This window comes from Sabethes cyaneus, chromosome 3 (genome assembly GCF_943734655.1).
Source record: "Sabethes cyaneus chromosome 3, idSabCyanKW18_F2, whole genome shotgun sequence".
Classification (NCBI taxonomy): Eukaryota; Metazoa; Arthropoda; class Insecta; order Diptera; family Culicidae; genus Sabethes; species Sabethes cyaneus.
In genome coordinates this window covers 66,175,579-66,247,667 of record NC_071355.1, presented here as the reverse complement: position 1 = coordinate 66,247,667, position 72,089 = coordinate 66,175,579, and the positions used below count along the sequence as shown (strand labels likewise).

Here is a 72,089-nt window from a genome sequence, read left to right as displayed (position 1 = left end):
TCAGGGATGCCAATTCGCCTGGTTTTATATCCGCCGAACTATATATATAGTAACTATAGTTCAAAGACATTACAACATTGTTTGGCGGCCCTATGGCAAACAAGCCCGTGGTCAGAGAGAACCATCTCTGCTTACAAAATAATGTGACTTGTTTTCTATTTGCCTGAGCTTTAATTTTAGTTGTTTTCATGTTTAATTGTGTATTTAAACGTCATTATAGTTTATTTCTGCGTGAATTTAAATTGCTTCAAATTTATTTTGATTTTGTTTGGTGTGTTTTATTGAGTTTATATTGAGTTTAAAGACAGTTGAAATTTTGTTACCTATATAATTATTATACTTTTGTATAAATTTTCTTGAAATTTGTATTTACTCTGTCTCTACTTTAGATATTTTATTTTCAACGAGAAAGTTAGGAGAAATTCCACTTGATTCTACTACACTACAGGGATCTTTACAGATAAGCTTAATAAAAAACAGGGGTTTACATTATCTCGCCTCTAACAAATAAAGAAAGAATCGTACACGACTAACAGGTCGTAAAGATAATTTGTTGAACTATAAACAAAATTTCACTAGAATTGAGAGGGCAGTCGTAATTTTTTGATGGTCACAAATTTCCAGGTATGGAAAATGTGCTTCTAATATATAACGCATTTCCTTCGACTGGGAAAGCACGCGTTTCCTTTCCGACTTTCGCTCCGTCTTGTTGAATGGAAAGTTATTATTACGATTCTATTAGAGTAGCAGTCGTAAAATGTGATTTGGAAGAGATCTCCATTCTTTTCGCTTCCCTTATCATGCAGCAAAAATCTCTGCCGTTCCATTTCTGCCGCTGCTGCTAGCTAACCTTTAACATTGCGTCAATATCAGCAGAAAAACGAAGACACAGCACAACCCACCCATCGCCAATGACAAATGGTGAAGAGGGTTTTCCAGGTTTCCTGTCTCTCGCACACCGGGGCGAAAAGTGTGCATGTCTGTAACGTATTAGCCATATCGAGAGTTATGGTTGTTTGAAAAGTGCTTTTCCGGCCAAAAAATGGACCCACCATCAATCGTCGTTGTGCGGAAGGTGCGTCAGCAAAATCGAAAAAGATAGCTGTTATGATTAGCATTTGGATTGTTAATTTTGGTCTGCTGGTAATCGGGTGAAGTTTAAATACATGCCAATAATTGGGTTGAGCTGGCAAGTGTTCCGTAATTTCTGATCTGTTGTTAACCAGAATTCATAATGTTAGTTGAGAGTAGAATTACATTTAGTTAGGCGGAAATTCAATTACTGTTGTATAAATTTCGTCTGCAAAGACGAAAAGATTATAAATTTGATCAGAAGCTTGCTCGACCGACAAATTGAGATAAGTCCTTTATAATAAGACGGAAATCTGATTTGGAAGAAAATATGATCCGGAAGGCACTATTTCGCCTCTCTTGTTATGCTGCTCGGAAAAATAGCGAATTTACGAAACGCCACCGAATGTTACAATCAAACTCACAGTGCTGCTCTGTATGTTCCCCAAAAATGAAACAAGATTAGTAGAGATAATCGCTTTTTACCAGTTTACCCAAAAGCATTAACTTTGCCAAACAAAGTCGTTCCTTCAGCCAAACCATCCACACTGTTAGTGTTATATATATACAGTGCAAATTTTCCGGCTTGCACGACACGATGCGACGGGAGAAGTAAAAATATGGGAAATGCTAGCGCGAGTTGACAGCTGCTCTGAGCTGAGCTCGGTCGGGTTCGTTGGCGTGGAAGCTTTACTAACAGGCTCCAAATCCTTCTGCATTTCAAATTCATTATCAAATCCCAAGATTGCCTTTGACGTAAATTAAACTGTTGCCTAGCTGCAGGGTAATTGGGATGGGTTCGAATGTTTTCTTGGTTTACGAGTATTTTACGGAAAAAGAAGCGGACATTTGCCGGAATCAAGTACAAGGGGCTTTGCAAAGATACTGACACCGTTGACGGGCTGTTGTTCAGTGCTTTGGAAAAGCCGTCAGTGCAAGAGAAAAAGATAAACTTCAAAGAAATCCGCTTTTCACTTCGGCTTCAGCTTAAGCAACGTCTCCGGTCGTCTGCCTGGCTTGGCTCGGTCGAGGCCAATCTCTGCCCAGCAGCTAAAAAATCCGGCTATGATTCCCGACGATAACCCAAAATTGCTTCGAGGTTTTTCGCATGGACTTTAAATTATGCAGCAAGTCAAATGGTACTGCTGAATACCACTCAGTTGCTCGTCGGGTGTATTGGATGGATTGTGCAAGCTGCTCTCGAATTAAATAGAGCTCAAAAGCAGTGGCGAAGTGGCTCGTTAACTTTTGATGATGGCCCTCAAGAAAGAATATTTACCGTTGGTTGGAAGAACTACTACTGCTGGTGGAGCAATACACTCGATGCGATTAGCTTGTGATTGCTACACTGAACATGAAAATTTACTTTATTTGGTACCATTTTGGCGGGAAAAGTAACGATTTTATTGTTGAAAAATAAATATACCCGGCCGTGCCGTTTATGCTGTAGAACTTAATTTTTGTATGTGCTCAAGTAAGCGCAAGCAATATTGCTCAACCTGCTTATTGTTCCGGAAGCCGTGCGCCCCTCAGTAATTGCCCCATGCTGACTCTAGCCTGCACCCAGCGCAAGGACGCACCGTCATGGCAATGACGCTGCAGTTCATGTTAATATTCATAATAGAACACTTTTTCCTTCACATTATTTAGGGTGGAAGACTATAATAGTGAATAAGGTACTGGAGATGCTAAGGTAAATAAAATAGTGGGGGAAAGTGGACTATTTAAATATGTTTTTGTTCTGTTCAAGCCCCGTACTTTTATGGTACTTTAAGCTCATTTTCTGAATTGTTGTGATGATGGAACGGAAAATCTCTTTTTATATAATTTATTTCCAACTTAAACTGAACACGTTGTTTTTCCTAGTGTGAAAAAGCATCCCTCCGTGAAAGCAGCGTGCTAGCGAACGAATAGACGACGTCCCTGTAGCTGGCGGTTGGTAGGTAATGTTGACTCAAATATGTTGTTCGCGTTACGTACATGCTCCATGCTGCTGATATCGTTTGCCCCGGGAGCTTCTCACCCGTACGCGGTGCTGTTTTATGATTGCCATTCTTGTTTACTCCTACCGCGCTTGACTTGTTTCGTGATCAAATTTAGAACCGGCAGTCCCTAGGCAACAATAAACGAACGAATGAACAACTATATTTCGCTCACATTCAACTCATAGCGAGAAAGTAAGATCGAAATGATTATTTCCCATAAAAAAGCAGTCGTCGCCGGTCGCCGCGAATGTAACAGTGCTCTCATAAACCGTGGACAATGTTGCATTATAGCATAGAGACACACCCTTAAGGCTCTATTACGTAATGATGGCATGTAGATCAAAAAGGGGTCACTTTGGGTGTCAACGTTGTTAATCACTTTTAGTAGTTTACCAGGTTAGACAAATAAACTGCCAGTGCGTAAAATTACGTGAATGAAAGACAACGAGATCGCAACCACTTTCCGATGTACGTAACACTTGAGAGTCCGCGCTCAGTCGGTAAACACACCAATCACGATTCCTTTCACTTTCATCGGTCTGCTTTTTTTCGCGGCTCTGCTCTGGCGAGATCTATCTTCTGGACATACAAGTTTCAGCAGCTTAGCCGAGCAAGGGAAGGCTGCACGATGCAGTAGGGAAAATCTGGTTGAAACCACCTAATGACGGTATGATCTTTTTTCCCGCCATGAAACATTGCTGTACTGCACGGTGATGCGTTTCTTAGATCGTCCAAAGAAGTCGCCAGATGTTGGAGTTGTTTTTTATATTTTAACTTATGCTGTTTTACAACCATATTTTCAGACATGAATATACTATTAGGTTGAATCGCCTTTATAACCTTTGTTGTGCGGCTTTCGATGCAGGTTCGATTATGGCAATAGAAGTGTTCGGTTTTGGTAACCAAAGTGCTCTTGCAGTCAAGACAAGCATCAGTAACGTGGTTGCATCTCGTAGAGTTACATGGCGTTAGAGGTACATTTAGGCGTTTTGATCATATATTCCGGTTATCTCCGTTAAAGTGAGTCTAGATTATCACAACAAATAAATGTTTTTTCGCCAAAATTATAGAAAATTAGGATTGGTACCATCGATTCGCATCACGACTTCTTTGATCATTTTTTTCGCTGATATAACCAAGTAATTCGCTCGCAATTAGACGCCAGGTGATGCACACGGCTTATCAACTAGTTTCAAACGAATGGTTTGAAATTTAATTATAATATTCAGCAAAGCTGGACATCTTTCAAAAACATCGTACAAAATGGGTCGAAGGGTCTCAGAGTTTCATGAACTTATTTCCTATATCCCCAGAAAACTTTCAACCAAATATTTCGGTTTTCTCTAACATCACCTACAAAACTTAAAAGTTTATAACTCTTGAATCTAGCTTCGTAGAACAATTGTTTTTTTGGAAATGCAATAATGTTTTCTCAACTATCTAGAAAATTATCAATTGGAGAAAGTTTTACACATAATTGCATAATAAATGACAGTGGTATACTCTAAAAAAAGATCGGAAAATAAATAATCTAGGGTATATTGGTGCTTCGTCGTAACTGCCTATTCCCGTCATATCCAACACAAATTATTAAAAATATGAGCACAATGCAAAACAAGTTATTCCCTAATATTTTAGTTTGTTGTTGTGTTGATTTTAGTAAGCTGAGATCTATTTAAATGCTTTTTATCAATAAAGAAGTCCTGCCAGCCAAATTTCCTACGTTTTTCCGTGCGACGAAGAAGAAAATGTCGACTAATCGTTTTAATTTCCGTCATTCATAAATTAAAATAACTCATGCAAGGCATCGTCGTTATTCTACAGCCAAGAAAACTTGCCTGACCTGCAGAAATTTCGCAGAATAACATTTGTCATGCCGTCCTACACAAATACATGCGCGTTAGCTTCATAAACATTGTCGTGATTTTTAGTTCGGACGATGAAAAATTTTGAGGGACGGATTTTAAAACGGTACGACGAATTTAAGGAATAAAGTCAATTGCGTAATTTCAATAATATGCTTTAATAATCACTTTTCAATGATTTCAAAGTTCACGGATCGGAAGGTAAGTTTGTTTTAGTCAAATCAGCACAAGAACTTTTGGAGTATTCATTAAATCCATCCAACAAATGATGAAAATTAGAATGGCTTTACTTACTACGACGGGAATTAGAAATAAACCCTAATTCTCTTGAGGAAGAATAAATGTTTAATGGATGGGTGACTACTTTGACAGTTTGAATGTAACGTACACTTTGGTTGCTTGGGAAGCATAGTTGCTGACTTATGTGCGAATGTTATTTTAGGGCGGTTTTGATGTAATTTTTCGTTATACAGCAAATGCGATATCAACAGGAGGATATTACTTGTTGAAAATTTGTAGCAGCGTTGTACATCACTCCCATATCTGTTTTGAAAATACCGTAAAAAGAATTTACAAAATATATTTCGCTTTCCCATTATTTAATCTAACTCCGTCAAGCACCTAGCGGGGTAAAAGTGCGATTCACGGACGGGGCAAAAGTGCGATTCATGGACGAGGCAAAAATGTATAGCTAATTATATACAGCTTTAGGCACTATATTACAGAAACTAGAAATGGAAGATCTTCAGAAAACTGTGTGCACTACAGATGTTGGCCGAAAGAAAACAATGTTTTTGCGCTGATGAAACAAAAAACAAACGTTTGGAAAAGTTGGTGGCTGCAATACACCAGCGTAAAATAGGAAAGGCGCAAATTGGGAATATTCCTTACCGAAACATAACGCAGATTGGAGATAATATGGTTTTGTTAGCTACTGTTGTGCTAATTTCATGGATTTGAGCTTCGCACTTTTGCCCCGCGGTATTCGCACTTTTGCCCCGCTGGTGGGATAAAAGTGCGAATCGGCTTGATCAGAAGAAAGAAGAATTTATTTTGCAAAACACTATTACCGCAGATGATTTATAGTTGAATGTAAGGACATTGAGTTACTACATCACTATAAAATATATTATGTTGTTGTCCTTCTTTATATCTCACGAAAATTGATGACAACTTCACTTATGCCCCGCCCTACTCTATAGACTTAGCGAAGGTGAGAGTCGAACTCACGGCTCTCAAATTCTAGTTAACCCTCTAACGGGTAAGACCGTCTGTAGACGGCCTTCGCTTTTAAAGCTCCAGAGCCACATACGAAATTTGTCTTGAATTGAAAATATGAAAAATATCTTCAAAACAGATTTCCTGACCTTTTAAATTGATATCACAACATTCTGACCTTGCGTTCAAAAGTTATCATCTTTCAAAAACAAAAATTCCAAAAAATTATGGTGCGAATATTCCCTTTTCTACTTTTGAAGAAAAAGGACATCTAGAACAAAATGTTCGACCTCAAATTTTTTCTGTGAGTAATTTACATGCTTTATTTCAATTTTGTGATATATTTGAACTGAAAAAATATTTGGGTAGAGCGTTAGGCATGAAAAACGAAAAAGAGAAATTGGACTTTTTCTTTCCTGGCGGTCCTCCATATAAATATTTTTCCATGAAAATCAACACTTGAGCTTGTTTTGAGTGTTCTTTCATGATAAAGTAGTCATTTGCTTGATCGCATCGTTTTTACGATGTTGCCCGTTAGAGGGTTATGCGTGTTGTTTACACCTAGACAGTCTTATTCTGATTCTTACAAAATTTTGAATTTTTTTCTTATTTGCTGATTCATGTCTTTCAGTGACAAAAATTTCACTATAGCGTTTTTGTTATTCTAGTCTAGAGTTATTCTGGTAGGAAAACTCGATTTATCTAAACATTTATTTTATTAAAATATTCGTATATGCTGAACCGAGCACCGCAGAGTAAATTTTCTGTTAGAAAACTGTACCTAAGTAAATTTTGTAAGCTCTCGAGAAAAAATATCACCTTGAAAAAAAATTTCATGAAATTTTCTATTTTGCTATTGTAAAATTTTTGTCACTAAATGCTAATGAAATATCCTAGCTTAGCTTAGGTTGCTATGTGGGTTATGTGAACGATTATATATGGTCGTTTTACCAAAATCTTTCACTAATACAGTTGTGTGGGCTAGTGCCTAAAGAGATAAACCAATTTAGTTCCAATTTTACGGAGGCATTTTTTGAGACAAAGTCTGCAGCTCGTCGTATCCTGTTTTTGTAGAACAACTTTCGAAAACCTTTTGATGAGGTCCACGAAACGAATTTTTAGCAGAAAAATTTTTATTCTTCGTTATATCTCATTATTATCCACCTGAGAAAGTACAAACGTCAACCGTAATCAAGCTTAATCTTTTATCGCTTTTTATATGAAATTAATCACTTTGAGCTCAATTTTAAACAGTATGGATCACAATACTTCATAAACAGTAGTTTTTTTTCTAACAGAGACAATATAATACAGCAGAATCAATAGAAATCTGACGATTTATGGGCTTTTGACGTTGATCTACAAATAAGTGTCTTGAAATATCTGGCAGAGGTGCAAATAGTTGCAGCTAAAACCTGTACGGTCTTGTAGAGGACACTTTGAATAATCTTTCTGTATATATTTTAGCTTGAAAGTCGGTGCAACATTTTTTTAAAACAATAATCAAAGTGGGAGTTCTGTTTTTTAAAGTATCTATGTCGTTGTCGTTGAACGTGGCGATTTCTTAAGAGTGAGACCAAAATAAATTCCTTCTATAAACAAAATTTCCTTCACTTTTTGTTCTCCATTTTAAAAGTTTTTGTTATACGAGCTATGAAACTTTTACAAGAGTGATGAATAACCTTCAAAAATAAAAGCAAAATTTGAATTTAAAATCTTCACTGCAACATGACAGTTTGAACGCTTGTAATAGTAGTTGTGGCGCTTTTCCAAACAAACCAATACTTACATATCATATATCATATATATGATTACATATCGGAAAAGTACCGAGTAAGAAATGGGGAAAGAAGAATGCGACCAATATAGCTCTAGCCATCTCAAGCCCCTACCTAACGCCTCCCCGCGGCCATACCCGGTAATACTCTATTGAAGAGCTAAGCTAGGAGGTGCGATGCTGCGTAGTTGCGCTTTTGGGCAGACGGCTGAGCCACACGGCCAGGTAAGTCCAATATGTTCTACTAATTATTTGTTTTGTTTTAGCTCATCAAGCACTTCCTACTGTACAGTGAATACTTTGGCCGTGACAAGTTTAAATAATGCACAAGGATATCAGAAGGAAAAATTAAATCAATTATTGGATAATAAATATATTAATGGAAACACAAATGACGCAATTCAACGAACGATTCAACGGATTGCTGGTGAGATTGTTCTATTTTTCCCCATATATGATCCATTTCATTTTATTTTTACGCTTATATTCATCTATGTATATATAAATGTGAGCGTGAGCATGTTTGTATGTTCCACCATAACTCCAGTACGCCTTGACCGATATCCACCAAACTTGGTACACATCTTCCTTGATATAAGGGAATCAGCACTGAGGGATTGATAAGAAGAGGGGAATGCAAGGGCGTGATGGCGCCCTGAGAGCAATCGCCAGAGATGCTGGAGCGGATCATCGAGGGCCTCTTTCCGCGCCACGAGCCAAGGTCCTGGCCCCAGGCCGCTGAGTCGTCCCACGGCCGACGTTCCAGTATCTCAGACCATAGCGTAGGATGATCGGCCTCCCAGCCGAACATCCAAAGTAACGTGGGCGACGGCGGTTTAGAGGTCGGGGAGGAAGTGACGGTTACGAACGTGGAACTCATTGAGATCGCTAAATCCCTAAAGGTGAGCAAGGCACCGGGGCCAGACGGAATCCCGAATATGGCCATTAATGCGGCTATGTTAGAGGCTCCTGAGTTATTCGGGACAGTAATGAGTAGATGCCTGGAAGCTGGCCACTTCCCGGACAGAAGAAAGCGATAGAACCTTGTGCTGTTGCCGAAGCCTCCGGGTGTCCCCTCGTCCGATCTGTCTGCTCGATACTGCCGGCAAGGTGCTGGAGAGGGTTATCCTTAACAGACTCGTACTGTACACGGAGGGTACAGACGGTCTGTCAAGGAACCAATTCGGCTTCCGAAACGGCAAATCTACGGTGGATGCCATCTTGTCTGTCACTAAGACAGCCGAGGTGGCAATCCAGCGCAAGAGGACAAGTATCCGCTATTGCGGAGTTGTCACGCTTGACCGGAGAAATGCGTTTAATAGCGCTGGCTGGGACTCCATAGCCAACTCGTTTCGGAAAGTCCAAGTGCCGGTGTCGCTGCCCATTGACATCATCATCAGTGAGGACGTAGTGTGCTTCAACCAACGTGGAACTAGACGCATACAGAGTACCACAAGATTGGCCTCGATGACCACATGGCAGCGGGCACGCTCTAATTCCACAAAACGTCGGTGGACACATCGACTCATCCCGGAACTATCCGGGTGGGTCGACAGCCGCCACGGCGAAGTCAACTTCCACCTGACACAGATTCTGTCAGGGCATGGTTGTTTCAGACAGTATCTGCACAAGTTTGGGCAGGCGAAGTCCCCCGCGTGTCCCGAATGTGTGGGTGTTGAGGAAACTGCACAACATGCTTTCTTCATATGCCCTCGTTTCGCGGACGCGTGAAGCAACATGATGGCAGTGAGCGGATAGGACACTACTCCGGATAACTTAGTTTAAAGGATGTATTCCAGCTCGGACGTCGCTTGGGAGCGGTCAATGCGGAAGCTACCCAGATTGTACTTGAGCTACAAAACAGCTGGAGAGCCGATCAACGGCGAATAAATAGCCTAACTACCATAGTCCAGTAGTTATCTAAGAGGGTGCGTTAAGCACAATAGCCCCTCCCTGAAGTAATACCGATAAGGTGGTGCCAGGGGGATGGAGGCTGGAGACTCGAGTAGGGTTTTAGTGAGTCCGGATCCTCACGCCCCATTAGGGGGCTCGGGATACCAAACCCCGCTCCCTGAGTTGTCTTCTCAAGTGTCTGATAGTACCGTATCTTCTAAGGTGCTCAGCAGATTTCCCTACTCGTTTAAAAAAAAAGAAGAGGGGGGTTCATAACAGGGTGAGAGGCCATAACTGCGAAGCACCTGAACAGTTTTTCATCAAACTTGTCACACATGTTCCTTGGCATAAGGGAATCAGAACTCAGGTGGTTGACAAAAGAGGGGGCATAACAGGGAGAGGAGTTCATAACAGGGGGGTTCATGACAGGAGAGGCTATAATTTCGAAATGCCTGGACAATTCTTCATCAAACTTGGCACAAATGTTCCTTGACATTGGGGAATCAGTACTGGGAAATTGACAAAAGGGGGGAATCCCTAACAAGTGGGGGAGAGATCTAAATAAGTAAAAGGGGTTGCGTTTCTCTTGCATTTAAACAGATTGGAGTTGTGCAACTGTCTTTGAGAAAAGAAGGGGGTTCCGCCGAGGAGAAATATATGGTAAATAAACCTTTGTTTCGTTTCTATTATAGCGATTTTCATTGCAAACCAATGCATAATTAGCTACGTGACAGATGGGGGAGCTGACTGGGAAGGAACTGGCATGTAGGGTGACGAGGAACGTGAGTATGAATGTATGTTCCGCCATAACTCCGGACCTTCTGGACTGTTCTTCATCAAACGTTGTATGTCAAACACATGTTTTTAGCATGATTTTTTAGCATGACAAAAAGGGGGAGATTCAGAAACGTAAAAAACGTGCTTTGTGTCGATTTGTTTGTTTGATTGTCTACACTCAAAATAATCCGCACATAACTAATGGAAAATTTCCATATGAAAATCCTTATGATTATTATGTGCCACATATAAACACAATCCGCCCAGAAGTACACATGAAAATTATATGCATATGAATAGTATGTGTAAATTTTAAAGGTAAATTTTAAAAACATAAATGGTAACTGTTTGGCACATAAAGTTTATTTACTGGGCACATGGAAAAAATCTATGTGTGAAACACATAGAAACTATACGAAAAGTTTTCTCAGTGTTGTAGCGTAAGGTTTACTGGAAGCTGCGTCAAACATAGCTCTGGCTCTCTCAAGCTTCCACCTAGCGCCTCCACGCAGAACTAAGCCAATGATGACGGTCGATGGCCTTACCCGGAAATGCTTCATGTACTTACTGAAACAGCTAAGCTGGGACGAACTAGAGCGCCTGTTCTCCAGGTGAGGGGCGGCTCACACAGCGTCTGTCTCGAAACGGGCGGCTGAATATGAAATGCTGTATTCCGCAAGCTATACCTAAGATGGCAGACCCATCAGCGGGATGTAGGTATCGCGACCCCGGTGAGGTAGTATACCGAAAACTCAATTACCACGAACAACGAACAAAGAAATTCAGGACGGAACAATCGGTATAGGACACGGCAAGGAACAAGGAAACGATTAAGGGATAACGATTGGAAACTTGGTACCTGGAATGTCCGAACTCGCCATGAACCGGCACGGGCTGGCTTGCTTGCTCGAGAGCTGCATCAACTCGGAGTGGAGGTCGCTGCTATTCAGGAAGTTCGGTGCCCAATTTCCGGAGAAAGGGAGCTCCGTGCAGTAAGCCCTATTGCAGGCACTTCTTTCAAGTACCACATCTACTACAGTGGCGGCAAAAAAGCAGAACATGGAGTCGGTTTCGTAGTGTTGGAGAAACAAAAGCAACGAGTTATCCGGTGGAGGCCCGTAGATGACCTTATATGAGTGTTGGGGCAAATTCTTCAACTATAGCCTAATCAACTTATACGCACCGACAAATGATAAATCCGATGATACTAAGGACGAGTTTTACGACAGGTTTGAGAGGACCTATGGAGAGTGCCCTAACAACACTGTTTGCTGTTTGTTTACGTGATTTCTGATCAGAATATTTTTTCTATGTTTTATTCGTTATTTTGTTAATTTTTCGGCACTAATTCTTCGTGATCCGCTTAATAAACTTCTGCTGTGCTGTGTCAAAGTGAAATTCAGTTCAGAAAAGTACATTAATCGGTGAAACAGAGTGATTTTTGTGCTACGCATCGCTTACATTGTCTACCTCACCAACAACAATGGAGCATGTTTGTGATAAGTGCGCCAAGCCGACAAAAGAATCCGACTATATTAAATGCCAGGGCTTTTGCGAAACGGTGGCTCACTTTAAGTGCGCTGGCCTAAGCAGCCAGTTGTTTACTAAAGTAAAATCCCACACCGATAATGTTCTCTGGTTTTGCGACGGTTGTCTAAAGCTATTGAAATGGGCTACTTTTCGCCCTACAATTGCTGCACTTGGTAACACTATTGCCGAATTAGTTACACAACAAACTGCCGCCATCAATGAATTGAAGGAAGTGATTCGTAAGGACGGAATGAAATCCGCTTATCCGGTAGCCTCGAAATCTGATATAACGCCGCGTGCTGCTCAAAACAACTGGCCGTCTATCCACCGTCCGGCACCTAAGCGCCGTAGAGAAGACCAGTTTATTTCCAACCGGGACATCATTGTTGGAACGAATGCCAATTTGTCGACGACAGTTGCCACTGTTCCTTTAACGGAAAAAAAATTCTGGATTTACTTATCCAGAATTCACCCCGACGTACCGGTTCAGAACGTCCATGACATGGTAAAGGAATGCTTACAGTGCGACGACCCACCTGAAGTTGTTAAATTGGTGAAAAAAGATGTCGACATGAACTCGCTGCGATTTATCTCCTTCAAAGTGGGTGTCGATCCAAAGCTCAAAACTGCCGCTCTATCACCAAGTACATGGCCCGCCGGAATTTTCTTTAGAGAATTCGAGGATTATGGGTCAAAAAACGGCCGTGGAGTAACAACAGTAACGCCTATGGTAGCTTCACCGGTTATTCCTTAGCCGAAGTTAGTCTACCGCCGGAGGGATCGGGGGGCCAGCTGGCCCCCCTTCCAGTTAAGTATATGTGTTTTAATAGCTTTCCAAAAAGTCAGAAAAGGTGTTTGTTTTCTAGCCCTCTTGAACGAGTCGAGATCTGTGATGAATTAGTGGAAAATACTTTGCGTAATGAGCACCTGATTAATATCGATTGCGACATGCCTGTCATTGACTGTGACGCTGATGATTTTAATGTATACAAGGTCCCCTGTACCACGTTAGATAACCCACGGATCTATCAATACGATGAGCCTGATGGATTTCCTGCTCTGTCAGGTAATAATTTGCACAGTATATGCCCTGTTGAAGCTAGGCTGGATTCTGCACCCCTTTTAAATGAAGCAAACTTTCAGTCCAATGCCGAACGACCATTGTTTGTCGCCAACTCGTCAGCAGCTGCGGATTCGAATGCCAACATGGAACGGAGTAGTGAACACAATAGCTTCATTGATGTGTACCGGCACGGTCATCTGGAATTCTACTATCAGAATGTGAGGGGATTGCGTACAAAAATTGACGAACTGTTTATTGCTGTCTCAGGCGCTGATTACGATGTCTTTGTTCTCACCGAAACCTGGCTAAACGACGAAATCAACTCACTTCAATTGTTTGAATCAAGGTACACGACATATCGCAATGATCGTGACTCAGATAGCTCAGGTAAATCTCGAGGAGCAGGCGTCCTCATTGCTGTATCGAATCGATTAGAATCAAGACTCAATCGAAAGATCACATGTGACTTTGAACAATTATGGGTTGACGTCAGTACACATGACACTAATGTCTGTGTAGGTGCTGTTTACATTCCCCCAGACATCGCGGACAACGCTATAGCTATTCAAAAGCATATAGATACAATGCTTGCTGTAACGAACTCCTTAAAATCTCATACTACTCATTTGTTATTCGGAGACTATAACCAACCAGGCCTGGTTTGGAATACAAGTCATTCCGGACGTGTTTTTGCCGATCCTTCTGAATCCAGTTTCAGTAGATCCAGTGTGGCGTTATTGGATGGGATGTCATTACTCAACATGACACAAATATGCACGGTCACCAACAGGCGAAATCGTACCCTGGACCTCGTGTTCGTAAATGAAGAAGCATCACTGAATTGCGATATTGCCGAAGCGTGCGAGCCGTTAGTTAATATCGATCCGCATCACCCTCCGCTCTTAGTTAAATTAGCATGCACTATACAAGCCCGCTTTGAAGAGTTAGCTGAATCTAGGGAATTTAATTTTTCTAAAACAGACTTTGTCGAGCTTCAGAATTCTCTACTTACAATCAACTGGGGAACTTTGTTAAGCCAGGCAGCTGACATTAATACTACTGTAGAATTATTTTCGCTGACGTTGAAACAATTATTCACTAATTTTGTTCCATCACCACGTCCTCGGCCAAAACCTCCATGGTCCAACCGGCGACTTCGTGATTTAAAACGTATTAGGGCAGCTGCGTTACGAAACTACTCCAGGCGACGAAATCCAATGACAAAACTTGTGTTTACCACAGCAAGCAATAATTACAAAGTATACAACCGCTTTCTCTACTCCAGGCATGTAATACGTACGCAGTCAGAACTTAGACAAAATCCAAAACGGTTTTGGTCATTTGTGAACAGTAAACGCAAAGAAAGTGGTCTTCCTACCAGAATGTTTTTAGAAAATGAAAATTCAAATACAGTTGAAGGCATCTGCGCTTTGTTTGCGAAACATTTTTCGAGTGTGTTCAACCAGTCTACGACTAGCTCGATACAGGAGGAAAATGCGCTTCGTGACGTCCCCAGAAATATTATAAACTTGAGTAGCTTCAGTTTTACTGACGAAGATGTACTGGATGCTATTAAAAAATTAAAACCCTCTACATCAGCTGGTCCAGACGGCATTCCCGCCATTATCCTAAAAAGATGTGCAACGGCGCTTTGTATCCCACTGAGAATGATATTCAACAAATCTTTGTCGCAAGGAATATTTCCTGACTGCTGGAAAAAAATCAGTGATGTTTCCCGTGTTTAAAAAAGGAAATAAGCACGACATAGCTAACTATCGAGGAATAACATCGCTGTCTGCTGGATCAAAATTGTTTGAGATTTTAGTTGGCAATGTCCTTTTACGTGAATTTAAGTCTTATATCTCCACGGATCAGCATGGTTTCTACCCTGGTAGATCGACAACGACAAACTTACTTCAGTTTACATCCCACTGCATTAGAAACATAGAAAGTGGTGCGCAAGTAGACACTATCTACACCGATTTGAAGGCTGCGTTCGATCGCGTTGATCATTCAATACTGTTAGCTAAAATTGAACGTCTAGGAGCTTCAATTCAGTTTACTGATTGGTTGAAATCTTACCTAGTTGACCGTTCACTAAGTGTCAAATTGGGATGCATTGAGTCATACAGCTTCGCTAGCTTGTCCGGTGTTCCTCAGGGAGCAATCTAGGACCGCTACTGTTTTACTGTTTTCCTTATATTTCAACGATGTCTGCTTCGGTATCCCATTCGGCTGTAAACTTATATATGCTGATGATTTAAACTGTTCCTTGTTGTACGAACTGTAGCGGACTGCATTGAGCTGCAACGGTTCTTGGACTGTTTTTGTAACTGGTGCTTACGGAATCTACTGACCCTCAGTATATCAAAATGTTTTGTGATTACTTTTACGCGCAAGAAAAGTCCATTTCTGTGGAACTATATGGCATCTGGAGAACTACTCGAAAGAGTATCAGTAATCAGAGATCTTGGTATACTACTTGACTCACAACTCTCCTTCAAGCATCATTATTCACACATCATAGCTCACGCGAATAGAAACCTTGGCTTTATAATGAGAATCGCCAGAGAGTTCACTGACCCGTTTTGCTTACGTTTGTTATATTTTTCTCTAGTCCGCTCCATTTTGGAGAGCTCAGCAGTAATTTGGAGTCCGTATACCGAAATTTGGATCAACCGGCTTGAAGCAGTTCAAGCTAGGTTTTTACGCTATGCCCTTAGGTCTCTGCCGTGGCAGAATCCAAACCACTTGCCATCTTATGCTGACCGTTGTCGACTACTGGGGATCGACACACTGGAAAAGAGACGGAATATCTTCAAAGCCGTTTTCGTGGTAAAGCTATTAACCGGTGAAATAGACGCCCCAAATATTCTCTCCCAAGTTAATATAAATGTGCCCCTCAGAACCTTAAGGTCACGAGATTTTCTGCGCCTTACTTTCCACCGCACCGAATACGGTCAAAACGAACCCGTTAGGGGAATGTGTGACGTCTTCAATAATGCCTTTGAACTGTTTGACTTTAATTTATCGAGTGTTAGTTTTAAAAATAGACTTAAACAAATGTTGTAATGTGCGTTTCTTAGATCAAAATATGTTATTTAAATTTGTTAAATGTTAGTTATTGTAATGTACATAGTTTATAAGACTGAATATTGTAACGTCTTTGTATCAATGACAAAAGATGGTGGGGTTTTTACGCGCACTTGAGGGTCGACTTCAGGTGGGCTTTTCCCCAACCCCAATTTTCAATGAGGCCTTAGATGTCAGATGAAAGAAATAATAAATAAATAAATAAATAAATAAATAAATAAAAAATAAATAAATAAATCAACTTATACGCACCGACAAATGATAAATCCGATGATACTAAGGACGAGTTTTACGACAGGTTTGAGAGGACCTATGGAGAGAGCCCAAAATACGACGTGAAAATCATCATCGGAGATGCAAATGCGCAGATCGGGAGTGAGGAATTTATCCGTCCAGTCATTGGAAGACATAGCCTTCATCTCTCGACCAATGATAACGGTCTGAGGCTCATAAATTTTGCCGCAACCAGAGGAATGGCCATCTGTGGCACCTACTTTCCACGTTTGAATATTCGGAAACCCACCCGGAGGCATCCAAATGGAGACTCTAGCTCTCAGATCGATCATGTCTTGATTGACGGTCGACACTTTTCGGATGTTATCGATGTACGGTCTTTTCGGGGACCAAATATCGACTCTGACCACTATCTCGTAGTGAGTAAGATTCGCGCAAGGCTGTCGAACACGGCGAAAGCTCGCACTGAGAGGACGCTGCGTTTCAACGTCCAGTGGTTAACGGCAGACGGCGTAGCTGTGGAGTACGCCAGAAAGCTTGACCAACGAATCGCAGAACAGCAGGTAGAAGGAGAAGATATAAATGGGCTATGGAGGAACATCCATCGTGCCATCGAAACAGCTGCGAGAGAAGTGGTAGGCACGACGCATGGAAGACAGCGTAACAGCTGGTTTGATCCCGAACGCCAGAGAGTGAAAAATCAGGCCAGGAGTCGCATGCTCACCGCGACAACGCGTCACAACAGGGAGAGGTACAGAGAGACTAGTGCTGCGGAAAAAATAATCCACAGACCAGAGTTACCATTTTCACAGGTTTTTCTGTAAAATCACAGATTTTTTCGTCATTTTAAAGCACAGAATCTGTGATCACAGATGACAGATATTTTTGAAAATCACAGATTTTCACAGATATGTTACATGTTGAATAAAAGTTTATCAATTTTATCACTGGAAGCGAAATAGCACAAAAAATCGGGAGCTAAAGATATAAAATCGAAATTACTGCGCATCAAAAACAAAATTCACGAAGCGTATATATGATATTAAATGATACATATTGTTCAAAAACATTAAAATGCTAATTTTTCTTCATGGAAGCATAATTATGTATCACAGATTTAGTAACAGATTTTTTTGGATAGTTTTACAGATTTTCACAGATTTTTAAACTATAAACACAGATTTCAAAATGGCAACTCTGATCCACAGATGGATTAGTCTGTGAATAATCCATCGTCTAAAGAAACGCGAGTACGAGGAGCACGTGCTCGCCGGCGCAGAGGAGCGATACGCTAGCAACGACACACGGAGTTGCTATAAAACGGTAAGATGCGGGAATTTTTCCATGCCTGTGCACAGGGCCAGAGTTTTGTGGGTTCGAATCCGGTTATAACTTGAATTATAATTTGGTTCGACCCGTGCACCTTCCAGCATTGGACAAAAGGTAGGAGTCACAACGACAACTTGTTAAGCGTAGCTACCTATTACCCCCATCCCCTCCTTTCCCCTTTTTCTCTTCCCCTCTTTTCCCTCCATTCCCTAAAAATCCTTCTTTATTACTTTCCCTTATCTTCCCTTTATCAATTGTAGAACCATTGTTTAAAAAAAAAATTAATATATGCCCAACCGCATTTCAAGATCATGACTAAAATCACGAGGTTTGGTAGAAAAAAAAGCACCATCGAAAAATACTGGCTATTATGAAACAGGCACTACAGAAAAGAAAAAGTGGGTTTCGAGTTAAGCGTAAGGTGCGAGCACACGGTTATGGTATCCCTAGCAACAAGGTGAGTTTTATTGTACTTTTATGGCGGTTTTCATGACCAATTTTTTACCTCTCTTACCTAATTTCCCGCTCTTTCCCTTTCAAACCTTGTCACCTCTGAAATACTATCAATACCCTTGTTTCATTTGTTACTTTTTTCTACCATTCAGTACACTTGTAAAAACTGCCGTTATAAAAATTGCATTACTTTTGTCAGTTTATCAGCTTATTCTACTAATCACATCATGGATAATGAACAAACGACGTGATCTTCGAATAGACTGCAAAAATAATATAATAAGTGAATTGATAATCATAAATTACACGAATCAACGATTTTCGGAAGATCGAAATTCATTTTCCGCTCCACAAACCCCGATGAGTCGCCAATCATAACCATTGCTTATTTGGTCGAATGGAAATAATTACCAATCAATTATAAAAAAATTACCCACTCGGTATGGAATTTGAAGAATGAAAAAACGCAACAAATATTACAACATTGATTGAGAAACATTTACTAATCCGCCGGTGTTATATAGTCAACATGAAATCGTCTAAAATTGTCACATTTTCCGTTCAACTTAGTTCTCAAATTCTAGAACCTAGCGCCTCCACGCGGCCATACCCGGTAATACTCTATTGAGTAGCTAAGCTAGCAGGTGCGATGCCGCGTGGTTCCCAGATGCCAATTAGAAAATTAGATTCCAATCGAAAATAATCCACTCTTGTCGTTCAGGTTGGTTTTATCATAATTGAATTCTTCTAAATGGTAGATGCAGCATCTCGTTAAAATAAAATGTTTTTATTTCCGATTGAGCTTACTTACAGTTCTAGTAAGGCACTTTACCAATGTGTAGTAACATTTTTATTACAATTCAACAAGTCATATTCGGTAAATTTTAGTTTTTTCAATTTCTTTGTGACATGACGGATTTAATCAAAGTGATTTACCGTAAAAATGAAATTTATACTTCAAACTTCCTAATCAATTCAAACATAATTTGTTTTAAATTAAACATTTTCTTTAAAGTCAACGAGTGTACTTACCGATCAATAATGATAACAATACGATCACTTTGCTGTTCACTACCATTTTTCTCCGCTAGAGGTTTCCGCAACTCCGACCGTGAATGTTTACCGTTTCCTGCGAAACCGTATAGAATAAGAAAAGATGTTTGTTGCTTCTGTTCAACGACTGTTGCTTTTCGTAATATTTTTTTCTCTTATGATTGTGCTCTTGGTTATAGGGGTTCACTCCTTTCACTATCGTTTGACAGAAAGCTTTTTACTGGGTGGGTATATACATCTATAGGCATCGCCACATTATTTTTTTCACTCACTCAACCCAACTTGCTCCGTTCTGCACTGCTGCAAAAGCTGACTGGCCGTAGCCACATACGTTCACTTGCAGAAATATAACATTTATTTCTTTATTATATTATTCTATTTCCGAACGGTATATTTCGTTGGCTTCTCCCTTACTTCCGTTCCATTCGAATTGATTTCAAGCGACAACGATGTCTTTGGGTTACCTATAGTAGCAATCGAATTTAGAAGCATTCTTTTTCAATTACGAAGTCGTCCCATTTTCTGCTTCCGTATCGAACATTATGTACTGTGAATTATGATATACTCAGATACCTTTAAAAAAATTCTTTTGTTAGGCTAGATTTAGCTATCTTGACCCAAACTTCAGATCCAAAAAATTACATGTTTCAGATGTTTCAATCGTGGGCGTATTTGGAGGCTTAGAGAAAAAAATATCGACTATGAAATAAGATGTAACCACCTTTATCACTTTAATTGGCAATTTTGGTAAGACAATGCAAGACCCTTCCTATCAAGAACATAGTTCAACTTCCAGTGAAAATCTCGTGCAAAGATTAACAACCACGCTAAGCGCATCGAGCTGTAACCAGCTTTAATTTTTATAATTATTAGAAAGTTCCACAAACAGAGCAAACTTGCTAGCCAGTCAGCCAGCAGCAGCAGCGACAACAATAAAAGCAATAAGCAATAACATCAACAAAAAGAACCAGTAAAAGCCAATAAGTAAATAATGAGCACTTTTTCCAATCTAATATAAAGAAGAAAAAACATCCCGGAATCTCGTTCCACATCGACCGCGACGAATTGGTGGGTGCAATCTTAAAAGCTCCTTTGCCGCTTGTTACAGTTTTCTCTCACTTTTCACCACCCTACAAAGCCCTGAACTTTAACAGCTTAACCGCAGGGCGCAATTGTTACACCACCACTTTTGCACAAACTAACTGCCTGCAAACCGAGATTGGTCTGCTGACGAGGATATTTCCTAGGCGATGAAACCCTCATCAAACTGATTTTTTAATCCTATGACGTTTACGTTCCAGTCATCTTAGCTACTATAGCCGTTTCTGGGTACCACTCCTTTAAAAGGGTGTCCCGGCTCACAAAAAAAAGCACGAATCAAATTCAAACTAACCAAAGGCCTGTAATATAGATCCTACTGTAACAGTCGACCGTGCGATCACTCACGTTGACTCCGGGAATGCGCGAAGATGTTGGTCTGGCAAAGTGCTGGCACAAACTGTTGATCCGGGCGAAAGAGAAACAAGTTTTACCTTTGAGCCGCAAAGGCAACTCGCAATAGCTGCGGAGAACCCGTGATCATACACAACATCACGGCTGGGGCCGCACCGTCGTCAATGCGATCGAAGAGTCCGCGAGTGACGACGGGGTCGTCTCACATGTTGCGGAGGCAGGCTATCTTCTAGCCCCCCTGGGTACTGGCAGTACGAGGTTATGTCTCGCAGCTTCAAGCTTCTTTTTCCAATAACATTGCGATTTCGTATTGCGCGACATTCAAGTGATCTTATATTGGTAAATGCTGCTGATTGGAAGCATATTTGCTTTAATCTGATTTTGGTCGTGCACGTTTTACCAGATTGATACAAGTTATGTTGGCAATTCGCCATATACATACGCTTCACTACTTTGCCGACAACAGGAGAAACTCGAACAAGAGTAAATGGGTGACTAAGCTAGTACAAATGCAGCATTCCATGTTACGTATGTTTGCTGATAACATTTTGCCTTTTTTTGGAGTGCACTCTTTGTTTTTCACGTATTTGCAGCAAAGGCTTAGCTTTTTGTTTTTCCCTCTTTTTATTTTTGTTATTTTACTTGATGTTCACTCTCTTTATTCTTTACTCTTTGTATTCTTTCATTATAACGTACTCTTCTTATTCTTTACTCTCTTTCGTGTTTTACTTTTATTTATTCTTCGCAAGTACTATTCTGAACTGTCTTTATTCTTTACTCTTTTGGATTTTTACTAATTTTTTTCCTTACTTTATTCGTTACACTTTTCAATGTACTTTCTCTTTATTCTTTGTTTTTTTTTGTTTTATTCTTTATGCTTTGCGCTCCTTTTTTTATTTCAAAAAACACTGATAGCAGTGAATTAATTTGCGCTGATTGGTTGATAAACAACAGAAGTAAACGGAATACCATTAGGAACAGTACTAGGCTACTGACACATGGTCTTGAGCCACAGCTTGAAGCGACTTCCATTGTGCACCTGGCGAGATTCCGTAGAAAACGGTTGGTATGTTGTAGAAAAGCCGAGCCTTAGTAAATGTCACGAAATCCGCACTCGCTAATGGATCCAAATGCACCAAAAATATGAGGTTCAATATTTGATGAATTTACTATTTATTTAATTTGATTTTTGTCTTAAGACACCGTAAACGAACAAAATCCCTTTAATTGATTCGGTTGTTCGTTAAATTTCATGGGTACCATGCACTCGCCTTCAGATTCCGCTTCACCTGGTCTAACTGTATTGCCCGCTGTCAGGAGCACAAGCACCGCGGCTGATTATCTGGCATTCTTACTAGGGCACGGGAGGGTATTTTCAGCCCATTAAGCGATGGCTTCTATTTTTTCGGCCTATGACCTAGTTCTAGTGCAAGAACAGGTGGTTTTGACGTTCTATGAATAAAAGATAGTAGAATACTTACAGTCTTGAGAACACAGTTATAACATATTAAAATTGTATGTCGGAAAAGTATTTTTATTGGCGAAAGAAAAGGCAAATATGCTGAATTTAGAAGCCTCCTGAAAATACCCTCCCGTACCCTACATGCGTCAAACTTTAATCACGTTTTGAATACTGAGTTCAAATTAACTGGTTGCGTGCGTTAAGCGCTTATTCTTAGCATCCATATCCGTTCTCCTGTACACCGTCGAAGATCATTCTTAGCACTCGTCCCTCGAAGCGCTCCCTTTTACAGTGAAAGCACAATTTGCGTTTTTAAAAGTCTTGGGTATCCCCGGTCATCTAAGTGACTGTAAAATCAAATGGGGACTGTAAAGTGAGGTATTTGTGAGAATACGGACCCTCTTGTGAAGCTCATCGAAGGCACGACTTCCGCTACTAATACGCCTCCGAATGTCAAGGTCCAAGGTCAAGGAGCCAAGCTAAGAAAATCCATCAACTACCTCATCTCATCACCACCGTCTTTACAGTACTGCCCAAGCTACGTCGGTCGAGCTCGGATGCACATGTATTTTGTTTTGGACGTATTTATCTTTAACCTAATCTTCTCTGCCTCACTGTTCAACCACCACCAACATCTACTTACTTACTTATTCAGCCGAGAGCCGGGGTGGCTCTTGCCGTATCAAGAAATTGTACTCGGTCCTGGGCTACTCGTCGCCAATTCGTTGCGCGTCTCGACACACGCAAGTCGGCTTCAACCTGGTCGAGCCATCTAGCACGTTGAGCCCCTCTTTTCCTGGTGCCGGTGGGGTTCTTGAAGAGAACGGATTTCACTACACAGTCGTCCGGCATCCTTGGGACGTGGCCGGCCCTCCGTAGTCTCCCAACTTTCGCCAGGTGTACGATGGGAATCTCTCCGAGCAGTGCCTGTAGCTCGTGATTCATATGCCTCCGCCACTCTCCGATTCCCGTCTGTACTCCGCCAAAAATAGTCCGCAACACCTTTCGTTCAAAAATGGCAAGTGCACGTATGTCTTCCGTAAGTAAAGTTACTGTCTCAAGTCCGTAGAGGACTACCGGTCTGATTAGCGTTTTGTACATCGTCAGCTTTGTGCGGCGGCGTATGCTCCTTGATCGAAACGTCTTGCGAAGGGAAAAGTAGGTTCGATTTCCAGCTTGGATGCGTCGTTAGATCTCCTTACTCGTATTATTGTCGGCGGTGACCAGAGATCCCAAATATACGAACTCATCAACCAGTTCCAGTTCATCGTCGTCAATAGTCACTGTCCGTGGGAGGCAAACGTTACTTTCTCGGGAGCCTCTTCCTACCATATATTTGGTTTTCAACGCATTAATTTGCAACCCTATCCTCCTAGCCTCCGTTTTTAGTCTGGCGTAGATTACCTCCGTCGTCCCACGGTTTCTAGTAATGATGTCGAGGTCGTCTGCAAAGGCTAGGAGTTGGCTACTCTTACTGAAGATCGTTCCGCTCGTTTCGATGCCCGGTCGCCGGATCACACCTTCAATAGTGATATTGAATAACATACAGGACAGTCCATCCCCTTGCCGTAACCCTCTGCGCGATTCGAAAGGGCTTGAAAGTGTCCCCGAAACGCTCACGTAGCACATCACTCGTTCCAGGGTAGCTTTGATCAGCCGCGACAGTTTGTCCGGAAAACCGTACTCGTGCATTATCTGCCATAACTGTACGCGTTCAACGGTATCGTATGCTGCTCTGAAATCCACGAAAATATGATGCGTGGGCACGTTGTACTCTCGACATTTCTGAAGGATTTGTCGAAGAGTAAAAATTTGATCCGTAGTAGCACGGGCCCCCATAAAGCCCGCCTGATACTGCCCTACGAATTCTCTTGCTATTGGGGATAGACGACGCAACAAAATCTGGGAGAGCACCTTGTAGGCGGCGTTGACCAGCGTAATGCCACGGTAGTTACAGCAGTCTAGCCGGTCGCTTTTTTTGTAGATGGGACAGACTACGCCTTCCATCCACTCCTCCGGTAGTTTCTCTTCTTCCCAAATCCTTGAAATCAGCCAGTAAAGTGCCGTTACTAGCGGTTCTTGACCATTTTTGAAGAGTTCTGCCGGGAGTCGGCCTTTCCCGGCGGCTCTATTATTCTTCAGCAGACCGATTTCTCGTCGGATCTCTTCGAGATCGGGAGCTGGTACGCTGTTGTCGTTTGTAGGTACTCCGAGGTTAACTTTCATTGCGTCTCCTGCTGCTATATCGCCGTTGAGGTGTTCATCGAAGAACTGCTTCCACCTGTCAACCACCTCGCGCTCGTTTGTGATTAGATCCCCTCGTCCCTACACATGTCAGGATTTGGTGTGTGAGCCTTGCGAGTTTGGTTCACCTTCTCGTAAAACTTGCGGGTATCATTAGCCCGGAATAGTTGTTCAAGCTCCTCACGATCTCTGTCCTCCTTCTGGCGCTTTTTTTCTTCTCAGGATCGTGGTCAACTCATTCCTCGCTCGTCGATACTTTGCCAAATTCTCTCTCGTGGATATGCTCAGATAGTTTTCCCAAGCTCTTTTTTCCTCCCTATCGCTTCTTGGCATTCCCCGTCAAACCAATCATTTCGTGCACTCGAGGTTTCCACACCTAGCACCGCGGTTGCGGCCTCGTTGACGGCCGAGCGTATGCTACTCCATCCGTTTTCGAGGTTCGAAGCATCTAGCTCCACAGAGGAAGGCAGAGCTTCATCCAGCACGCGCGCGTAGTTTTCGGCAGTTCGCGGGTTGTCTAGTTGCCGAATGTTTAGCCGAGGAGGGCGACTTTGTCGTGAGGTATAAACCATCGATAGTTTTGAGCGCACATGTACTGCTACTAGGTAGTGGTCCGAGTTAATATCCGCACTCCGTAGGGAGCGTACGTTGGTGATGTTCGAGAAAATCCGGCCCTCGATGAGAATATGGTCGACTTGGTTCGAGGATCGCTGGTTAGGTGATCTCCAGGTGGCCTTGTGGATATCTTTTTGAGGAAAGAAGGTGCTTTTGATCACCAAGCCTCGGGAAGCCGCAAAATTGATGCATCGCTGGCCGTTATCGTTCGTGTCGGTGTGCAGGCTATGGGGCCCGGTCACCGGTCTATACATTGCTTCCCTGCCGATTTGGGCGTTCATATCCCCGATGACGATCTTGATGTCCCGTGGTGAGAATAGAAACCTTCCTCCTAGTCAGTTTACCCGGAAAACTATGTTCACGCATTATGTTTCATAGCTGGTCTAGATAAACGGTATCGTATGTTGCTTTTAGGTACAACTTCTTAGGAAGTTTCCTTCTTACTCTATATCAGGTATGGTGCCTAAATCCCAAAACGGTCATTGGCTTTATAAACCATGTAGTACCGAATTGGGGCACAGCAGTGTTGGGCACCGCTAATTCGCTAATTCGCGAATTAGCGGTGCCCAACACTGGGGCACAGGATTACAACTATCCCGCTCAACTCCATCAATGGGTATGAGCAGTCCGTAAACTGTGTACAGAAATCGGGGCCTGCCACAAAAGACGATCATTAAGACTGTCGCAGTGGCCTTTTAACCCAATGCCCTTCTGGCATACAAAAAAAAATATTGCTTTTAAATCAATATAGGTGTGATGCGTGGGCACGTTATACTCCAGACATTTCTGGTCCGCAGTTGCGCGATCCATCATGAACCCCGCCTAGTAATTGCCAACGAAGCCCCGGGGTTATCGGAGACCGCCGGCGTAACAGGATTTGGGAGAGAACCTTCTAGGCGGTTTACCAGCGATATGCCGCGATAATTACAGCATTACATCCTCCGGGAATTTTTTATCCTCCCGAACCTTGGAAATGACCCAGTGTAGAGCCATTGTCACGTTTCTTGGTCATGTTTATAAAGCTCAGTTGGTAGGTGGGCTTTACCGGCGGCTTTATTGGTCTTCAGCAACAAAGATCAAGCGCTGGGACATTACTATTTTCCATCGGAACTGCTAGGTTAACTTCTGTTCCGCCTCCTTCTGCAACTTCATCATTGAGGTGTTCATCAAAGAACTGCTTTCAAGTGTCGACCAACTCGCGCTCGTTTGTGATCAGGCTCCCTCCCTAGTCCCTACACATGCCAGTTTTCGGCATGTAGCCCTTACCAGATTGGTTCATCCTATCGTAAAAGTTGTGCGTTTTTTGTTTGATTATTGTCACTTTAACAGCTTGAGTAATTCGTGACTTCTGCGGAGTTGAGATATGAACCAGGGTCCTCAGCGTAAAAGCGTAAATGCTAACCACTCACCGGGATTAACCCCATAGGAGTGATTAGCACGGAATAGTTGTTTTAATTCTTAACGATCTTTGTCTTCCTTCTAGCACTTTTACTCCTCAGATTCGAAGGTTGAAGCACCTAACTCCTTGGAAGAAGGCAGTGCCACACTTTGTAGCGCCACATTAGAGACCATAACCTTGACGAAACCACGCCACATTATCGTAGCCACCCGCGTTGTCACGCCACATATCGTAACCTTAATCAGTCTGACCGGCTTCCCGGGAAAGCTGTTCCAGTCTATAATGTTCCACAGCCCGATTCGATAAACCGATGGTTCTTGAGGTGCTCCAATAGTTTTCGAGAGGCCCTGGTCCTGCTTGTCATCTTCTGTTAGTGTAGCTTTGAGCGGATGCGCGTAATTTTCGGCGAAGTTTGGCTGCTTCAGCCTCGCGAGTTATAACCAAGATTGGCGGTAACAAACGATCTTTACAACGAAGAGTTGTGGACGCAACTTAACCATCACCAGCGGTAGCGGTCCGAGACAAGGTTAGCGCTTCGTTGGTGATCTGAGTGATGGCTGATAAGTGCCGGTCAATCAGTCAATCAAAACGTGTTTGATTTGTGTGTTTGATTTAGTAACCGGTGGTGTATTTGAAAATTGTGGTTCATTCCGTTAAACAACTGTTGAGCGCAGCACCCTCCAACCACCGGTTTGTATTCCTCCCACTAACCGACTTAACGTATTTCTCCGACGACGATCTTGATGTCATGTCTTGGGCAGTGATTGTGTGCACGCTCCACACGTCACGTGAAGGTTCTGCACGTTGATGATACTTCTGTTGAAGAACAGACCCTTGATTCTCAGCTTACACATTCGAGGACTGGGTAGCCGTCGTACAATCATCCGCTACCACCTCCTCCAGCGCTACGACGTTTAGCTTAAAGCTAATCAATACATCGAAAAGCACTCGAGTGCTCCCTTGGAAGTCGAGAAATCGGTAATTCTACGTCCCTAATTTGCAATACATTGACCGTTGATCTACTCCGATTGTTCCGGTCCGAATTTGTTTGTTCTTCGTTTGTTACGTGTTGATTTTTTATGGAGGCCGGTTGAAAAGCCTGTTTTACCTGTTCAACAAACAATTGTTTTATTAGTAGCTTATTCAACCGTTGTATAGCTAATTACCAGATAGCAAGCGATTAATAAGCCGTTATTCAACAAAAATATTTGGGACCCACACTGATACAACGGCGATATTCATCCGCTCCTAACCATGTTTCCAGACGTCGCGTCGTTTTGATCCGCTCCTAACATGAAAAACAGGCGATTCTATTGACTCTCACACCCTCTCTCTTCCATTCGAGATTTGAACATAAAGGCGAGATTCGAACCTATAGCTGGCCGTTTTTCAAGGTTATCATTAAAAATGCGCTTTTTTTCAAATTTCATGAAATTTTGTTCGCGAGGGTAGCTAGGGGAGTTGCAATAAAATTACTAATATTCCGATTGTCTGGATCGTTCATTTCAAATATTTATAACTCTTGAGCCCAGTATCGTAAAATGAAACTTTCTAAATAAGAATATTAGCAACGCAGACCTCAATTTTTTCCAGAAAACTCAGTCATTAGTGGATTTTTATCCACTCCAAATTTCTATGGAATTCTGGAACCCATCAATTCGGTATCAGTACGATAATTTTAATTACTGCTTTCAATTTAGTTAGCCGTTTTGTTTATGATGACGTTACACTCCAGCTGGTACTTGTCAAAGCTAAGCATTATTTTACGTTAGGTATGGAAACTATTATTAAGTATGTAAATTATTAGCTGGTTGCGATGGCAGCCCAGCAAGTTTTAATTGCGCATGTATATTATTGACTGCTAACAACAAGGATCAGTGATTTATCATAAAATTATTCCACAAACCTTCGCAGTGATTCTCCGTTCAGATTTGAATACAAGCTGAACTTATTTATCTCTTACGAACAGTAAAGTTGAATAATGACGTGAAATCATCTCATTAGTTTATTAGCGATAAATAGTTTTAAGTTCAAACAATGTAATGACCAAAAAGAGGTAAAAAAAGCTTTCGGTTTTATCTCTGTTTTGGTAGGCCTTTACATAAAAAATAATAGCGTGTAGATGGAAAGCAAAAACGTTTTCGTTTAAAATTTCCTAACGGGCGGTAACTAAAATTTTGGAATATTTTTCTCAAGCTGTCCAAAAAAGACAAAGATACGTGAAGATGATCTGATCTACCGAAATTAAAGATACATTATTCATCGTCGGAAAAAAATTAGTGTACATTTGAAAACGGTCCTGAATTAGCTGTTCGGCGAACTTTCCGTTTGATATCGGAACAGGAGCGTAGTACGGTCGTAATGTCAACTTTGCGAATGCATCTCTTGATTCTACCAATCAACTGTTTGCAATTCTTGGCTTTCCAGATATTTTTGTACACCAAGGAACTCAAAATCTAGAAGAAATCTTCGATTTGGCGCACTGAGACAAATTTTTTGGGTCGTGGATTTTAGGTACAAATGAGATCGAATTGTGTTTTTTGGCGAAATGCGCTGATGCTCTATCCGGCCTAAACACGTAATGTCCATCTGCATGATGTTTTTGTAGAAACGGGATCAAAATTTTCTTCAAACATTCGTCTGGTGTACATCTTGATTAATAGCTAAACCAGAGAACTTGTTGTTGTTGAACGCATGAGACAGAGAACGATGTTCTTCTGCGTCCATAATTTTGGCTGGTCTTCCACTACCTTGCTTGCGAATAGTTGTTGAACATCTTAGGATATGGTAAACAGTCGAAGCCGCATCATATTCGCTTTTTAAATGTTATACCGTATACTTTTTGTCGAGATTTCTGTGGTAGTTCGTAGATGTGTACAACGCGCTCTCGACATGCTTCTTGTTTCGACGCCATTTTAAACAAAACTGGGTAAGCATAAACAAAAACAAAAAATATTGCCAAAAAAGAGAGAGAGACACATACATACTCTCATTTCTCTTTGGGCTCGTTTGTTTTTGTATATGTATATGGGCCGCGGAAAAATTCCAAAATTTTAGTTGGCACCCGTTATTCGCTAATTTTTTGTGTTTGTTTAAAAAATCTCATTGTTTTTTATAGCTTCCCCCCTTTAGTTGCCCAGCATCGGAAGGACGACAAAACCTTTAAAATATTTGTAATGGCCTTATATTTTATAGGGGAATGTCGTCGTGGTTGGGTTACCGTGGTTGGGTCGCCCATGACTTCCGTTTCAAAAGGAATTTCGGAAATCTAAATCCGTTGTAACAAAGATCTAAAAATACGGTATATTCATTAAAAATCTGGAACTGATTGCTTGAAAAATAATAATATTATAAAGGGTGTCCCACATCAAATTGCACCACGGAAGAAACGCTGTAAAAAATTACCAACAGGGCATTTTCTCTTGAAAATTTGAGTAGAAGTAGTTTACAGTGTATTGTTTACACTCTATTTTTATTGTGGTTAATCTTTCGAAAATTGGAAAAAATGGCGTCACCCGAAAAGCAACGTCGCGAATTTATTTTGCGCAAGCACCTGGAAAATCCTCAACTTACGTCAAGTCGGACTTCCGGCAGCTTCCGGGGCTACTATACTTCACCGCCCAGCACAAGTTTGATATTTCGGAGGAAGTAAGGATGAAGAAACTTTCATAGTTTGCCAAGAAATACATCGTGTGGCAAACGGACTACCGAGACTGCAAACGGGTACATCTACCTCAAGGAGTGTTTACAGAAGCATCTGCCTTCTCTGTCGAAGCAACACGAGGGCCCTTCGATCTTCTGGCCGGATCTACCTTCGTGCCAATATTCAAAGGATGTATTGTAGTGGTACGAAGCCAACGGAGCCACTTTCGTACCCAAGGACATGAACGCTTCCAACGCACCGGAACTAAGGCCCATCGAAAAATACTAGGCTATTATGAAGCAGGCACTACGGAAGCATCCCAAGGAGGTCATGTCTGGGGAAGACATGAAGAAACATCCATTTTCAAAATTCGACTAAAGAGATTTCCTGTTGGCTGGTAAACGGCTTGGTAATGCGTACCATCGGTGCCTTGTGCACTGGGCATAAAATAGACCCCACAGTGGTTCACAGCCTCTTACCTAGCAACTCCTACCCTTACCTCCTCGTGGTACCAGCCGGGATACGAGCAACCTCGGAGGAGATCGGGTAACCAACCCCGGTGGAAACCAAGGTCGTATGCTGACAGGGGAGGAGGTCTCCTTCGAGCTACGTTGGCCCTCCGGCGATACTGTGGGGTTGGTTGCGGGCTTTGCAAGCCTGAACCACTAAAAAAACCAAAGTAATGGACTCCGTAAGTAATAATAATAACTCTAATCGGAACAATCGGCAAAGACCCAGGCGACGAAAAAGGACTAACGATTGGAAATTAGGAACATGGAACTGTCGGTCTCTAAATTTCCTCGGAAGTACTCACGTGCTTTCTAAAGAAGTGAAGAGCCGCAAGTTCGACATCGTAGCGCTGCAGGAGGTATGCTGGAAAGGAACGATAGTACGTACGTATAGAGATGGTCATACCATCTACCAGAGCTGTGGCAATACACACGAGCTGGGCACAGCTTTTATAGTGATGGGCGAGATGCGGAAGCGGGTGATCGGGTGGTGGCCGATCAACCCCCGAATGTGCAGATTAAGAATCAAGGGCCGATTCTTCAATATAAGCATAAATAACGTGCACAGCCCTCACCTCGGAAGTACCGATGATGACAAAGACGAATTCTACGCGCAGCTGAAGCGTGAATACGACCGCTGCCCAAGACATGATGTCAAAATTATCATCGGGGACTGTAATGCTCAGGTTGGTCAGGAGGAGGAATTCAAACCGGTGATTGGACGGTTCAGCGCCCACCCGCAAACGAACGAAAACGGTCTAAGACTTGTCGACTTCGCCGCCTCCAAGAACATGGCCATACGTAGTACCTTCTTCCAGCATAACCTCTACCATCGGTACACCTGGAGATCACCCAACCAGACAGCATCACAAATCGACCACGTTCTGATAGATGGTCGGCACTTTTCAGACATTATCGACGTCAGAACCTATCCGGGCGCTAACATTGATTCGGATCACTACCTAGTGATGGTAAGGATACGTCAAAAACTATCTGTTGTGAACGCTGGATTGTGAGAACTACCGAGCAATCACTATCCTGAATGCCGCCTACAAAGTGCTGTCCCAAGTCCTCTTTCATCGACTATCGCCAATAGCCAATAGATTTGTGGGAAGTTACCAGGCCGGCTTCATGGAGGGTCGGTCTACAACGGACCAAATCTTCACCCTGCGGCAGATCCTCCAGAAGTGCCGCGAATTTCGAGTCCCCACGCACCACCTGTTCATCGATTTCAAAGCCGCATATGAAACCGACAAGAGCTATGGAAAATTTTGGACGAAAACGGCTTTCCGGGTAAGCTTACTAGACTTATCATGGCTACGATGGATGGGATCCAGTGCTGTGTGAGAATCTCGGGTGGATTGTCGGACCCATTCGAATCTCGCAGGGGACTTCGACAAGGAGATGGTCTTTCCTGCCTGCTATTCAACATTGCGCTTGAAGGTGTTATAAGGCGAGCGGCGATCGAAATGCGGGGCACGATTTTCAATAAATCCAGTCAATTTATCTGCTTTGCTGATGACGTGGATGCTGTCGGCAGAACATTTGAGGCGGTGAAAGATCAGTACACCAGACTGAAACGCGAAGCAGAGAAGATTGGATTGAAGATAAATACGTCTAAAACGAAGTATATGCTGGCGGGTGGGACCGAGTGCGACAGGGCTTGCTTGGGCAGTACCGTGGTAATCGACGGGAATGAGTTCGAGGTAGTCGACGAGTTCGTATACCTTGGCTCACTGGCAACAGAGGACAACAATACCAGCCGTGAGATTAAAAGACGTATTATCAGCGGAAGTCGGGCCTACTACGGACTCCACAAACACTTGCGGTCGAACAATTTGAGCCCCCGTACAAAGTGCACACTGTACAAAACGCTAATTAGACCGGTTGTCCTCTACGGGCACGAAACGTGGACACTGCTAGAAGAGGACCCACGAGCACTCGGCGTTTTCGAACGGCGGGTGCTAAGAACCATCTTTGGCGGAGTGCAAGAGAACGGTGTATGGAGGCGAAGAATGAACCATGAGCTCGCGCGCAGTTGGGCAGGACATGTTGCTAGAATGCCGGACAACTATCCTACAAAAATGGTTTTCGCATCAAATCCGGTAGGAACCAGACGAAGAGAGGCACAGCGAGCGAGGTGGTAAGACCAGGTGGAGCGAGATCTGGCGAGCACTGGGTGCCCGCGGAACTGGAGATGAGTTGCCATGGACCGAAACAGATGGAGAAATTATACTGCGCAGGCCTTGTCATAAGACGTTAGACCAATTAAGTAAGTAAGTAAGATTTCCTGTTGATACTCAGCTCAACTGCCATTTTCCGTGCGGACCGGTCGCAACTGCTCTGACCGGACAAATTCGCTCTCGAGCAGCCTTTATGACCTCTGCAGTTCTAACGCTTCGTTTTCTTCCGGTTTTTTTACGGTTTTCAACAGATCGCGTCTCGACAAATCTTTTTACTATATAGTATGCAAATCCTCTTTTTATGCCGAGATGTTTGAGGTTACGAAAAATAGTGCTGCATACAGCACCATTTCGGAGTCAAGCACAAAAATGCACAAAGTAAGGTGAAAAGAGAACTAACTCTTCACCTATGGCCTGAGTGTATTTCGTTTAAAAGGGTAATCAAATATAACAGACAGATGAAGCTCCTGCGGCGTGGAAATTTACGAACGCTGATAGATCGCAGCAGGGATGATGTGAGTAGGTGTGAAAAATTAAGTCACAATAGTTTATCTGACAAAGGGAGCCATCTAAATGTTAATGGATTACTCAATAGATCTGTTACAGAGGCGCTTCAGCTCCGGGACGGGGAATTGCGATTGTGTGAAAACTGTTTGAATTATTTTATAATTAGTTACGGAACCAATGTTTTCCATAGAGAAAGCTTACTTAGAGCATCATCTCGTCTTCCATTCAGCGTTTATAATGATGAGTGCTGCTGCTGCTGCTGCTTGATTTATGCATCTATTAACTAACTCAAGTAGACACGTTAGCTGTCGCACATAATTCGCGTCACATAAAACGATCACCGTCGTGTTTAATTACCACCATTGAAAGGGACAAGCGTTCGGTGACTTAACTGTTATTTAAGAATATACAGATTAATTGACTTTCATTTCAATGATATTGACTTTCTGAGAGTGACATCACATTTTTATTCGACATAAACGACCGATAGAGTTGGCACAAACAGTGATCAGTTGCTCAGCTCGAATGGCATCTGCTCTAACATCTTAGATTCAATTCGAATTCGGAGGTGCATTCACCCGTCCAGTGCAACCTGTAAAGAGTCGATTTAAATCAAGCTTTCATGTTCTCACAAGCGAATGCGAAAAAGATCATCATGTACCTATACCTATGATAAGGCGATCCAAGCCACGCAACGCTCCCTCCTCTGCCTAGGCCATGGGTTCGTCGCAATTGCAACGCGCTCGACTCGCGTATTTGAGAAAGCTGTGCTCCGTTAAAGTCCAAACGGGCTTGCACAACAATCGCGGCTAGTCTCCCATAGATAAATTATTTAATAAATAAATGAACTTTTAAACGCATTTACCGCGACGCATACGTATATGCATTACGTAGATTCACATGTGGCCACCGTGCAAAATCTGCGAAAGTGAGAGGATGTGTGGTATTTATTCTGCCGCTTCTCGTGCACCATATTTGATGTGAACTTAGTTCAACGTTCAACGGCTCTTGTACAAATAATGACTAATGTTGGCATCAAAGACGGTCTTTGAAAGGTAAACGAATTTTCACAGTTTACGTTTTCAAATGGTAATCTAAGCAGATTAACGAAAACTAGATACCGAGGTGGAACAGATGGTTGCATAAACGGTCCAAAAATTTAATGCAGTTAGTGGGTATGTCGATTTATGCACTGTAATTATTGGACCAAGTGCAAAGCGTTTTTTAACTCAACTTAAAACGGCGTTGCAGCTAAATTTCATAAACGTTCAATTTATGTACACGTTGCGTTGAAAAGCTATATTTCGGGCTAATTGATTATTATTACACTTGAAAAATTGCGGTGGTTCAGTGGAGAAGCATAAACCACATGTTATGGGGTATTGTGGAACGTTGAACAGCACAAACGATCTGAGATTTGATAAAAGTTGCGAACCAGATAATTATCGAGATTTTTATATAGCGATACACATTGTCAGACCAACCTTATATAATCCAATTTATCTAGTTATCGAATTTACTTCTTTGTTGGTAAAATTGTTTCCAACTGATCCGCTACTGAGATGATATAATTAGGTTTATTTTACTAATTTGTCGATGGGATTATAATTTCCACCCGAGTGTAATACTGTTCCGTTGCAAGATAAACAATTTAGCAGTAAACTGTTGAATGACTCGTACGAAAAAAAAGCAATTACGAAAACAGTTCATAAATCAAGTGCGGTACACATATTCTTGCAGTGCAAACCACTTTCTGCTGTCCGCCTCTTTCGCTGTAGAGGCCATCGTAATTATTTAGGTTCGTGCGCCACCTCGTACCGGTACCGGATCACCTCCGGAGCGACCCAGAGATTCAATCCAATTGATCGTGGTCGAGCCTCTTTTGTTTTCAAGGTCGGCCATAATATGTTTGGAACGAGATGATCTTGTAAACCAGCCAGCCGTCGGTGGCCCTGTTCGCCACAACACGACAAACTGTGGAAATGACTGTCAGAATACACATGTGATGCAATGCAAACCACCAGAACCTGAATCGAGAGAGACACGGTGCTTTCACCATTAATGGACCCTTCTTTTATAGCGGGCAGTTAAAATTAATCAAGCTCTTCATTCAAATAATTTAGTTTTATTCATAAAAACTGAATTGTTTTATCCGTAACATAAAAAAAACTACCGTAACTAAAAATAATTGATAAAATAATAAGATACAAACTGGTGCAAAATTCGTTATTTAAACCTACTTTCGCTAGTTAAATATGCGACTAATTTTGTTGTTATGACTTCGGATTAACACTTCGTAATTGACGTTAAACAAAATTAGTCAAAAGACGAATTCGTTATGATGTAACTGTGTGTACAACATCTACGAAAAGTCATTAAGTTTTGAGTACCTGTAAGTCGGTCGTTTCTTAAGAAGGAAATAAGAAATTTTGAATAGAGGCATGGGTATGATATGAGAGTGTTACCTGGAAGGAGCGTCAAACATAGCTCTGGCTCTCTCAAGCTCCCACCTAGCGCCTCCACGCAGATCTAAGTCAAATGACGACGGTCGATGGCCTTACCCGGAAATGCTTCATGTACTTACTGAAGCAGCTAAGCTAGAAGGTGCGTACTACAACGCTTGTTCTCCAAGTGAGGGGCGGCTCACACAGCGTCTGTCTCGAAACGGGCAGCTGAATATGAAATGCTGTATCCCGCAAGCTATGCCTAAGATGGCAGACCCATCAGCGGGATGTAGGTATCGCGATCCCGGTGTGGTAGTATACTCAATTACCACGAATAACGAAGAAAGAAAGCCAGGACGGAACAATCGGTATAGCACACGGCAAGGGACAAGGAAACGATTAAGGGATAATGATTGGAAACTTGGTACATGGAATATCCGAACTCTCCATGAACCGGCACAGGCTGGCTTGGTTGCTTGAGAGCTACATCAACTCGGAGTGGCGATCGCTGCTATTCAGAAAGTTCGTTGGCCAAATTCCGGAGAAAAGGAGTTCCGTGCAGTAGACCCTATTGCAGGCACTTCTTTTCAGTACCACCTACTACAGTGGCGGTAAAAAAGCAGAACATCGAGTCGGTTTCGTAGTGTTGGGAAAACAAAAGCAACGAGTTATCCGGTGGAGGCCCGTAGATGACCGTATATGCGTGTTGAGGATTAAGGGCAAATTCTTCAACTACAGCCTAATCAACTTATACGCACCGAAAAATGATAAATCCGATGTTGCCAAGGACGAGTTTTACGACAGGCTTGAGAGGACCTATGGAGAGTGCCCAACACACGACGTGAAAATCATAATCGGAGATACAAATGCGCAGATCAGGAGGGAGGAATTCTTCCGTCCAGTCATTGGAAGAAATAGCCTTCATCTGTCGACCAATGATAACGGTCTGAGGCTCATAAATTTTGCCGCGGCCAGAGAAATGGCCATCTGTAGCACCTACTTTCCACGGTTGAATATTCGGAAACACACCTAGAGACATCCAAATGGAGACTCTTGCTCTCAGATCGTGTCTTGATTGACGGTCGACACTTTTCGGATGTTATCGATGTACGGTCTTTTCGGGGACCGAATATCGAAAGCTCGCACTGAGAGGACGCTGCGTTTCAACGTCCAGTGGTTAACGGCAGACGGCGTAGCAGTGGAGTACGCCAGAAAGCTTGATCAACGAATCGCAGAACAGCAGGTAGAAGGAGAAGATATAAATGGGCTATGGAGGAACATCCATCGTGCCATCGAAACAGCTGCGAGAGAAGTGGTAGGCACGACGCATGGAAGACAGTGTATCAGCTAGTTTGATCCCGAACGCCAGAGAGTGACAGATAAAAAGAACCAGTCCAGGAGTCGCATGCTCACTGCGACAACGCGTCAAAACAGAGAGAGATGCAGAGAGACTAGAGCTGCGGAAAAAAGAATCCATCGTTTAAAGAAAGGCGAGTACGAGAAGCACGTGCTCGCCGGCGCAAAGGAGCGATACGCCAGCAATGACACACGGAGTTTCTATAAAACGGTGAGATGCAGGAATTGTGCCATGCCGATGATGTGCAATGATAGTGCTGGCACCTGATTACCGACAAAACGGCGGTGGAAGGAACACTTCCAGACACTGTTGAATGGAGAGGTAAATGCGGAGATCAGCAGGGACAGGATAGAAATTGTAAGCGATGGTCAAACTGTGGAGCCACCAACACAGGAGAAGGTTAAAAAGGCAATCAGTGAGCTGGAAAAAGGTAAGGTTGCTGGGAAGGACGGTATCCCGGCTGAACTTCTAAAAGCGAGCGGCTGCACGAAGCAATCCACCGGATCATTGTCAGGATCTGGGAGGAAGAACAAATGCCGGAGGAGTGGTTGGATGGCCTCACTTGCCCAATTTTCAATAAGGGACATCGACTGGAGTGTAAAAACTATCGAGTAATTACATTGCTCAATTCTGCGTACAAGGTGCTTTCCCGTATCCTGTTCTGCAGAGACCGTTAGCGGAGTCCTTCGTCGGTGAGTACCAACCAACCCGGTAACAATGTGACAGCTCCCATACTAATCAAACGTACCTAAAACTGCTGGTTCATGGTTCACGACAGATATTTGAAAGCGGCGTAAATATCGAAGAAAGAGTTTATTATCATTTGTTTTGGCAAAAAATCCCTTGTGCATATAAGTAAGATCTGAATTGGTTTATTATTTCAATAGAGTATTTTACGAACTAACATTTATTATGCCAAGTACCAAAACGTTTCCGGGGTAATGACAATAGCAGCATAAGTGGTTCTTGCTCTATTGCTCTATTTGGTTCTGTCATGTAACAGATTTTTTTTGTACAACTGCAACGATCTCTATTACTTGAATTTACTCTTGAATTTTGCTTAACTTGTTCTGTTAACGACAAAATCGATCCAGCAATCATGAAAGAGCATTTCATTTTAAATTGCGCAGCGGATAACTTTCAATGAAACACGCAATATTTAAATACTTTAGAGCAGACAACTCGTACACAAGAGTCACAATCTTGTAATAAATACCGCTTTTTATCTTGTAAACAAATCAATCAAACAACCCACCAAGAATTCAAACAGTTTTACCGAAAACATGAAACAATGCTGAAATAATCAATACGCACTTTTCAAATCGTTGTCCAGACAGCTTTTTGCGTTCACATTTAACGTAACAAAAATTAACATTTCCTTTGGAAATCGAAGGTGCGTCAATTTTGATCGGCACGTAAAAACGATCGTCGCGACATTTTTGACACTGGCGGGTGTTATGGGAAACTGTTAATAACTGTCACTTTGTTACGGGGTAGGTACCAACCTGGTTTTCATGAGGGTCGCTCCACGACGGATTAGATGTTTACCCTGCGTCAGTTGCTAGACTAGTTTCGGAAGTGCAACTTGCAGACACACCATCTGTTTGTGGACTTTAAAGCGGCGTACGATTCAGTTAAACGAAATGAGCTGTGGCAGATAATGCTAGAACATGTTTTTCCGACGAAACTAGTTACGCTGATTCGTGCGACGCTGGACTGATCCAAATCATGCGTTAAAATAGCGGGCGATACCTCAGCTGCTTTCGTGACGTTGGATGGACTGAAGCAAGAGGATGCACTCTTTAACCTGCTGTTCAACATTGCTTTGGAAGGTGCATTACGAAGGGCAAACGTGGAAAGGAATGGAACTATCATCACGAAATCTCACATGCTACTTGGTTTTGCGGATGACGTCGTTATCACCGGATTCAACCGTAGAGCAGTGGAAGAGGCCTCAGGCCTTTTAAAAGGGAGGCGGCGAGATTGGGACTTGCCATTAACAGCGCCAAAATGAAGTACATGGTTACTGGTAGGGAACGTGGGAGCCCAAGTGGTGTTGGTGCCGAGGTGGAGTTAGATGGGAAACGATATGAAGTAGTGGAGGAATTTATATAAAGCACGGGAGGGTATTTTCAGCCCATTAAGCGAACGCATCTATTTTTTCGGCCTATTTTTTTCAGGGGCCAGTTTTTAGTTACCGATACGCCTCTTATGACTACTGTGTCCTGTCAGAGACCTGGTTTTGGCTACAGATTGTTTTATCTTGCCATTATATTAAAGCCCTATAAATGTATATCTTAGGTTATATTAGTGTGGGAACGGTATAAATATATTAAGGTTGAAAAAAATATTTCTATAGGCCAGAGTAATATATTCTCAACAGTGTCAACGACATTATGCAGGATATGCCGACACCTTGTCTCAATCCTCGTCACGTGTCGAAGGGACTCGAGAGTGCCCCCGTATGCTGCTTTAAAATCAATAGAGAAATGATGCTACTCCCGACATTTCTGCAAGATCTGTCGGAAGCGCAGTCGAGCTAATCACCCTTTTTGTAGCTGGGACAAATCACTTCTTTCCTTCATTCCTCTGATAGCTTGTGCTCCTCCCAAATCTTAGTAATAACCCAGTGTAGAGCGGTTGCCAGCGTTTCTCGGGCATGTGTATAAAACTCTGCCGGAAGGCGGTCGTTATCAGCGGCTTTGTTGGTCTTCAGCAAACCGATTTCTCGTTTGCCCTCTTGGAGATCAAGTACTGGGACATTATCTTCCACGGGCACTCCTATAGGTTGACTTCCGTTCAGCCTCCTTCTGCAACTTCGCCATTGAGGTGTTCATCGAAGAACTGTTTCCACTGCTGTCCACGTCATCAGCGAAGCAGTTGAAATAACTGAATTTACTAAAGATCCTACCCTACAGTTTTGAGTTCAACACCTAAAGTTTTCAAATTTTGATGTAGTTAAGCCACATTGTGACCCAATCTAGACACGCCACTAACAGCACACAAAAGTTAATAGCGAGTCAACACGCTCAGCTCGCACGTGGTGTAGCTAAGAAAATCACTATCGGCAAGCCAACCCTAGTCCTTGCTATTTAGCCTTTTAACTAGTTCAACCGGTCACCTGCTGGATCATACCGTCGGTTTTCAGGCAATGACTGTACAAACATGATTGTTTTATCATATCGGTACTAAATTGCTGTGCTATTTAAAGGGAAGAGTGGTTAAAAGCACCGTATAAATTGTCCGCAGTGAACAGTTTATCTCCCGGAATCAATTTAGTTGAATATGCTAAGCGTTTATATTGAAATACAATGAAAAACAACTTTTTTATTTTTGATATATTAAAAACATAAGTAACCCTTGATGACGATGACCATTAATTGCTAATCGTCTATTAATTAAACTGATTAATTGTGCACTTCACTAAAATCCCCAGTTTTTCCAAACGCTAATATAATTGGTTGTTAAGGCCAAGCCAGCACAGAGAGAAAAAAGACGAAGCAAAATTTTAAATGAGAGTGCGCTTTCACTAGATGGTTTTGATTACTCCACTGTAGTGACCTATCATATCAGGTTTTACACATAATGATGTATTCGAAAAACTATGTTATAGCGTTATTTAGGAAATGTTCAAGATTTTCAAAATGTTATCTTTCTCGTTTGCACCAGCGCTGTTCGATGCTAGCGCTGGCTCGGCCTTAAAGTCAATATTTTTCACCAAATTTCGAAATTTTCTCGAAGATTGTTTCTGTTTTCATATATTCAGCAGGTCACGGCTATTGGTGTAGCTAGAGCGGATGCCTGGGTATCAGGTACCAGGCCCCCTCCAGAAATTTTCCCCTTTGGAATTTAAAACCAGAATAAAAAAAACAGTGTACATGTTCCCGCTGCGTAGATATTTTCTTCTTCACTAGGCATGGCAAACGCGTAGTTGTTGTCGTCGTCAGTAGTCGTAAATAGCCTAGTAGTCACCCCGGCTCATGCTGTATCAAGCAGTCGTCTCCATTCCACTCCATCTTGGGCCACTCGTCGCTGATTTCCCGGTCTCAGAAGTCGCAAATCACTTTCGTCCTGGTCGAGCCATCTTGCACGTTGAGCCTCCCTGTTCCTGATGCTGGTGCAGTTGTTAAGGAGGTTGCTTGTTCACTGATCGTCCCACCACCTTCGTTGCAGCTGTGCCATAACCTGCGCTAAGACAGCATTCCAGGTGTTTCTTTTGATTCTTCACATTCTGAACAGACGGGTATCGCTGCGAGTCCGAACATGTATTGCCTGAAGCGTCTGTGACCTAATAGAAACTGCGTCAGGTAAAGATTGACTTCCCCTGTTTCCCGTGCAACCAGTTCGACATGACATATAAAAGCCTGTTCCCTTTATCTACCATTCTACGCTGCATCCCATTCCTCTTGCCATTTGGCCAAGTGCTCCCCTCGAGCTAGCTTTCGAACTCCTGTTCTATTCTCCTCGAGGGTGATGCTGATAGGAATCATCCCGGCAATGAAGCATACTGCCTCCAATCCGATCTGATGCTCCCGCAACTTGCAACGCCATAAGCCGGTATGTGCTGTTTAGCTTCGCTACATTTATTTTGCTTTTTGACGCTGAAGTCTCTGTCGGACCTCCGTGTCTGAGGATCGATAAGAAAACATTAGCTAAAGTCAGCATTAGTACTTCATCCAACGTCTCTCCTGCTCCAGACAGTACAATGCCGTCCGCAATGCCAGCAATCATTGTCCCTTTGGGTAGCTAGCTTCAGCTGCAGCACCCCATCGTACCTCCCTGTTCTAGAGCGTTGGACCAAGGATGGAGCCCGCCGTGATCTCTGCCCTCTGGCAATCTCGTAGACCAGTACTCTGTTCTGGCAGTAACTCTTCAGGATCTTACAGTTTGTCAGAAATCTTCATTATGTGCAGTTTCGCTGCGATGGCCTCCCAATTGGCGCTATTGAAGGCATTCGTGACATCGATCGTTATCACAGCGTAATATTGATCGCCCCTGCGTTCCTGCTTGGCTGACTTTTCGACATTCTCAATCACTATTCGGGGAGCTTCAACCGTTGGCTTGCCTTTTTGGAATCCACATTGCATCTCCGAAAAACCGTGTGCGCTACATGTGAATTTCGTTGGGCTATTGAAAATAATTCTCTTTCCAGTAGTTTCCCGATTATCCAGTAGACAAATTGGTCTGTATGATGCTGGATCTCCAAGAGGCTTTCCTGGTTTCGGCAGTAACACTAGCCACTGTACCTTCACATTGTCCAGTTAGCTCCAAGGTTTGATGCTGGTCTTACAAACCAGCCATTGTAATTTGGAATCTCGACTGGGTAGTGCTGCTAAGCAGTAGAATCGTTACACTAGCCTCGTAATTGTCCTGTACTCTAATAACCGGCTGCGAGGTCCGTCGACTAAGGCGGGTAATGTATTGCCTAACTACGGTTATACCGAAGACTTTTCTTTTTTCATATTAGCTTTCTTCGAAACAGTTCTGTAGCACCGCTATAAATATGTCCGGAAATGTTGGTATCCCATCGGAACCTGGCGGCTTCTTCAAATTTAGGTTTTTTTGCCACCGCATAAAGAACTACCGTTCTAATAAGGTCTTCGTACGTCGGCGTATGCTTCTTGATCGTAGCATTTCGCGACGGTTTTGTATGCAAAAAAGAGGACACATACATTTAACAATAAAAACAATTTTTTCGGTACAGCACATTCTATTTCAGTAAATTTAAATTCCGCCACATTTTTCGTTTTTCAGCTCAATAAAAGTTGCAATTACACAAACTACATGATGGGGTCGGTCGTATCATACAGTTGAAGACCAAGACCAAACACCGAAGATCACCTCGACAGCAGCAATTATATTCTGTGGGAAAATGACGACCGTGCGTAAAATGGGATGAATGCATTTACCCATGCGAAATAATTCAATTGTAAAATCATTTCATCAGACGTGTTAAGCCCTCACATTGCGGATCGTACATCAACTTAACTTATAGCATGCTTACGTCTGCCCACGTCTGAGAGGGCACAAGCAGACGGCTGGGTAGAAGAATAAATTGAAGAAAAAAGCGAGATATTCATTGCACAGCTCGCAACACCTTTGCCGTGGCTATAGCCGCCGCTTTGATTGTTTTCAATTACGCACTTTCAATGCAGTTCACATTGTTGTTTTAATTCAAGCATTTTTTGCTTGTTTAAATATATATTATTTTTAGGATATTCTGTAAAGGGTTGTAAACCAATGTTAGTCAGTATTTTGTTAGCTATTTCACTGTGCACAGTTTATGGGAAATGCTGCTAATGATAGGAAAATACCTTCTGATAAAACATTAATGAGATTTTTTAATAAAACTTTGAACATTGCTTTGTATAAACCGAGTCAACACTGCTGAGTGTTGACGTGCCTATTTTGCTGTATGCTTAGTTTCTTTAAGTTTGTTCGCACGATGTATGTTGCCTTTTCCAAGTGTAGTTTAATTTGGAATTAATGAACCCTCCTCTTATTTTATATTGCATACGTTTTTGAGCCATGTTTTGCAGCCTTTGTCCTAAGAGGTAAACTTTACATTCACAAGACCTATTGTGCTATACCTATCTGGTTGTTAAGTCTGGTGTAGCTAACTTGCCGCCGACAGAAGGCAAGTGAAAATCTGTTAGTCAACTTAAAATTCACGGCGATGATACTTATCGGGGTCAAAGTATGAAGTAACAACCACGCGATCACTGAACTTGCGCCCGGTGAGGGCTTGCTGTGCTTTCTGGCAGTCCACAATCGAGTTGAACTCGACAAAGACCTTGCCACAGCCGGGCACATCGACACCTTCGATGGGCCGCGGGATTTCCACGCTTCGCACGACGCCGTACTTGTTACATTCTTCCTTGATGTCCTCTAGGATGTCCTCGTATTCCTCTTCGTCCTTCAGTTCATCCGGTGTAACCATATTCAGCAAACAGAGCACCTCCGTTGGAGGACCTGAGGAACCGACCAGTGAGAGACCTGGAACCTGTGAGGGGAAGAATTGGAGTCATTTTAATACCATCATATAATATTATTTTAAAACTATCATTTTGTCTGTCACATACCTGAATCTGCACTGGTGCCACGGCAGCCACGTTCGAATTCTTCGCGCCAACGCTTGCCCTTTGAACGATGAGTTTCTTGTCACCAAGCTGCATACCGTTTAATCCAGCAATAGCCTAAATCAGAAGAGAAAAAAAACATTCCGTTAGCTCTGGTACCATTAATGATTACCGCGAAAGCAATATTTTACCTGATCGGTGATAGTGTATTCCACATATTCGGCAAAAGCATAACCTTTGCTCAAACCAGTCGCGGCATCCTTGACCAAGTTGAAGGCTTTCAATTGGCCGAATGAAAGTAAGAGTTCCTTGACCTGTTAGGGGTGAGGCAACAAATGGTACGAAGAAAAAAACAAAACAAAAATAAAATTAGTTTTCCTAATTGGAGTTATCAGCTATCGGTTTGTTTAAAATTCATCCTGCGCTAGTGTACCCTTCGGCTTTTCTTCAAAGTTGAACTCCATTCCCGAAACCAATTGGATACTTACCACCAAAGGGTACCCTCGAACGACAGCGTACGGTTCATTATCCCTGATCTATGGATCCCTAACTTTTCCCTACTATTCAACAAACCCTGGTGTTGGCGATTCCCCTGAAATTCCCTAACAATTAATTTACAAAAAACACGCTAACTACAATGTTCCAACGTCAAGTTCAACGCTTTTCTACTAGGACAGGACAGCTGCTGCAAAGAAAGCATTTTGTAATTCGATCGTGTGTTTGGTAGAACTTGCCTTGCTTGCTCTTCCGTCGTTTTTAACTTTTCAAATTACTGTATTGTTTTCTTGCAATCAACTTATTGGCACACATTTTGCTTAGCTATTTTTTCTAACGAGCTTTCAAATATGCCTAAACAAGTTGTGTGTAGAGCCTTCGCAGCCGGACAGTGACCGAGACATAGCCAGCCCGAACCGACTCAAGCATCTACAAATGTTGACATGAAAAACGAAAAAGAAGAAAAGATGGATCAGTAACGGGATTTTCTTAACGTTTCTGGTATTTGCTAAAAAAAATCGTACGTATTTCATTTGTGGCTGAAAATTGAAAAGCTGCAAATAGAAGGAAACGGACGACGGGAACCTGAAAGGCTGAAAACAAGAGTATCTACTGCCGCACTTAACCCTTACGAAGGGTTTGCTAGGAAGCATAAAATTTCTGTTCAGATTCAGATATTTTGGCGATAACGCTAGCTGAAAAGGAGGAAGAAACATTTCCTGCAAAATGAATTCGATAAAACGAGACCATTCATTCGCAATTGATGCGAATATCCGGAGGTATACTTCGTGCTGCACACTGCTGGATGCGGCTTAGCTGTCAAAAACTTGTAGTACAGAACTTGTTTTTCCTGAAAAACCTGCACAAAAATACGCTTGTCTTTTGTTTGCTCTTTTTGCTGTAAAAGCTACAATTGGGGAGTGAAACTTTGTGTGCACTAAATTGAAATCGATTAGGATACCGAGTTGTTGAAATTGCCGTGATGAAAATGCATAATTCAGCATAAAAAACAATTTTGCTGCTAGATATGCACCTCAATTTGAATATTCAGTTACATTATGAAGCCTGCAAGTAACCCCTCTCCTTTTTTGTTTCTCAAATCGTACATGAATATTAAAAACTGGGGTTAAGGATGATGGAATCTTGGTCGTATCCAGGTTTTATCCACGCACTCTTACGCTTTACACTGAAAATAACCTGACATAATCGCTCATATATGCAATTCATCTGAAGCAAGCTTTATCTGAAAGCACAAGCATCTTTTCAAACATGTGATTATTCTTACATTGGGTTAATTTTAATCTTGAACATAAGTTATTACAGTTTTGGCTCTCTGTAGATAAGAAATAGCTATTATAGTTAACATTAAACACGACTATGGTTGATTCAGCCATAAGAATACAAACAAGTATTAAAGTGTCTCTACATTATTCACCATAATTTATATAATGTTCGTTTACTTATCAAAACCACGATTTTCATTGATTTTAGCTCTGACTTATGAGATTATCAAAATCCTTTCATCGAAAATCTACAGCCCATTTTAACAAAACAATATCCCAATACCATTTCAAATAAACTATGCACAGATTGACAACATTAGCAGGGGCCGATTAAAAAAGCCCACAATAATGTTGCAACTTTAAGCTGAAAACAACCCTGCAATGGACAAATAACGGAGACTATGTGTCCATTAAAGCCCAACACCTAGGAACAATATGAACCATTGCACATTATTAAACCGAAACAGAATGATGCAATTCGTTTCAAACAGCTTACCTGATCCTCGTTCAAATAGTTAGGCAAACCGCCGATAAAGATCTTATGAGGCGAATCTGGTACCACGGTGCTAATGACCCCGGAGAATTTTTCTGTAATGAACATATGAAATCGGTAATTTACAAATCTCTTCACAACATTTAATTCAGTTATCATACCTGGTACAGCGATAGCGGCTGAATCGGTCATACCGGGCATCGGTTGATAATCGTGCGGTCGGCGAATCTTTAAACTCTGTCCCTTGAAGTTAATACCGTCGAAAGCCATCGCTTGGGTGGTTTCGTCGATCGATCGGAACTCCAGGAAAGCAAAATTTTTATCCAAATTGATCTGACATGCGAGCACCGGATTGCCGGCTGCTTGCGCCAATCCCGACAGGTGCATTTGCTGGTTGAAGAATTCCATCATCTCCTCCTCCGTTACACCGAACGGAATGTTTCCTACGTACAGTCGTCTCGCCTGGCGGGTTATCGTGGAACCAACGACCGGAACAGCCGCCTGTGGTGTATCGGCTACAATGTTTGCCGGAATTTGACCAGCCGCCTGCATTGCCTTATACTGGAGCGGTGTAATGTGTTCGAAACCTGGCGGAGGAACATCCCAGTAGAGAGAAGGCTTCCTGCGGCGAGAACGACCCTTGCGATACGGCGATCTGGACCGGGACCGTCCTTTCCGTTCACCACGGCTTCGACTACGACGTCGTTCACGGGAGCGTGATCTGGAGCGATGCCGACGGCCGCGTTCGCGGTCATTGTTGCGATCTAAAATTTTACGATCAGAAAAAACAGTTTTACAAGGTATCGATTTATTTCAGAGAAGCCATTAATAAACGCATACGACAGTGAATCACGCCGCAAAGAAAAAAGCCTAAAACTTGCTTGTTACTCACCCATTACGATTAAAAATTTGTATAATTACACTTGTAGCAATAACACAGCTATTTTTCACTCTCAACGAGTGCTATTCTCACAATTTGAAAATATTATGCCGTTTTCGCGACTGAAACGCAGTTTTGATGCCAATAGGTAACCAAAATGAAGGCAGGTAATAAAAAAAGGAAAGCCGATGTCAGTAGTGGTGAAATAGCACAGTGGTGAATATGAGTTTGCCTGCACGCTTAAAAAATTTAACACATATATGAATATTAAGATACACTGGGACAAATTTCCGAATACTCTTTAAATGAAGTAATTTGCGGTTTCGTCACTAACGAGAATGACATTAGCTGCGGATCGTTTATGTAGAAGTGAGAGGGGAGCAAAGAGTGGAGGAGAGGATCCGGGAGTTTGGAATTTGATGTTCTTGATATTATTCCTACTGCAAACAGCTTCAGCGAGGTCCATAGCTAATGTCAAAAAATCTTTATATGTGTGCGTGGTGGAATACGTCATGGCAGAGATGGCCAATGTAATATACACAGGTGTGGCAATGTTGGTTAAGTGGTGTTAGTGCAATGAAGAAACTTCATCATGGTGTAGGTGAAATCGTAAATCGACCAATCACGATGAAGCGTGACGTCAAACTCCTAAAACAAACTGCATTGTCCGACACGGTTTGTTTTTGTAGTTTGACGACGTTTTATGATTTTTCCGATTTTTCGCTAATACTAATACCAGGGGGGATCTATTGCTGTCAAATTCCATACATGTGTGCGTTACCGCAGATGGAGTTTGGCCCATGACGTTTGTATTGTCATGGACCAAACGACGTGTGATTGATTTCGAGCCAAGGGACTCGCGACTCTATTTTTGTCTGCTGCAGTTGACAGAAACTCAATCCCAAACACGCAGCGCAATAGAGGTTTTCCGTCAAAATTTTTTTTTCCACTAAATGTTCGGTTTTGACTCTTAGAAATGATACCCTTATAAAACTTTCTTTATTAAAACCTCTAACTACTGTAAAAATGAAAAACTAAAATACGTATATTTCAACCCGTCACTTCTCGGATGTATTACATGCCTTTTTGTACCATTAGTGTCCGCTATTTTCACCACTTCGAAACCATTTATGCCACTCTTTACTCTTGTGGCAAGCAACGCACGAAACGAAAAAGAAGGTAATCATTAGCTTCATTCGTTTTGTCCTTTTCACTCAACCGCTGATACACATATGTCAATATCTGTTGTGCAATGCTGCCAGAAAATCTGAAAATTTTAATAAACAGTGCAGCCGAAACGAATTTTTTAAAACTCAACATTCGTGATTTGGTGAAAAGAAACTCACCATTCTTGCAATTTACATTGTTTGAAAAATCGTAGTAAATTCTAGAGACAACGAAAAAAATATATTTTTGCACCATTATCACTCGTATTGGGAGTACTTTCGAGAAAAAATAAGAAAAGAAGGGGTATGATCTGACGGAAAACCTCTATTGTCGTTTGTATTGTTTTGATCCAGATAATGCATTTATCTGATTTTTAGCGTAAATAAAACAAACTAAGAAACTTTTCGGAAGCTACATATGCAGGCATGAGCCGCAAATCGGTGAGAAAAAACCTGTTTTAATCCACCTAGTGGTGAAAGGAACCTTGGTTATACGGTCTTACTTGCTATTTGAGATAGAAATCGACACGTCTTCGGAACATAATTCATCTATTGGTTAACGATGCATGGTGCGTTGGTTTACATATTGCCCTTTGCATTGAAAGTTGGATTTTGAGCACACTTGTTCAGTCACACATTTTGTAGGTGAGAAAAGTTGCCAAAATTTCGTGGTAAAAACCCATGAATCTTGGTTGATTCCTGAAATAGATTCCTATTTCAATTCTAATGCACACGTACAGTTGTTATCGACGCTACGAATAATATAAAAATAGTTTCTAAATACATAATTCCGCGCATAATTCATAATTTGAACAAATATGCAGCATATATGAAATAAATGAAATATTAAATACTATTTGCTTTTCCTACAACTGGTACTGGCGCCCCTGCTAAATCAAATGTCAGCTCAGATGGGAGAGTTGTAATGATGGTCAGTGGCGGATCAAAATCTATAACGATTATTGATAAAATTTTCTTATCGTTAATAATTAATAATAATAATATGAAAGTATAAGCAAAAATACGTAAGAAATAGAACAAAAATGTTAAAATAATAACAAGCCAAGAAGAAGATTTCACTTTAAACCCACCAATTTTCTCTCTCCAGAACTGAGAAAGTAATTATGTTTTGAGTGTGTGTGTGTGTGCATGCTTCTTGTAATTTCATATTTTTTTATTACATCACACATATCTACTACAATATCCTTCGCCCCTACTCTTTGTTCTGAATCTATTTATTATTATTTCATATTTCGTAAAACTGTTTTATCTTGATTTTATTTTTATTTTTTTTTTAATTTTGTAGTTTCATTTATCTTTTATTTTTTTTTTAACATCAAAAGTATTTAGATATATGCAACTGCTCCACAAATATTTTTGGAGTTTACTGATACTTATTTAAAAAAAACTTTTTTGCTGTTTTTGTTTATTTCGTTATTTTTGCATTAGCTAAAAATCTTTGACTTATGTGATTTATATCGCATAGTTGCATGGTCTTATAGTGACTCAAACCATTAAAATCATACGATGTCCAATCACCGTTATCATATTTCGGAGTCCTATTGCTCCTTCAACACATTCGGAGTCCAATTGCTCCGTATCGGCCCACAGTGTCCAATTGCACTGTTACCACATCTCGGAATCCTATGGCTCGTTCAACTCATTCGGAGTCCAATTGCTCCATACAGACTTACAATTCAACAATCACACAGTGTCCAATTGCACTGTTATCATTTAACTCATTCGGAGTCCAATTGCTCCGTATCGACCCACAGTGTCCAATTGCACTGTTATCATATTTCGGAGTCATATTGCTCATTCAACACATTCGGAGTCCAATTGCTCCTTTAACATATTCGGAACCTAACTGCACCGTATCGACCCACAGTGTCCAATTGCACTGTTAGCACATCTCGGAGTCCTATCGCTCCTTCAATTCATTCGAAGTCCTATTGCTCCGTACAGGCTTACAATTCAACAGTCACACAGTGTCCAATTGCACTGTTATCATTTCACTCATTCGGAATCCAACTGCTGCGTATCGACCCACAGTGTCCAATTGCACTGTTATCACATCTCAGAGTTCTATCGCTTTTTCTACCCATTCGGAACCTAATTGCCCCGTATCGTTATTGGCCAAAATTATTCAGCGTATCTTTTTTTTTTTATAATCATTATCGGTTTTATCATCATAAAGTTGCTAAATAATCATCAAAGTTCCAAATCATCATTGAAATAACAAACATTATCATTAAATAACTTAATCATATCAGCAATCAAGTCATCAATTAACATAAACCTTCTTCAACCTTCAACCCATCATCAACAAGATATAAAATCAACATCATGTTATTAAATTATCGTCAAGTTCCTAGCATGATCACCACCAATATGTTACTATCCTATTTTGAATCTGGCTCTTACCTTTTGTCAAAGTAACTCATTAACAGAAATCTCCCACTATTGCTTACTAAATGGTTATTAACAAGTTATCAACTCATCAAGTTACTAAATTATCAACAAATTACTGAATCATCATCCTCAAGTTACCAAATCAAAATCATCAAATTACGAAATGAGTTACTACATTATCACCATTAAGTTTCCAAATCATCATCAAATTATTGAATTATCGTCATCATGATACTAAATCATCATAAAGCTGCCAACTCATCATCATCAAGTAACTAAACCGTTATTATTATCAATTCAAGTTACGTAAGTCATCAAGTTACGTAAACCATCATCAAGGCACTAAATCATAATTCTCAAGATATTCAATCAACATCATAATCAAGTTACTAAAACAGTCATCAAGATACATAAACCATTATCAAGTTACCAAATCTGTATCATCAAATTACTAAATCATAGTCAACAAGCTGCTAAACCTTCATTGATCATCAAATTACTAAATCGTCAAGTTATAAAATCATGAGTAAGTTACTAAATCATCATACTGTAACTGATTCATCATCAATCAAGTCATCAAGTTACATAAAACATCCGAAATGTTGCTAAATCATCATGTTACTAACCTTTTTTCCAACATGACTTTTACCTTGGTTTGTCGCATTGATTCATTAAAAGAAATCTTCCGCCATTCTTTAATTGAGCTTACAAGTATTTATCTATCATCTCTCCAACACGTCTCCCATCTATTAAGCAATTCTGCCATCAGAATCTTGCTTCACTATCTTCAACTGGGTGCAAGTGCCCATCCTTCATAGAGCGCACTCGTTAAATCAAAATTTACACTTTTTTCCGGAAAATTCCACTCAAAATTAACTTGCAACAACACAATTTATAAACAAAATTTGCAAAACACATGGTAGCGTATCCACCATCCATGGACTACTTCTTTTTCTTTGTTTCTTCAACTTTCAGACAACGCATCTAAACTTTGGCAGAAGCTGAATCTCTTTTTTTTTCACACATTTCTGAGCATAATAAAACATAGGTACGATTTCATCACTTTGCACAATGCGACGCCTTGCTTCCAGCTCTATCATATTAATGTTATCAAACCACTTCGTTTCCTTGAAAACGTCTACAAACTTATTTACCGGCCCGTCGGGAGCATTTACTGCGCCATGTCGTAACAGAAATTATTGCTATTATTTTCACCAGCAAAAACCATGCGATTTTTCCAAGTTTAGCTAACAGACTGATTTACGAATTTCAATCCTCGCTTGTTCAACTGTCGGTTTCTGCTTTTATCTGAAAGCCGAATATCTTCTCCCTCTCACCAAAGCGTTCGGTTGTTGTTGCTTATGTTCAGAAACGAATCGATTTTCTCCCGATCGGCAGTATACTCCCGTCTTCTTTTTTTTCGACAATATACTCGGCTACGAGCAAGCTGTTCTCCAATAGCGATATATCCCACGTATTCTCCCGTGATTGCTCTAGTCAACGGTAAGTTAACGTCAATGCCGAACTCTTGGAATTTGTTCCCACATATACTCTCAAATGTTCTTCTTTTCTTTTATGCAATTTTCTCTCTCCAGAACTGAGAAAGTAATTATGTTTTGAGTGTGTGTGTGCATGCTTCTTGTAATTTCATATTTTTTTATTACATCACACATATCTACTACATTATCGATATAAGATTACTAGCGATATTATCAGTAGCACACTTTTCATCACTGTTTTGAAGGTTGCACTTTATAAGTGTGCAGTCCAATTGAGTGTGAAGAGCGCAATAAAATTTTTGGAAATTGAATAAGTTCACGAAATTTGATAAAATAGGAGCACTTATAAATTTTGATAGATTCTTTTTTCAAGAAATTGCTGAGTAAGTTGTTCCTAATATGAGTAAGTGCAAGTAAAAGTAAGTTGTAAAAGGAAATAATATTCTTTAACATATACATTGCGTAGTAAAGGTCTTTTAAATGCCATATTGTTATAAAGTGACAAATCATGGTTTAACTAACGTATATTCTTCAATAAACTTGTTATGAGCAAAATGTTAGAATTATTCAATGCATTAATACTTTAATTTGTTAGAAAAATAGATCAGCATAAGCCGACATCACAGAAACGAAGCAAGCAGCATGTGAAGTCCGCAATTGATCTCAACTGGAACATTTTCTCGTTTCTTCATATGGAAAAATGGGTCTGTCTGCAGCGGAATTATCAGCAAATGTAAAAGATTTAAAATGTATCCGTCTGTTGGTAGTCAAGTAATTCGAGGTCAAAATTGGGGTATTTTTTATAATCAAAGTTCTACAGTTCCTAAACAAGCAAACATAGAGCTATACTATATTCAGCAAAGTTGTGTATTTTTACTATTTGTACAACTTTGTAATACATGAACCAGTCATACAACAATTACAAAAAGAGCTAAAGTAGAAACACTGATTTTACACATTCATTTACAATAAATAAAATTTTTCCATCTTCGCTGAAGAGATAGAAGGTTGCTGTCTTCAGCAAAATTTCTTGTAATAAAATGCTCTAAAACTTTGCAGAACACATCAATGCGTAATATTGAAACTGAACACAAATAATTTTTTTATTTCACTTTTAGGGGGATTAATCAAAATTTAAATTCTACCAGACGATAGAGCTTTCAATTTCAAGAAACTCTTCCAAAGGTTCGATAAACCTAAGACCAAGTTTTGCCAGGCAAAACTATAGTGCGCACGTTTTTTTTGGTTTTGGGCTATTGTGCGCGCGAGTAAACCGTGTTACAAAAGTTGGCGCGAGTGTTCGAGGGTTAATATCTTTTGACCGGCAAAACCAATTCTTGTGAAATTTCGCAGATACATTCGCAGTGTCAAAACCTTTCGTTTGATATTAAAATAATTGAAACTTGATACATTATCTTAGTCAAAATTATTATAAATTATTGTTAATTTTGATGTGTTGTACACGATTGTCCATAACTTTCAAATTAAACGTCCAATCAAAAAACAAATCAATAGTGATCTATTAGGCTATATTGCCTCTCAAATGAGACTAATAGCACAAAAATCGGTTTAGCCATCTCTGAGAAACAGGCGATAATTATTACCTTGTCAAAACAGGTTTTTTAAGGTTAACTTTTAAACTACTTGTCTGTTCTCAATAAAACTTGTTGACAATTTTTATATTATAGCAAGAGCTTTCATTTGGTACTAAGATCATTGAAATCGGTTGTCTAGTTCCGGAGAAAATCGTGTCTGGTAGTTTTCACAATTTTACTCATAACTTTTAAACAAAAAGTCGTACCATGAAACAACACAATAGTGATACACTAGGCAATAGTACCTTTCAAACAAAAGTAAAATCGAACGAATCGGTTCAGCCATCTCCGAGAAACAGGCGATAGAAAATGAAGCGCACACACACACACATACATACATACACACACACAGACATTGCTCAATTCGTCGAACCTTATCGATTGGTATATGTGACTCGGCCCTCCGGGCCTCAGATCAACTTTGTGTTTTTCGACCAATTTTTAAACCTTTGTTATAGTATAACAAAGGTAAAAAGTAGTAAGAGCGGCATTGAAAATTATGGTCACCTGTCTGCAGGTTCGATCACTTTGACTCAATTTTGATTCATTTGACAGTAGCGTCCTAACCGAGCAAAATTGGACAAATTGATGTATAGAACATTTGTAGATAATAACTAGATCTATAATTTTGCTGAATAAAGTGTTGCTGTATCTTTTGTAGTTGCGGTGTTACAATGCTAGTACCTCATTAGTAACTAAATGAACGTTCATTTAGTTACTAAAGAGGTACTAGCTTTGTAGCGCCGTAACTACAAAAGTTACAGTAACACTTTATTCTGCAAACTTGTAAATAATAACGAGTTCTAAAAATGTCTCATACATAACTTTGTCAAATTTTGCTCGGCTGAGACATTAGTGTCAAATGAATCAAAATTGAGTCAAAGTGATCGAACCATCCCTGCCTGCCTGCCCCTTCAAATGTGAGTTTCACAATTCCTTACCGATAGATCCCCCCTGACTAAACCATCAAATGTCTTCATCTGCCACACCTTTTTAAACATCATTGAGCCTGTACAGGGTGATCACACACCGGCAATGACAATCCATCCCGCGCACACACATTATGACTTGTTTATTATTAAAAAGTTTAAAGGGGTTTTGGCTTCTCAACGTGATAATTCTTGAATAGTTTTTTGGTATAATTGTAAAAATTGTTACCTGTGTTGCTTTGGCTGTACATAAATTACTTTACATACCTGCTGGCATACTGATAAAAGCTATAATGCCAAGTGTTGTGATACAATCTGTTGAGAGCTACAGCAGTGAAGATACGGTAAGGCGGTTCTAAAGTCTTGTTCATTGCATAGCTTTTTAATTTCACAAAAAGAATTTTCCAGCTTCAAACTTACTCGCAAAAGATGCTCGTAAATGGAGGTGTAAAGATTCGGGAGAAAAAAGCGCCTACGTTATTTTGCGTCTCGAAAAAGCACTCTGTATCAGCGGTATTGACATCGGAAATGAACACTCTGCTTTCATTGAAGTGCTGGTGGCCAAAAGCGGTCCATCGAATCCGGAATTCACGGAAATACTTTTAACGTCGTCCTTTATGACTCCGATTGAAAGTCGTAACTCTACCAGTGTTAATAGAGTTAGGTGTTTCACACAAAATGAACTCGTAGAGCAAATCGCACGAGAAAAGTGGGATCTAGTTAAAATCATTTGTACCCAGCCTTTCAACAGTCGGGTACAATATGGAATTGCGTTTATTAAGCTCCACACATCATCTATTGATACAGTGCGGCGCGAAAAATCGCTCGTGCCTGAAAAATTCCAAAAACAAATTGAGTCAGCAGTACCTAAGTCAGATACACCGAAAGTTTTGAAGCTAGGAAGGTTTACCATTAGAGAAGAGTCTCCGGATTCTGACGGAGGCAGCACGTCGTCTACAAATTTGTTTGCCAGATGGAAAGAATCACGCGTTGGGAGTTCGCCCGTTCCGATGGCGGAGAAGAAAAATGCAACTCCGACCCTCTCAACGGCTGCAGCAATACGAAATGCTTCGACTCCAGCGGCGTTAAAGAATACTTCTGCTTATTTGGTCAAAAAGCCTGTAACAGTTACGCATAAAGCAAAACCACTACTTTACGATGATGATGATGATGAGGAGGAGGGATTGCCAAAGTTGCTCAATCGAAATCGCGACTCCCTGCTATATGATAAAGAAGATGACAAACCAAACCCAAAGTTGGAGAAAAGGTTAATGGAAGAGCGCTCACGACAGGAACGTGAGAAGTTAGCTAAAGAAAGTAAAGAACAGCGTGATCGGTTGATAGCAGAAAAGAAAGAGAAACTTCATGATACATCGTCATCCAAGTTCAAAGATTTTTTGGTTGATAAACCAGCTTGCAGCATCTCGTCTCCAGAAACATCTTCTCGGCCTAGCAAACAATCTTCTACACCAAATAAAACCGACAATCAGAGAACTGTACCGAAATCAGTGCATGAACGGAACAATTCGAAAGAGGATCGGATGCATGATGGTGAAGAAAAAGAACGTAAAAAACGTTCTTCCGATACATTCATCGGTAGTTCAAAGGGCGAGGACCGGTCGGGTGTAAAAAGGCCCAGACGACAGCAAAGTGATACTGAAAACGAATATGACAAAACAGAAAGCAAGAAGAGGAATCCAACGTACAAACCATTCAACAAACTGTTGGAGAACGTAGTTTTAGTCATCAGTGGAATACAGGTCAGTAGCCTGTACGGTGTATTTCGTAGTTGTAGCTATACTTTAACTGTATCATTTTGCTTTATAGAACCCGGATCGTGCTAATCTTCGTAGCCAGGCTCTCGCGATGGGGGCTAAATATAAATCGGACTGGGACTCCAGCGGCACTCATCTCATGTGAGTTGTACATGTATCCAATTAAAATGTTGAATTTATTATTTTCCAACTTGTTCTAAGGATAGTGGTGCCTTTCATCAGTAATAATTAGTTTTAGTAATAATTCTGATAATGTAAAATCCCTTGTTAAATGTAAATGTCGATGCGTTTATTCTAAACGTTACTATTACTTTTACAGTTGCGCTTTCAAAAACACGCCAAAGTACAACCAGGTGCACGGCCAAGGAAAAATTGTCAAAAAAGAATGGATTGAACGATGCTTTGCTCTGCGGAAGCGCATCTCATGGCGCAAATTTGCGCTAGACTCTGACGATGCTCAGCAGTCTGATTCGGAAGCAGAAATCGTTGATGCTGCTCGGAAGCCTGCGGAGTCTTCACGAGAGAATAAAAGCCCGGGTAAAAGCCCGCGTAGATCTCAAGAGAACCGCAAGAGCGTCATGGAAACCGACGAAGAAGTTCTAGCACACTACGATCTGGACGATGTGGTTATGGTCGAGGAAAAACCAGAAACTCACGTAATCTCCGGTTCGGATACTGAGGAAGAGATTGAACGTGTTAAGCAAAAGCAGCGTGAAAGGACAGACGGAAATAAAATGTACGACAGGAGTACAGAGGATGAAGATAAAAATACTATTGGGGAAACCTGTTCAACACTGGATTTCTTCCACAAAAAAATATTTTTCATAGACGATGGAGTTGGGGCAGTTGATGCTATAAAGCTGAAACGATACGTCGAATTATACAAAGGGTGAGTAAAATGCTAAAAATTTGAAATGAATAAAACATGACTTATATGTCGTCTTAGAACCATCACGGATAATGCTAACAAAGCACATTATGTCATAACACGTGACAAAAAGCCTATGGCGGAAAGTTTTAGAGGGGAACTCGTAAAACCTCTGTGGGTATACGAATGTCACGACATGGAATGTCTCATACCCGTTCAACGGTATCAACTCTGATGAAGTATTACAAATTACGCAGTTAGTATTCTGTATCAATTAGTGTGTCCTTTATTTGTTTACGATCAATCTGTTTTATTTGAATACAAAAATCGCTTCTAAACGAAATTGCTCACATGAAGAAGATTTATGCTCGAAAGAAGAACCCTTAGACAATCATCTCTAGTTCACGTGCGTAAAAAATGGCTTGTTCGGCCAATTCCCTCGATGGAATAGGTTCCTTCGGTTTGACGAGTTCGCTAACAAAATGGTAGAACCCATCCGAGTTTAGCCTCCATCCTTTTTTCTCTCCAAACTGCTTGACTTCCTCCTTGCTTTTGAGATTTAGCCGCTTGGCAGCCTCTTGGAGCGAAATTTTCTCGTACGAACTCTCAAGACAAGCACCAATTTCATCACGCACCGTTTGCAACAGAATATCGATGAAGAAATTATAACTCTCGGCCGGAGCATTTCCCTTGGCCAAGAATATTTTGTTGTACCTTCCTTCCATGAAATATTGCTCCAAAGCCAACGGGTGCCTAATGTATTCATTTGCTTGAATGATGTCTGCCGGAAGCAGTTCCAGTTCGGTGTGAAACTCGGCCACTCGGTTCTGCGATAAGAGGAACAGCAGATTCAGTCCAAGCAGTTGGTATTTATTTTTAGATTCCCCAATTTCATTCCTAAAAGATCATAACGTTTTAAAACCCCATAGAAGACTTTTTGTTTCAGGCTTACTTGTAATCGTAGTAATAGCATTTAAGTTGAGAAATATATCTTTCAAATGAAAGAATGTTCTTTGTAGCTACACTATACTCGACACCGATTTCGAGAACATCTCGTGCGATCAGCAACTCTTGTTGAGATGCTGGACTGTTACTTGGCAAATAGCACAATTGAGTAAGAGCAATCTGATAGGAAAAAAGAAGTTGAGTTATCACTTATTATTTTAGAAAATTAAAAATAAATTTTACCTTTAGTTTATCAAGAAGTGATCCGCACAACTTTAGATTGATAGGACTTTTCAACCATTCTGCTTTCAACTGTTTGTACAATACAAGTACGTTGTCCATATTTGATGATTTTGTTCGTTTAGAATTAGAAGTTTGTGGCTTTCGGAATAGGCTATAATAAGTATATTTTCAGTTAATGTTTAATAACCTAAGACAATAAAAAGAGCCAGTTGCCTGCTAATAAACTGCACAAAACTGAAATGTCATGCTTAGCAAAAGCAAGTTTGACAGTTTGCCGTATTCATAGTATTGTTACAGCGGATCATAATGCGAAAAAAGGGGAAAACGAAAAAGGAAGTAAACTCAATGCCGCCATTTTTACTAGGGATCTTAATATTAGAGAGATGCAACCGCTTAGTTTAGAGCTTTCCGGTGATGATTGATGTGTCGGTGTTTTAAAATGAGGCAAACAAGGCAGTAAACAAAAGAGATGCTTTTCTTTGTTACAGGCACGAAATAAATTTCATCTTTTGCTAGCTTAAGCGGGGTACGGTGCTGAAAAGTAATGGGTAAAAAGATAAGACAAGAAATGCTCAAGAAACCGATTTCTTACGCACCTTATAAGAAATATTGTTTCACGTCCAGACGGTGTAGTTTTACACGCAAGTGAATTAAAATGTCACTTTTCCGAACGGAATAATATCCGGCGCAACTATTACCACAAGACAAAATGACTTGGTGGTTGCTTGCATTGGAGTTGTCAAAATTTCTTCGGTAAATAGCAAGATTTATTCTTGAGCTATTTTCTTTTCAGCAGCGTAACCCGCTTTAAGGTGACGGTACTGAATCCAAACATGGCCGGAAAAACGGCTATATCCTCACACGGGCGCCATGTTAGGATTCAGTACCGTTTCACCTTAAATGCCAGCAGATTTTCAAACTATTCGCTTGAATTTTGAACGGGATGAAGAATTTGACCGAAATAGGTAAACTAACCTATTGCAGATTGCAAGATAAATCCTCACATTGCGGTTATCTTGACAGCTGAACCAAACTACCAAAAGATAACCGCATGATTTATTATAGTAATTTAGCATTTGAAAATTTACCAAATCAATTATTTTCCACCACATACACATTACAAAACTGATATTTTATCGAACCACAAACCGGAAAACTTAAATTTTAATTTTGCGGTTGTCTCGCGGTTATCTCCTGAGCGCATTATCACCGCCGCAGCCAGGAGGATTTATTATAAGCGCCGCAATATTTTGGATCACATCAACAGCTATCCAACTTTTCGCGTGCGTAATGGCGGCTAGTGGGTACAACTTTCGGAAAATGTTAGCATGCCTTTGGCAACTTTATTCATGTCAAGTTGATATTTTCAGCCTTAATTGTTGTTGTAGAACTTTCAAGCATACGTGAGCGAAGTTCCCAAAAGCAAATAAACATTGTCGAAAAGTGCACCCACTAGCCGCCATTAAGCACGCGAATAGGTGGATTTTTGTAGAAATATCAAGCGTACGTGAGTGGAGTTGCCAAAAGCAAATAAACATTTTCGAAAAGTGTACCCACTAGCCGCCGTTAAGTGCGTCATCGATTCTGCAAATTTCAAAAGCAGTTTTTTTGGTTGTAACAAAAATATTATTCATGAAAATATATTCGCTGTGTTCAGATCGGAAAGAAGAATGCAGTGAATACATTTCTATAAATAGAACCCTGCTTTTTGACCCAAAAATTGCTTCCGAAATTGGGCTTTCCAACGAAAAGTTAATGACTGCTAATTTCTGGTTAAGCGCACGAAAAGATAGATACCCGTAAAAAAAAATTACATTAAATTTTGTAGTATAAAGAATGCATCTACACTCAACTTTCGCTAATTGCACTAAGCTCTTAGCCCGTTTAGTGAAAGACTTTCGTTAATTGGGCTGAGATGTCAAAACCAAGGGATATATCGATTGTTTTTGTCGAAATCATCGCAGAAAGGTTTATAAAAATATACACTTATATTAAATACAGAATCAAAGTGGAACCTAATCTTTTCATTGTTGAAATTTAGTTCTAGATTGTTTAATAAGTATATAGCTGAATTTCATGCTACAATGTTAATATATATTGGCATTTTTAACTGTTTCACCGTGATGCTAAAAAAAGGAGGGTCAAGTTCATAAGTGATCGGAAAACGATATGATGCAATTGTGTTCCATTCAATTAATTTTAATATTTTCTGTATAAATTATTTTCCACACTTAAATGAACTATATTCAAGAGCCCCTCGGAAGAAAAAATACGCTGTCAGAAATGACGTTTGACTTCGTTTTAGATGGGCTATAGCCCAATTAACGGAAGCCCGATTAAAACGTAGCCCAGTTAAAGATAGCCCAACGAACGAAAGTTGACTGTACAACAGTTTTGACGTAGGACTACGTCTTACGGTAAGTTTTGAGATAGGGTGTCATTCCAAAAAATCGAAAAATGCGAGCGTCACGAAAAATGAAAGGTTTTGAGCGCTAATAGCTCAGCGGTTTTCTAATCGATTTTCAATATTCTTACACCAATCGATCGGAAAATCTTCTAAGAATTGACGCAAATGAAGAAAAGTATGGGTTCTTGATGTTGAACTATTGAAAAATTTAAAATAATGAACCTATGGTGTACCAGAATTCTCGCTTCGTGATTGGTTGGAAGATTCTTTACGATGGTCTAAACCTATATCAAATTGATATCTGTGCTTGGGAAGTAAGCCAAAACAAGTGACCAAGTTTCCTCATTTCAACAAGATTTCTTAACACCGCGGTTCAACCTAGACCATTTTGATGTCCTTGCTTGGGAAGTACGCCAGAGAGAGTAACAAAGCCCCCTCGTGCCAACAGATTTCTTACGAACGCGATTAAACCTAGTCCAATTTGATGTCTGTGTTAGGGAAGTGTGCCAGAAAAAATGACACAAGTTCGTCGTCCCAACAGATCGCAAATTCTTTACTGCGAGACGATTAAACCTAGGCGAACTTGATATCTGTGTTGGAAAACTGTGCTACAGCTGTAGTGTTCGGTTATAATACGACTCTGTATGAATACGCATGCTTGCCGTTTCATTATAAGTGTAGTGAAAAGATAAGCTGTTGATAAAATAGGATTGAATTGGTAAAATCCCTTTAACGTGGGAAACCATGGATAATGAAAATAATCTTTATTTTCAGTAAGGTAGCAGGAAAGCAATAGTTTGTGTTCTTGATTTTGTTAAATTGTTTTCAAATGCACAATCTTTTGAGAATTGAACGTATGCAATGTTACTACTTTGATAAATGTTACATACAACGCATGTAGCATGTATATATGTTGCATATAGCATGTATACATGAAGAATCGAATGATTACAAGCATGAATACATGCCACTATCACTACAAAGAGACTTACATAGTCCTGCGTCACCTATATATGCGGTCGTGTCTTGTACACAACCCCTCTGATTTTTATTGTAGACACTGAAACTTATGGTAAATTTATTGTAAAAGTGTCTCAAATTCAATGTTTTTCATAATATTGTTTTTAATTTTATGCGGCTACTTTACTGCCAGCCCTCCTATAGTGCTGACAATGCTTATTTGCAGCTAGTTACCGATAAGAAGAATTTAAATAGAATTGTGGATGCCAATTTACAACAATTATGCAGTCAAAAGGCTGATAAACAGCAACCTGTAGTATAAAACGCCAGGGATGCTAATAAACGATTGATTTACTGCTTATACTTATTGGTTACCTGGGTAAAATTGGACATATTTCATCAGAAAATTACTGCTTTTTTTAAATATTATTTTATTTTTTCGCTGAAAAAAAATACCCATAAAAGGACGATAACTTTCACTAAATAGATGAAAATTTTTGTTCACAAAAAAAAAACAGATTTTTTATTGATAAGATACTTAACAACTCGTCATTTTTATGGCAGAATCTCTCAAAACCATGAAAGTTATGGTGGACTACAATAAGTTTGATGGTTTGGTATCGTTTCTGTCGATACGTTTTATAGTTTTTACTGTATTTTGTATCCTACTGTTACCATAATTTTTATCTTCATGCTATGTTTATTTTTTACCGGGTACATATAGCGAATTCAATAATTTGAACACTTCTATTTGATTTTGCTGTTGCTTATATGTTCTACAGTAATGAAGCAACATACCTAATTGATATTTTTCGATTTGTGTACATATCCAATCCCCGAGCTCCAGCTGTCTTCGTAATTGAGGCAAACATCATGTATTCACTCGTACTTCGTGTTCGCTAGTGTGGGTGCCAAATTATGTACAGCTACTGATGGGGTCCAAAGTACGTTGGTTACCCTATGCCCCAAACATCCAAAGTTTCGTTAGGTACTTGGACACTAAGAAGTAAAGAAACCAATTTAGAGCTCCGAAAGCGACGATAGCTGATATTCCAAAGTGACTAATTGGTTGTGTTTCTATTTTAGATCGTACTGAGCTCACTGTAGTGTCTGCCTCGGTTGCCTCCGACCGAGCCCTCCGGAACACGGAACAACAACGTCCGTAAACGTCTACGTTCGTCCAAAAACTGACTCTCTGGTTTTAGAGCAAGCTTGTTCATGCCACGTGCCAGTATACGTGAGTCTCATATTGACCGATTCAAGATTGCTCTCCTTGTCTCTTACCGTTCGTATGACAAATTCTCGCAACACATGCAAAGCAATTTCCGTTACACTGAAACAAACGATTTAGTTTCATTAGATTTATTTTTACGTTAATTCTTCTAACTTCGCACGTTCCCTACACTCACATATGTAGATTTGGTTGTACACGGGTTATCCAGTTCTGTTGCGAATCTTCTTACTACAGCAAATAGTACGAGACACTCGGCAACCAGCGTATTCACGTGATCGTTGAAAGTCAACCCTGCGGCTAGATTGACTCCTAAGTCCTTAACCCTGTTCACTCGTTTGATGCTTTTTCCATCCAAGCTGTAGTCGAATATTAATGGATTTGAGCAGCGTGTAAACGTTATGGCAGCACCTTTTTCGTTAATGATTTGCAACTTGCATGCTGAACAGAAACGCCCAAAACTTTGCAAATCTCTTTGAAGCTTTAGGCAATCTTCCTGCTTTTTCACTGGATAAAAGAGCTTCACATCGTCAGCGTAAATTAATACGAGGGCATTATCAATTGCAGTTGGCATTTCATTCATCAGTAGGATGAACAGAAGTGGTCCCAAATGACTACCTTGCGGAGCTCCTGATGTTACATCGTAAAGTTCTCAGCTTGCCCCAGCAATATATTGCTTTCTTCCGGTCAAGTATCCATGGATCCATGTTAACAACGAGCCACCAATGCCGGCACGTGCAGCGGCTCACCTCTAAAATTCCGACAACGTCGAAAGCTTTTGTCATGTCTGTGTACACACAATCAACTTGATATCCCATTTTCATCCATTTTATAGTATAACACGCGTTGTGAATTCACACAAGTTTGTTACAACTGACCGGCACTTGAAGAATCCATGTTGTGCTGATAATATCCAGTTCTTCACTGCTGCATACAACTTATTATAGACGAGCTCTTCAAACAGCTTCGGGATTGCGGATAATATAGCTACTCTTCTATAATTTTCTGCTTTAATCTGAGACTATAACCGGATTCGAACCCACAACACCCGCCAGGGCATTCTGGATGAATGCGGGACATATTGAATGGCTTATTTGCTAAATCGGTTCGGTAGTAAAGATGGGATAATTCAGAAATTGGGCGCTTCATTTTGGCGATAGTGGTGCTCCCAGTAGCCGTGGATGCTAGCTCTTGGTAGTGTTATGTTATTTGTAAACAGTTCTGCTTAGTATTTTTTTTCTCGCAGTTTTAAGGTAACGTGGTTTCGAGATATTCATCATGCAGAAGAAGAACTGAAAGTAATTATGTGCGGTCACCTGCAGAATCTATCAGCGTCGGTCGGAAGCTGGGGGACTGACGGATTACCCTGAAAGAGCGGTGGTGTGTATTTGAGGGGTGCAAGGAAACGCCCAGGGCTATCCGCAAGGTGTTCGCCAGACGTTGAAGTTGAACTCTTGATCGTCAACTGTGGTGGAGGTCCATTCGGAAAGTCAAGGCTGATCTTGGCAGCACGGATTGTGCTTTGGCGAAAAAACTGAACACTGACCGCTGTACTGTGCAGCGAATCCGTCTCGGAATAATTACAAGTGTTACCGAGCAAGTGGGGAACCCAACAGAAGCCTCAAACAATAAACAAAGGCTAGAATCTGGTCTCGTGGGCTGTGCGGCCAGCTGGTGACGAAAGTGACGAAACGATGCATGTGTCTGACTCGATGATGAATAAGCTACAGAGAAGGCCGATTCCAGCCATAGCCAGTAGTTGAATTCTTCATGCTCTAGCTCGCGGTAGGGTTTGTAGCAGATTCGAGATTGGTTTCGGGGATGGGTTCGTAATAAAAGGTCATGACTTGGCAAGGGATCTGTTTCATTGGCATCCGTGAGAAAACCAGTGTTTTGTGACGGATAAGAGTTCGCAGAAACACAGGGGTAGGTGCCTCACCAGGCGGATTTGCCCTTGATTAAGTCCAGTGTTGGGCACCGCTAATTCGCTAATTCGCTAACCGACTAATCGAGAAACGCTAGTTATACTTTATAATTTATACTCAGACTGTCCGAATTGTTGCTGGGCCATGATTCCAAATAACGTGCCGCTGTTTATTTGAAAATTAACAAACTGTAAAGCATTTTATCTATTATAATAGGTTTTGATCTTAGGTAAATTAAGAAAAGTCATGTAATAAATGTAAATTATAAATAATTTGTACAGCGATAGATTACAATGCAAGTTGTTGCGATATGTTCAAAAATAAACAGTAACTGTTAATTTGCAGTTTGGGATTGGTGATTAGCGAAATTTTCACGACTATCGAGCAAATTGCATCGGTTAGCGAATTAGCGAATTAGCGGTGCCCAACACTGATTAAGTCCCATGATAGCCTGCCACAGTTTCAGCATGCATCCCAAGTAACAATTTCAATTTTAAGGTGCACTTGAAGAGGTTTCCAGCATTTGCTGCTTAAAACCGATCTCAAAACTTGTAATTCTACAAAACTGCGATAAAACAGCCATAAAACCCTTATAAGGCGAGGGAGGCCCACACTAAAGAAGGTTCTCAAGAAAATTTCCAAAGATCCTTTTAAAACTTGTAATTCTTATCGATATCTATTTATAATGACTTCCAAGAGTCGCTTGAAACAAAAAGAAAACCGCCACAAGTGTTAATGATTTTATGGTTGTCTCTTCAAAGAACACTTGCAAGACATTATACACTTTTCACAGCCTTAAATGTTTTAAATTGACCAAGAGCTATAAGCTATAAGCATTCACAGATATTGCTATTTCGAAATGGGTATAAATGAAAATTGAAAATAAAAATGGTGACAAAAGCAGCTGCTTTGTTGCTCACAAATGAGAAATTTTTCATGCCACGCTCGGTTTGTCGATGTTTTGTGACATGAAAGTTAGAAAATTTTAACGCGCCAGTTATTTTTGCTAGATTACTGAAAAATTAAATTAATAAAAAAAAATTAATGATTTCATGAAGAAGTTGATAGCTACTAATTTTTTAACTAATTGTGGCAAAAAGGCTTTTATATGTCTAAACATTTATTTAAAAAGATAAGATCACTAATGGTATTGCATAATACAGTGGACCCCCGTTCGTTTGAACGATTCCTCATGCAAATTAACGGGGTTAGTTTTTAATTTGAACAACTAGTAACCCTAAATATGCAGAAGTTTGTGTGAACTGGCTACCCTGCTCTTTGTTATTGTTTTACTGGTTTGATTCAGTTGGCAATTGCAAGCAGCGAATATTTCATTTTTCGATCGGATTTCTACCATAACTATTGGGAAAACGCAATGTGAAACAGATTAAACACGCTCAGTACAAACAAATCGTGTTTATGTGCATTGTCCGCATTAGCAAATGATGTCATATTGAGAATGACATTTGAACCATTTTTACCAACGAGGTTCAAATTAAAAAGTGTTCAGATTAAAAACGGTCAAACGAACGGGGGTCCACGGTGCCATATTTATAAGCGCCCATATGCGCTTGAATACAATTTTAAAAGTAATCAAAATAGCCCTGTTCGCCATTTTTTCAATGGTTTTATCCAAATCAACCCGAAAGCGCTTATTAGACTAACATTTTTTGCACAAGACAAAGAAAATTTTTCCAAGAGTTCATTCCAAGTTCATCAATACTTATTGTATTCTTGAAGAAGACAAGTTGCGCTTGAATAAGAGTTGTTTGAATTACTTGAGGGCACCAAGTTTTTGCAAGATAACCATTCTAGTATAAACAAAGAAAACATCAACGAAGTATCGACGTAACGTGTTGTTTGTGCTGTTTGGACTGCACAGTTCCAAGCGTTTAATTTACAGTCGGTACAACTGTTTTTAAAAATTAGGCTTCAACTGCTTCAGTGCCTTCAAACATTTTCCATACAAAGACATCTGATTTATGAACTCTATATTTAGTTTAAAAAATATTAAAAGCTCTAGAGGAATCCCGCACCGCCTCTGGCAAATGCATCATTACCGGCACTGTCCTTCCCCAGTTTAGTTAGTCCTGAGATCTTTATTGTTTTGTGACTTCGCTGATTGTTCATATAAAAGAGTTTTCAAAATATTACACAGATTTTCGCTTAATTTTCGTTTAAAAGATCTGTATTCTTCAATTTTCTCCAGGTTCAGACATCCATTTTGACAGATTAGTTGTTTACGTTAGAATGTTCTTATTCAAGAGCATAATTTCTCTTTCAAGAATATACGATTTTAAGAGAGTTTTATGGCAGTATTGTTAAGATAAACGAATCTTGCAGAAGAATATCATAAGTTTTTGTCAAAACTATTGTTAAGTTTTAAGGAGCGCCGTTTTTAAGCAAAAATGAAGTCTCCTTTAAAACCCCTTATAAGGTAAATTACACTTATTGATAATTTAGTTTTATGGGTGACTTCTAGTCTCCTTCAGTCATACTTCAGAAATGTTAGTCAAATAAGATAAAATTCACTTGAGGAGAAGCATTATAAAACCTAACAGACTTTGAAGTGCTCTGATAAAACTACTATAAGAAATGAATAAGACCAATTTGCTATTGGATTGTTACTTGGGATGCTACAATAGACAGTGGACTTCCTTTCAAAAGAGCTGAGTGCACCAAATTGTCTGATTCGTCCGCATATTTTACCAAAATAGCATTTAAGTAACATTTAAGGCAACTTAAATGTTATTGACATGCACTGGAAATGCTTATTGGTTACCTGGGTAGTAGTGCTGACTTTCAGTGCTGGAGCTGGTACACTCAAGTCTTTTGACGTAGGACTACGTCTTTGTTTACTATACTGGGACTGGGTGGCACTTTGTGAAAACGAAAATAGAAGTGTAACGTTTGAATGAAAGATTTCAAATGCTAATCACTATTAAACTACTGAACGAAACTGTATAATTTATATGTCGTTGGATAAATAAAATGACCAGCAATTTTATGGAGGGGGTGAGAGACCAATTTTAAGGAGGGCGTAAGAGGGGAGGCTCCTATGCTATTGAAACACAAATTTATTAAAAACTCGAGAACTAATCAAGCAAATAGACCAAATTTGGCAATGGGGGTTTTATGAAGGTAGGCTTTTTTCTATGGTGTACTGAGACCCCTTCCACTTCTAAGAGGGGGGCTCCCATACAAATTACCTCATAAATCTCGAACTAATCAAGCAAATGGAACCAAATTTGGCATATGGGGGTTTCAGAAGGCAAATTTTTTTTCTGTGGTTAATGAAAACCCCTCCCCACTTAAGGAAGGGGGGCTCTCATATAAATAATATGCAAATTTCCTCATAACTCGAAAACTAATCAAGCAAAAAGACCTAAATTTGGCATGTGGGGGTTTTTGGAGGCAGGATTTTTTTCTATGGTGTACTGAGACCCCTTCTACTTTTAAGAGGGGGGTTCCCATACAAATGAAATACAAATTTCCACATAAATCTCGAACTAATCAAGCAAATGGAGCCAAATTTAGCATATGGGGGTTTCAGAAGGCAAATTTTTTTTCTGTGGTGAATTGAGACCCCCTCCCTCTTTAGTAAGGGGGGGCTCTCATACAAATAACAGGCAAATTTCCTCATAACTCGAAAACTAATCAAGCAAAAGGAACCAAATTTGGCATGTGGGGGTTTTTGGAGGCATGAATTTATTTTATGATGGTTTGAGACCCCTCACCCTTGTGGTAAGAAAATAAGGATTCTCGAATAAATAAAACAGAATTTTTGCGTTTGTGCCATATTTTCAGCTATGTAACAATAATCTGTAATCTGTGAAAGTAAACTAGTAAAACCTTCTCGGAGCAAAAGACAGTGAAACGACGCCGCTAACTTACGTGCCTGTTGTCATCCATGTCATAAGAGAAGCACATTCGAATGGCACGTCATATTTGTGATGAACATGCTTTGGCTTTAAAGTTATTTGTAACCAATGATCCTTTTAAAGGCCACAAACGAGTTAAAGTAAGATTATTGAAACATGTCAAGCTACGCGTAATCATATTTAATACAATAATCTGTGGGCTGGTCATTCATTACTATTTCAACCTTGAATGAACACAAGTGACAGTGCTACGTCACCCTTTCGTACAACCCTTAGGGCTGTATACCTTGTAGTTTTTTTACACGGTTTGTTTTTTTCGATTACTCGAAAATGGTGCAGCTAAGGAACTATTTACAATCTACGTGAGGAATGTCGAGCTGCTCCCAAATGTATTGAGAAATAAATGAATGGTCTCTAAGTTACCCCGTTCTCAATACTCAAAAAACTACAAGGTATACAGCCCTAAGGGTTGTACGAATGGGTGACGTAGGACTATATCAGATCATTATCAATGTAAACTGCATTTCTGGCATATGTATGTTTATAAGAATCTGTGAGTGCCATTGTTTAAGTGAATGTTTAAAAGAGAAGAGCGAAATATTCAGACTCAATTCTTCATTGAATGCAATGGTGGATTTGAAAACACGTGGACGGGGACCATTGCCACTATTGAGACAGAGATTGCTTTAAAAATCAATTGTATGCATCATAAAGGTTGAAATAGTAATGAATGACCAGCCCACAGATTATTGTATTAAATATGATTATGCGTAGCTTGACGTGTTTAAATAATCTTACTTTAACTCGCTTGTGACCTATAAAAGGGCCATTGTTTACAAATAACATTAAAGCCAAAGCAAGTTCATCACAAATATGACGTGCCATTTGTGTCATGTCCTTCTCTTTTGACATGACTACATGACTGACATGCTACAGGCACGTAAGTTAACGGCGTCGATTCACTGTCTTTTGCTCCGAGAAGGTTTTACTAGTTTACTTTCACAGCGTACCGCTTGTTACATAGCAGAAAATATGGCACATACGCAAAAATATCTGTTTTATTTGTATGAGAGTCCTTATCGTCCTACCACAGAGCTGAGGGGTCTCAAACCATCATAAAATAAATTCAAGCCTCCATAAACCCTCACATGTCAAATTTGGATCCATTTGCTTGATTAGTTCTCGAGTTATGAGGAAATTTGTGGTTCATTTGTATAGGAACACCCCCTCTTAGAAGGGGAACGGGTCTCAGTACACCATAGAAAATAAATCCTACCTTTTAAAACCCCACTTGCCAAATTTGGTTCCTTTGGATTGATTTGTTCTCGTGTTATGAGGAATTTGTATATTGTTTGAATGGTAGCCCCCTCCTAAAGAGGGGAGGGGTCTCAGTTCCCCATAGAAAAAATTCTTGCCTTCTGAAACCCCCACATGCCCAATTTGGTTCCATTTGCATGATTAGTTCTAGATTTATGAAAAAAATTGAATTTAATTTGCATGGGTGCCCCACCCCCCTATTAGAAGAAGGGGTCTCAGTACACCATCGAAAAAAGTTCTACCTTCTGAAACCCCCACATGTTAAATTTGGTTCCATTTGCTTGATTAGTTCTCGAGTTTTGAGGAAATTTGTGTTTCATTTGTATAGGGTCCCCCCCTCTTACGCCGTCCATAAAATTGCGCTCTCGCCACTCCATAAAATTGCTGATCATTTCATCTTTCCAACGACATATAAATTGTTCAGTTTCGTTTAGTAGTTTAGTAGTTATTAGCATTTGAAATCTTTCATTCAAACGTTACACTTTTATTTTCGTTTTCACAAAGTGCTACCCAGTCCCAAATAGTAAACAAAGACGTAGTCCTACGTCAAAACTAAACCGTGTAAAAAAAGTACTTGAGTGTACTCAAAAGTACGTAATTTGTTTCTTCCTAATTATCCACCTTTTCGCGCGCGTAATGGCGGCTAGTGGGTACACTTGTCAAAAAACGTTTATCTGCTTTTGGCAACTTCGCTCACGTACGCTTCATAGTTCTACAACAATAATCAAAGGTGGAAATGTTAACTTGACGTGAATAAAGTTGACCAAACTCGTGATTTTAGTCATGACCTTGAAATGCGGTCAGGCATATATTAATTTTTTTTTTTGAAACGACGATTCTACAATTGATGAAGGGACAGAAAGGGAAAGTAATAAAGGATTTTTTTGGGAATGGAGGGGAAAGAGTAGAAAGGAAGGGGGGGAGGGGGGTAATAGGTGGCTACGCTTAACAAGTTGTCGTTGTGACTCCTATCTTTTGTCCAATGCTGGAAGGTGCAAGGGTCGAACCAAGCTATAATCATAGATTATAACCAGATTTGAACCCACAACACCTGCCAGGGCGTGTGGCTCGCTGGTACCCTGTACTTTTGAACCATAGAGGCGCTGGACAAAAGAAGTCTGCACAACCTCCCTTATTAACCGTAGCGACATGGGTTGGGCTATTTTTAGACACAAATTGTGCCTCTTCCTCCACCTACTGTAGAAACTATCGACCGAGAAGTACTAGAAGTTACTTTCAGGACGACGACACTATGCAGGCCCTTACGACTTGCAAGATACTGCGTGTGACGTTGTTCGTCACACGCCCTTGCAAGTCGTAACGGCCTGCATAGTGTCGTCGTCCTGAAAGTAAAAACAAGTTAGGGTACCGCCAGAGTGCAAACGACATGCGACGCGACACGACAGAACAAGCGACGAGACGAAATATACGACGCGACCAGGGTGCCAGAGTGAGCGTGACTAGAAGCGACAAGAATAGCGATATCATTTGTCAATCAAAGTTACCGCAGAAGCTATTCGTCTTGTTTATTCCACTTTCGAAGTAAAATT

At 40.6% G+C, this 72,089-nt stretch overlaps 4 protein-coding genes across 4 annotated transcripts; 2 read left to right on the top strand and 2 right to left on the bottom strand.

Moving 5' to 3' along the window:
* The first annotated feature begins 12,069 nt into the window (after window positions 1-12,069).
* Window positions 12,070-12,870, top strand: LOC128739663 (uncharacterized). Its single transcript, XM_053835159.1, has one exon. The coding sequence runs from the start codon at window positions 12,070-12,072 to the stop codon at window positions 12,868-12,870; it is 801 nt and encodes a 266-aa protein (XP_053691134.1).
* A 29,984-nt stretch (window positions 12,871-42,854) lies between these two features.
* LOC128744762 (splicing factor U2AF 50 kDa subunit) lies at window positions 42,855-47,541 on the bottom strand. Its single transcript, XM_053841989.1, has 6 exons — window positions 47,399-47,541; window positions 46,668-47,270; window positions 46,510-46,601; window positions 44,427-44,549; window positions 44,239-44,352; window positions 42,855-44,159 (listed from the first exon to the last, which is right to left on the bottom strand). Exons 1-6 carry the CDS (start codon window positions 47,400-47,402, stop codon window positions 43,818-43,820), a joined length of 1,278 nt encoding a protein of 425 aa, XP_053697964.1. The 5' UTR covers window positions 47,403-47,541; the 3' UTR covers window positions 42,855-43,817.
* A 7,652-nt stretch (window positions 47,542-55,193) lies between these two features.
* Window positions 55,194-57,945, top strand: LOC128741333 (DNA repair protein XRCC1). Its single transcript, XM_053837082.1, has 5 exons — window positions 55,194-55,331; window positions 55,386-56,747; window positions 56,815-56,903; window positions 57,082-57,651; window positions 57,709-57,945. Exons 1-5 carry the CDS (start codon window positions 55,281-55,283, stop codon window positions 57,863-57,865), a joined length of 2,229 nt encoding a protein of 742 aa, XP_053693057.1. The 5' UTR covers window positions 55,194-55,280; the 3' UTR covers window positions 57,866-57,945.
* LOC128741334 (26S proteasome non-ATPase regulatory subunit 8) lies at window positions 57,877-59,032 on the bottom strand. The gene is made up of 3 exons (XM_053837084.1): window positions 58,819-59,032; window positions 58,583-58,755; window positions 57,877-58,527 (listed from the first exon to the last, which is right to left on the bottom strand). The coding sequence occupies exons 1-3, from the start codon at window positions 58,915-58,917 to the stop codon at window positions 58,014-58,016; spliced, it is 786 nt and encodes a 261-aa protein (XP_053693059.1). The 5' UTR covers window positions 58,918-59,032; the 3' UTR covers window positions 57,877-58,013.
* Between the last annotated feature and the right edge of the window lie 13,057 nt (window positions 59,033-72,089).

Bases quoted from the DNA above. Each gene is read 5' to 3' on its own strand.
- LOC128739663 (XM_053835159.1), top strand. From the start codon at position 12,070: ATGGAGCATGTTTGTGATAAGTGCGCCAAGCCGACAAAAGAATCCGAC.
- LOC128744762 (XM_053841989.1), bottom strand. The intron at 44,353-44,426 runs GTAAAATATTGC...CTTCTGATTTAG, and splicing joins AATACACTATCACCGATCAG to GCTATTGCTGGATTAAACGG. The intron at 44,160-44,238 runs GTATGTGACAGA...TTCCCCTCACAG, and splicing joins TGGCACCAGTGCAGATTCAG to GTTCCAGGTCTCTCACTGGT.
- LOC128741333 (XM_053837082.1), top strand. From the start codon at position 55,281: ATGCCAAGTGTTGTGATACAATCTGTTGAGAGCTACAGCAGTGAAGAT. The intron at 56,748-56,814 runs GTCAGTAGCCTG...TTTGCTTTATAG, and splicing joins TAGTCATCAGTGGAATACAG to AACCCGGATCGTGCTAATCT. The intron at 56,904-57,081 runs GTGAGTTGTACA...TTACTTTTACAG, and splicing joins TCCAGCGGCACTCATCTCAT to TTGCGCTTTCAAAAACACGC.
- LOC128741334 (XM_053837084.1), bottom strand. From the start codon at position 58,917: ATGGACAACGTACTTGTATTGTACAAACAGTTGAAAGCAGAATGGTTG. The intron at 58,756-58,818 runs GTAAAATTTATT...TTTTCCTATCAG, and splicing joins CACTTCTTGATAAACTAAAG to ATTGCTCTTACTCAATTGTG. The intron at 58,528-58,582 runs GTAAGCCTGAAA...ATGATCTTTTAG, and splicing joins TGCTATTACTACGATTACAA to GAATGAAATTGGGGAATCTA.